General features: G+C 35.9%; 6 protein-coding genes and 1 long non-coding RNA gene across 7 annotated transcripts; 4 read left to right on the top strand and 3 right to left on the bottom strand.

Annotated features, from left to right (window-relative positions):
* The first annotated feature begins 13,033 nt into the window (after nucleotides 1-13,033).
* On the top strand, nucleotides 13,034-14,322 carry LOC110712924 (cytidine deaminase 1-like). Its single transcript, XM_021891388.1, has one exon. The coding sequence runs from the start codon at nucleotides 13,195-13,197 to the stop codon at nucleotides 14,176-14,178; it is 984 nt and encodes a 327-aa protein (XP_021747080.1). The 5' UTR covers nucleotides 13,034-13,194; the 3' UTR covers nucleotides 14,179-14,322.
* A 14,538-nt stretch (nucleotides 14,323-28,860) lies between these two features.
* LOC110712874 lies at nucleotides 28,861-29,519 on the top strand. The gene is made up of 2 exons (XM_021891324.1): nucleotides 28,861-29,018; nucleotides 29,118-29,519. Exons 1-2 carry the CDS (start codon nucleotides 28,875-28,877, stop codon nucleotides 29,385-29,387), a joined length of 414 nt encoding a protein of 137 aa, XP_021747016.1. The 5' UTR covers nucleotides 28,861-28,874; the 3' UTR covers nucleotides 29,388-29,519.
* A 656-nt stretch (nucleotides 29,520-30,175) lies between these two features.
* Nucleotides 30,176-30,542, top strand: LOC110713011. Its single transcript, XR_002509742.1, has 3 exons — nucleotides 30,176-30,214; nucleotides 30,297-30,368; nucleotides 30,466-30,542. It is a non-coding gene; the product is annotated as an uncharacterized LOC110713011 (long non-coding RNA).
* A 12,440-nt stretch (nucleotides 30,543-42,982) lies between these two features.
* On the top strand, nucleotides 42,983-45,581 carry LOC110712945. The gene is made up of 2 exons (XM_021891410.1): nucleotides 42,983-44,989; nucleotides 45,234-45,581. The coding sequence occupies exons 1-2, from the start codon at nucleotides 44,439-44,441 to the stop codon at nucleotides 45,241-45,243; spliced, it is 561 nt and encodes a 186-aa protein (XP_021747102.1). The 5' UTR covers nucleotides 42,983-44,438; the 3' UTR covers nucleotides 45,244-45,581.
* A 7,301-nt stretch (nucleotides 45,582-52,882) lies between these two features.
* LOC110712992 lies at nucleotides 52,883-53,440 on the bottom strand. Its single transcript, XM_021891451.1, has one exon. It carries the CDS (start codon nucleotides 53,438-53,440, stop codon nucleotides 52,883-52,885), a length of 558 nt encoding a protein of 185 aa, XP_021747143.1.
* A 1,190-nt stretch (nucleotides 53,441-54,630) lies between these two features.
* Nucleotides 54,631-55,936, bottom strand: LOC110712937. Its single transcript, XM_021891402.1, has one exon. It carries the CDS (start codon nucleotides 55,894-55,896, stop codon nucleotides 54,838-54,840), a length of 1,059 nt encoding a protein of 352 aa, XP_021747094.1. The 5' UTR covers nucleotides 55,897-55,936; the 3' UTR covers nucleotides 54,631-54,837.
* A 10,112-nt stretch (nucleotides 55,937-66,048) lies between these two features.
* LOC110712932 (PRA1 family protein F2-like) lies at nucleotides 66,049-69,195 on the bottom strand. The gene is made up of 2 exons (XM_021891398.1): nucleotides 67,976-69,195; nucleotides 66,049-66,381 (listed from the first exon to the last, which is right to left on the bottom strand). The coding sequence occupies exon 1, from the start codon at nucleotides 68,654-68,656 to the stop codon at nucleotides 68,009-68,011; it is 648 nt and encodes a 215-aa protein (XP_021747090.1). The 5' UTR covers nucleotides 68,657-69,195; the 3' UTR covers nucleotides 66,049-66,381; nucleotides 67,976-68,008.
* Between the last annotated feature and the right edge of the window lie 2,894 nt (nucleotides 69,196-72,089).

Raw genomic sequence — 72,089 nt, 5'->3', positions numbered from 1 at the left:
GGTTTCTATTCATCATAAATTTTGGCAAAAGTTCCTTAACGTGGATTGTCATTCATTTCAGCAAGTGGCAAATTTTCCCGAAGTGGATTGTCAGTCGACTCTTTTTTGCAAATGTTCCAAGACGCGGATTGTCAATTGTGGCAATATTTTCCTAAAAGGATTGTCGCATAGCGTTGGCAAATTTCCAAGGTGGATTGCTTTCAAGAGTTATATTGTGGATTGTCGATCGTAGCAAAGTTCTTATGAATGATTGTTACGAAGCATTGGCAACTTTTCCAAAAATTGGATTTTGGCAAATTTTCTGAGATACAGATTGTCGCTTCATCGTGGCAATATTTCCAAGGATGGATTGTTACGAAGCATTGACAACTTTCCCTAAATCGGATTGTCATACATCATACAAGAGTTGTGTTGGCAACTATTCCCAAAGAAAAGAGGATTGTCATCACAGCAAAAGCACTGACATACTGGTTCACAAGCAGCAAAGCGCCGATGTACTGGCATAGCGGCATTAAACGAGCAGTGATCTTTTCGAAGACTATCATAGCGGAAATTGGAACATATCCAAAAGAAGCTCTTTGTTCAGAGACGAGTGAACATCAAAACAGCAAGGTGGCATTCCCTAGATTATGGAGAGTTGTCACAAACAACTGAGGATTGTTTCAAGAGAAATAATCTACGATGGTATTCCCTAGGATGTGGAATATTATCAATGCGGATGAGGATTATTTCAAGAGAAATAATCTTCGATGGTATTCCCTAGGATGTGGAATATTATCAATGCGGATGAGGATCGTTTCAGGCGAAGTAATCTTCTAATTTGGAAGCAGTTACAGGCGTAGCGATTTTCAAGCGAGATGGAATTCTCTAGCTTGCAGGAGATCATCAAAACAATCGGTTACTTTCAGAGACGTGTGCTCGACGGTGCAAGATACGCGTTTCTTAACTCTTTTATCTGTTTAACTAATGCTAGTTTTGCAGGTATCGGCGTTACAAGAGTGATTCTGGATCGCAGAACGTTCAAAATCATTCTCCGTCCTTATCGATACTTTGACTTTTGTTTTTGAAACTTGCGTTTCTCCAAACTCAGTCAAAGTGGGGGCTTCTGTAGGCACCCATTGGTGTCTCCCCAAAACTAAACCCAGTGATGAGTACCTTTCACGTCGAATCATAATCGAATGAAACGAAAGTGTGGAAAGTCTAGTGTTGCGGAAAGTTTTAATTTCTTTTCTCTTCTCTAAGTTTTTGAAAAATTATTTTAAGAAAACAGCCAATCCAGTTTGGCTGGTCCATGATATGGGTCCATTAGTAGTGTTTGGATGGGGCTTGCAAAGACCTTTCTAACGATATATTATAAGCCCAATTCCGATGAATATTGAGGAAGTTATGGCCAATTTACCAAACTTGGCCCGATTTGAGCTTTATGTACGGCCCAATGATCTAGAGGAGGGCCTAATATGATTTATCATTCCTAATGCAATTAGGAATGGTTTTAGTCTTCCAGAATCTTCTAGAAGGTTCTTTTCATTCCTAATTCAATTAGCATTGATAAATTGACTTTTGACTTTTTAGAGTTTTAATCGAAATCAAATAGTATTTTTGAGAAAATTATATTATTTTATCCTCTAGTACGGTAAACTTATCGGATTTTCGAAAACGCGTTGGTATCAGGCTTGGCGCCTAACCCCAGGCCTTGGCGCCTGGAACCAGGCCTGGCGCCTGGCGCTGGTGTTGGTGCCTGGCGCCAGCTAGCTAGGGTTGGCGCCAGCTCTGTTTTCTGAGCGTCAGACTCTGTTTTGTTTAATTTATCTTTTTGGCTGATTTTCTCTATAAATATCGTATTAAAAACTCCGTTTTGATCAATTATCTACATCTATCATTCATTAATTCTCACCATTCATCATCAATTCATCATCTACATCCATCATTCATCAACAATCATTAATTCTTTAGCACTCTCTAAATCATTCATCTTTCTTACATTCAATTCTTTCTTTCTAAACCTTTGCTTTTTCATACAAAATTCCGCATTCACAAGATCTAGAAACACCTAGCCATATTCGAAGTTGCCTTCGCCCTAGTCGTGAAAGGTTTAATTTCTGAGGGTTTGGTCCCAAATCTCTATTTCAATTATTTAATTTAATTGTTTGATTATTATTTTCCTTGAAGTTACTAACGTGTGTATTTTGTAATTTGAAAGAGGTACGAAGCATCAAAGTAAGTACTTTAATGGTTTAATTGATGTTATGATGTAGAAATCATGTTTACATTGTTATTATGATATTCCTAGTATCATGTCTAGGGTAATTTTAATATTAAATATGATTCCTGCGATGCTTCCTATGTTCTTCCTAATATTTATGATTGTTAGTATCATGTTAGGATTAAAGATTTGATTTTTATTGCTTAGTGACATGCTAGGGTTTGTTATTAATCTTGTTAGTATCATGCCTAGGATCTTGCTATTTTTATTATGCTTTAATATTAACATGAATATGATTGTGATTATAATGATTGTAATTTATGATGATTATGAATATTATGATTATTATTATTTTGATGATGATTATATTGTTATTGTCATGATTATGATTATTTATTATGTTGCTTGATTTTATTTATTGTTATTGCTTGATCACACCTTTATGCATGTTTAAAGGGAATTGTACTTGTAATCACGATTAATAAGATATTTAATAATCTTGTTAGGGTTAATTTGATTATAATTTCAAGTGATCGCCAATAATAGATTTATTTGTGCATTAAATTCAACCAACATAGATTAAACAGGTTTAGGGTTAATCCTATTGATTGCATGTTAATTAAAAAGCGCACATGAATACGATCAGAATAAAGTAGAGGCCTATTATTAGGGCAGGTTCAATCTCTTTTAGGTTGGATTTGTACCTACATCCCCGAACCCTTATTTGGTTCTAGACCTTATGGAGTTGACGATCTCTTGAATCGTTAAGGGGTGTAACCTTCACCTCATGAACGGTTTACAAGTTCCTAAAAAAACTTGTTGGCGACTCTTTTGCTCTATCTTCTTCCCTTTTGGACGCCACCATACTTTAGTGTATGATCACAGTGGGGTTCAAGCTAGTGGGATTAAGGCTTGAAATTATTCCCTACATCCTCATATCTCAAGTATACCCAAATCACCCTATTTCCCTCCAAGGGAATAAAACATCCTGGAATAAGAGGAATAGAGATATCCACCAACACACACGCTCTTAGTTCAGCGTGGAGCGGAAGATGATCCCCTGTATGATCAATTTCTTCCACGTATCCCACATGACGAAAGATCTGTCTAGCCCATCCCACTGTGAGGTAGGCCAGAGGTAAACCATACACTCTCATCCAAACTCTTGTCAAAGAGAAGTTCATTTGTTGAGGAACAAAATCATGTTGGTACCTTCTAAAGTTTATGATTCGCCCATCAATCACAGCAGTGTTGACACGAACCAAGTTCTCAAAGTCTTGACCATTCCTGCATTCGAACAGGAAATATACTCCACATCTATGGACTCGGATATTTCCACTCCAAACCCATCTTGAATTGACAATATATTGTACCAATTCCTCAGGAAGATAAGGAGCAAGCAGATTCTCAACTTTGGAGAAAGATACCCTAGCTGAACTAGGAAGAACTCACTATTCTAGTGAGAGATGCTCTCATTTTCTTAAATCAAATGTTTTAAGCGCTATGTATTAAGAGCAAGATGAATTATATCATTATGTTATACTCGTACGGGTAATGTGTCTTTTGATAAAAATACTACTCTCTCCGTCTTCTATTGATAGTCTCTTTTGGGCATTTTTGACGGGAATTAATAAACACACATAAGAATAGTAAAAGTACATTGAAAAAGTAAATTGACATTGAGTATGCAAAAAAGTAGAGAAAGAAAGTAATTAAAGTACGTGAAAAAACAAAATTTACATAGGAAATTTAAATTTGCACTAGTATTGTTGCAAATTGGAGGGAATTTTGGTAAAAAAAAAAATCAATATTAATGGTTGTTGGAAAAGGCAAATTGGGTGAACATTTTGGAACTAAAATTTGCCCATAAGGGACTATCATTTGGGGACGGAGGGAATACGTATTAAGTTTACCCTTTGTGATTATTACACAAAATATTTCTTCATCTTTTAGGTTTGTTGGCCTAATCCGGCCTATCTTGAAGAACGTTTAATGGCTGAGGTCAACCTCAGCTGAGTTCGATGCCAAAATTGAACATTTAGTGTAATAAAAGTGAACATTTTTATACTGAATATATTTTACAATAATTTTTTGTATATCTCAATAATCAATCGTTCATTTTCATTTCTAATGATCTTCATTCTTATAATAATAAATGTTCATTTTATTTTTCAATTAATACAAATTGTTGTGTTTGTTCAATTAAAAAATGTTCAATTTTATAATAAAGGATGTTCTATGAACCTTAGCATTAAAAGTGTTAGACAATAGACATTAGCATTTTGTCCATTTTTATTTACAACTGAAATGTTCAGATCGATCACGGCCTTGCCAATATTGGTCGAATGCAAGACAGCAAGAGGATGTTGAACCTGCCTTTCACTTCTTCTCTACTCCAGGTTTAACTCATGTTTACACTCAAGATAGAATTAACTCACACCCTTGCCATTATCCATGGCAACGCTGCTGCAAACTGATGATGATGATGCTACACTTCATGGGTCTCACTTAGGCCCGGCCCCCTTTAAACACTAGTTTTATTTATTTCCATTACTCTTCTTAAACCTGGGCACCGTGCCGGGCCGGGCCGCCGCGGGCCGTGCCTGGCGGGCCACGGGCTGGTTCGTGCCGTGCCCGTCGTGCCGGCGGGCCCAGGATTTCGTGACGTGCCGTGCCGGCCATTTTCACAGGCCAGCCCACGGCACGGCACGGCCCTCGTTCCTGGCGGGCTCGTGCCGTGCCGGCCACGTGCCGGCCTGCGGGCTGGCAGCGGGCTGGTGTAGTTTTTAAATTTTTTTTTTTTTTTTTTTTTTTTTGTTTTTTTATATGACAACATTATAAATTAATAAGTTTATAATGTATATAAGTTATAAAATTATAATTATAAGTTTTATAAGGTTATAACTTATAAGTTTATAACTTATAAGTTATAAGTTATTAAGTTATGAATTTTATAATTATAAGTTGAATATTTATGTTTTGTAATTTGTATATTCAATATTTATATTTATATATTTACTTTATACTATTACTTTAAAATTTAATGTTTATGATTTATTAGTAATTTGTATAATTTTATTTTATTTTAATATGAATTTACAAATTGTAACAAAACGGGGAAAAAAGACAAATTGGACTTTGGATGTGAATAATGCGTACTTTATATTATTATTATTGAGTTGAGAAAATTGTACAATGATAACAATGATAAAAATCATACAATGATGGTATTAAACAAAAATTGGAAAATGATAAAATTGATATTTTTAAAATCGTACCATATACAATAATTGTCTATTCTTCTTCTCCTTCTTCTTGCTCGTCTTCGTCTTCGTCTTCGTCTTCGCCTTCGCCTTCGCCTTCAAGGTCATCGGCTAGTTGCATAGATTGGGAACTAGCCGAACCCGAACCGGAAGCGGAGGTTCCTTCTTCGTTGTCGTTGTGGTCGTAAGAACGGTCTTGTGAGCGATTTTCCGCATCCAACCAATCTTTGAAACACACACACATTTCTAGTGTTTCGGGTTTTAGACTTGTTCTTCTATCGTCTAAAACCCTTCCGGATGCGCTGAAAGCTCGTTCGGAGGCGACGGAGGAAACTTGGATAGCAAGAATGTCTCGTGCCATTGCCGCCAAAGTTGGATGCTTCGAGCTTTGTTGTTTCCACCATGCAAGGAGGTCGAGGCTGTTTATCTCATCGTCGTCCATGCCTTTGGTGAAGTCGTAATTCAGGTACATCTGCAACTCCGAGACGTCGCTTTGCGTTCTCCTGATTGATGAATCACCTGAAAACCTTGAAATCAAGTTAGTAGCTTGTGAAAATAAATGTTTGGCCTTCTTACTTACGTTTTTGGATGGTTGGGAAGGCCCTGAGCGAGGAACGGTGCCATATTTGGCTTCATAGACTCTATATAAAGCAAAAAACTGATCCTTCACATTAGTCTTATAGTTTTCTACATCATCATCAAGAAACATGCATTGAAAGTAAATGTCAACTAACATAAATGTGTTTTCATACTTTTGCCTAGGATCTAATATGGAAGCAAAAATATAAATCAAAGGAATCTCACTATAATATTTACGCCACTTTTTTTCCATTGCTGGAAGATACTGATCATAATCACTTTGATGGCGATGATCAGCGAAAAGTTGGGCGAGTAAGCATGCATTAGAAAGAAAGTTTTGAGCACAAGGATTGTAAACAGTAGAAAAACAATACGTCATGTTATATAATAACTGTAAAAATTGCATATATCTTTCACAGTTATTCCAATCATCATCATACAAAGCATTTTGTGGAAATTTTTGGTTGTAAAATAATGTTAACGGGCCCTTGTACTCAATTGCCTTTGTTAACATGTCATAGGTGGAATTCCACCTATTTGGGCAATCGGTTCTAATTTCTATTACCCTTATCTTTTGTTGTTTTAGAAAACTCTTCCATTCTTGGTATCTCATGTTAGAGCTATTAATAGACATAATAGCATCTCTGATTTTGCTGTAGTATGGGCCAATTGCCCGAACTCCATCCTGTACACATAAGTTAAGTACATGGCAAACACATCTAGTATGAAGAGCTTCACCGTCTAATAGTACATCGGTTAAGTTTTGTTTGATAAGATTAGCTGTGTATGTCATAGAGGTTGCATTATCAAAATTCATAGACATCATTTTATCTCGAAGGTTGTATTCGTCTATTGCTTGCATTAAATGGTGAGCAATGTTAATGCCGGTGTGTGGGTATTCCAGCATTTTGAAATGTATTATTCTTTTTTGTAACATCCATTGATCATCTACCCAATGGAAAGTCACACATAAATAGTGATATTTATAACCACTATCCCAAGAATCGGCTGTTAAAGATACTCTACAGTTAAGGTTACTCAATTCGGCTTGTAACCGGACTTTGTACTCTAGGAAATTTTTCATTGCGGCGGAACGAACGGTTTTCCTAGAGATTCTTTTATGTTGGGGTTGTAGTGCTTTGTTAATGTAGGTGTTGAATGCGTCACTTTCCGAGAAAAGAAAAGGTTGTTCGGCGTGTACTATCATTTTTCCTAGTTCATCCCTATCCCTCTCATAGTTGTATGTAAAGCCGTATGGATGGAATTGGGAAATTTTGGGCTGGGTTGGATCACTAGCTGGTTTTGCACAAGCTTTCATGTGTCTAGATAAGTGTCCCTTCCCGTTTTTTGGTAACTGCCGTGAATACACTATTACATGTTTTACATTTTTCCCATTGTTCACCATCTTTACTTAGGACAAAATAACGCCATACCTCACTCCTTCGGTTTTTCAAAAGTAGCATCTCAGTTTCGGTTAACCATTCATGATGTGTGTGATGGTTAGTAGTGGGACTAGTGGGAGTGGCAGTAGAAGGGGTAGAACCGGAGGGAATTCGGGTACTTTCTTGGCTACCTTGGCTAGAACAATAGTTTTGTTGATCACCGGTATAATTAGGTGGAAATTGGTATGGTGGTAGTGGAAATTGGTTTAGTGGTGGTGCTGGAAATCCCGACGTATTATATGGCTCATAGCCCGGGGGGAAGTAAATGGGGTCATTGGTTTGACTCGTAATTTGGGGGCTCGTTGTATTTGGTGGTTCCCTAGAACTACTACTACGGATAAGTCGGCCTTTCCCCCTAGACCTAGATGATGGGTTGTTCGATGCCATAATTAACAATTAATTTTTTAATAAAAAGTGGTTAACTATAATAATAATAATTAATAACAACAATTTTAACAATAAAAATATCAATAATATTAATTAATAACAACAACTATAACAATAACAATAACAACAAAAATAAATAATAACAACAATTGTAACAATAATAATAATTAATAACAACAATTATAACAACAACAATAACAATTAACAACAATAATAATTAAACAAGATTATTCTAATAATAACAATAAAACAATAATAAATTTAAGATTATTTAGATCTTACAACCGTGCTTTAACGCTCCACTAATTACGATTACGAACTTTTTAATTTTTTCCGATATTAGGAAAATAATTAGAGAATTTAAGAAAATAAGGATTATTAGAGATTTAGAGAATATAAGAGATAAGAAGAAGAGATTGTGATTTTGTGATTTGGGAATGAAATGGAGGTGAGTATTTATAGAATTTTTGGGGAGCAAATTGGAAAAAACTAGCCGTTTTTTTGGCTTATTAAGGAGCTAGAATAAACGGTAACATTACCGTTGGCCCGCGGGCCGTGCCTGCGGGCCGGCACGACGGGCCAGCACGGCGGGCCATGCCCGTGCTCGTGCCGGGTCGTGCCTGGGAATTCTCAACCCTGTCCGTGGCACGGCCCGTGGCACGGGAGTTGAACTTCGTGTCGTGCCGTGCTTGAATTCGGGCCGTGCCGGGCTACGCCGAACGGCGGGCCGTGCCGGGCGGCACGCGGGCCAACCCGGCCCGTGCCCAGGTTTAACTCTTCTTTGTTTACTCTTAGCTTAATTAGCTTGTTTGCTTTCGGGTGATCTTCATGTTTGCTAATTTTACTTCACTAGTAACATGGCAGATTTTTTTGGATCACTACTTGAAGTCTTGAAATCCTATGGTTTGTTCGTTAATGTAATATAATGTTTCGGCTCTTTGAGTAAAAAGAAATATTCAGTTATATAATAGGAAAATTTAACAGGAATAATCCAACCTTTTACCCATTTTTCCAAAATAATCCAACCTTTTGATTAACCCTGAATAATCCCAACTTTGCATATTATTCTCCTACACCGCCCCTAGCAAGTCACCCAACCCCCTACAACCGGTTGCCATGCCACGTTACACTTTTTTATTGGTTTTTTTTAAAAATAAAAAAAATAAATAAATAAAAAACTTCATAAAAAAAATATATTTTAAAAAACTTTTACAAAAATCCTTCAATTTATGACAGCCACCTCCCCACTACTAAAATTCGGCCAAATTGCGACCGTCTCTGACGGTCGCAGATTATAGTAAAAACGGTCACAATTAATAATTGCGACCGTCAACGGTCGTAAGGTGGTGGTCGTTATTCACGTGGTCGCAGAAAATCATTATTGCGACCGTTTGACGGTCGCATATTTTTTGCAACCGTTTTTATTATTTTCAACGACTGTTTAGAAAACAGTCACATAAATTAAAAATTGCGACTGGTTATATCAGTGGTCGCAATTTTTGGAATTAGCGACCGCCATAAGCCGTCGCTAAAATTTAAAAAAAAAAAAAAAAAAAAATCACACTACTGTACCCACTGCCTCACCAACCACCGAAACCACGTACCTTTACCCACTACCAACCCAAACCACCTTTACCCACCACTTCTTCCCACCCTAACCACGAAAACCCACCGCCTCTCACCTGAAACCACCTAACCCACCACCACCGCCAAACCAAACCACCTTTACCCACCACAACTCCCCACTCTAACCAGTAAATCAACCGTCGCTCACCTGAAACCACCACAACCCAACGCCGCTCACCCGAAACCACCTCAACACCGCTCACCCGAAACCACCTCAACCCAACGCCGCACACAAAATTATAAAAAATTAAGAAAATTACCCACAAAATCAGAAATAAAATTATACAATAACTATACAAATTACAGAAAATTACCCACAAATTAGAAATAAAACAATAATATAGATCTTTCAAAAATTTTAAACTAAAAATACAATAAAACAACACAAATCAGAAATAAAACAATAATATAGATCTTTCAAAATTAAAAACTAAAATCACAATTATACATAATCAGAAATTAGAAACAATAAATCTAGATCAACAATATAACCTAAATTAGTTATCAGATCTAGAAAACCTTGACTTCTCTTAGGCTCGTTCTTGTGACGGTGGAGGTCTTGTTACAGTGTGTGGTCGTGGCGATGGAAAGCAGCGTGGAAGAGAGAGAAATCGCCGGCGAAGCTTCTGATTTGAGCCAAAAGGCTTGAATGAGCAGCGATTTTCGGCTTCTTTTTCTTCAATTCTCAAGTGCTTTGCTTCATTTTTCGGCAGTGAAATTCATAGAATCAGGAGATGAGAGTGAAAGAGGAGAGGCGTGAGAAGGATAGAGTGGAGATAAAGAAAATGGAAGAAGAGGGTCGGCTGAGAAGAGAGGAAGAGAGAAAGGGAAGAGAGAGAGCGGCTGTTAACAAAAAAAAATAGGGTTAGTTTTGGTTGGGAAGGTTGAGCCCCTTATATACCCTATTTTAAAAATTAGTAAATAAAAAATTACGACCGCTAAAACGGTCGCAAATCTGCGACTGCCTTAAAAACGGTCGCAAATGTTATAATCTGCGACCGCCTTATAAACGGTCGCAAATATTATAATATGCGACCGCCTTAAAAGCGGTCGCAAATGGTCGCAAATTGAGATGACCGTTTTTATAATGGTCGTAATATTCGCCATTTGTGACTATTTTTTGCGGTCGCAATACAATTGTTTTAATTTAGAATTATTTTTAACATGTATATTATTTTAAAGAAATTTTTAAATAGCCTAAAAACGGTCGCAAATCTGTGACCGCCTTAAAACGGTCACAAATATTATAATTTGCGACCGTTTTAATGACGATCGTAAAAAAACGGTCGCAAATCTGTGACCGCCTTAAAACGGTCACAAATATTATAATTTGCGACCGTTTTAATGACGGTCGTAAAAAAACGGTCGCAATTTGACCGAATTTTAGTAGTGCCTTACCTTGTCTTCCTCCATTATCACCATCATCCACCAATCACAAACCTCCGGCCACCAGCACAAACCTTCAGCCACCACGTAGCACTACCACCTACACCCACCACATACCCACACCCATTTTATTTTCCTTTCCTTCTTCGCCTAGACACAACAATCGTCGCGGCTCCGCCGCCATAACTATTGTCTACCCAACCGCCGACTCCATGACCACCCAAGCCCCACCGCCCAATCAACCCACCACATACCCTGCTTTGTTTCTCCTCTTCCTCCTTCCCGTATTTCTTTCTCTCTCTCCTGCTTAGCCACCGTACCATCACCACCCCTGAATCACCACCCTTGCACCTACCTCCTCTTCGAAACCCCAAACACACCACAGATCACCAGCACCATAACTAATACTCTTCGAAGGAGATTTAAGGTTTTTTTTTATTTATTATTTTTCTTATGTTAATTTAATATATATGTAATTATTAAAAAAAAAAGAAAAATTACCAGTTGAATAAGTTGCTAGTCAAATAGGTTCAGTATGGGAGAATAATATGCAAAGGTGAGATTATTCAGGGTTAATCAAAAGGTTGGATTATTTTGGGAGAATGGATGAAAGGTTTTATTATTCATGTTAAATTTTCCTATATATATTAAATGTAAAACTTTTTTTTTTTACAGTTTTATAGTCTCTTTATTTTATTCTAATATTATAAATGTCCATTTTTATATGATGCAATGTTTAGAAATAAATGTTCAATTTTTTTTCAAGTAAATGTTCATTTTTTTCTAATAAATGTTCATTTGTTGGGCGTGACCTCAGCCAAAAATTTGCGGAACATAAGAATTGAGTAGATAATTGGGCTTTTGACAATATGCTATTATTAGTCTGAAATCCAACCCACTCAGAAAATCCATCTTCAACCTAATTTAATCGCAAATTTTCAGCTGGTCCCGAGACCAGCCATATCTAGCTGGTCCCGAGACCAGCCATATCTAGCTGGTCCCTCATTGTAAAAATGAACATTTAATATAACAAGAATGAACATTTTCATGGCTGGCCCCTCATTGTAAAAATGAACATTTAATAACAAGAATGAACATTTTCTTGCTACATGATATTATTTCTTACAAAATTAAATGTTCATTTTCATACTGTCAGACGTTCATTCTTATAATATTAATGTTCATTTTCATACTATCAGACGTTGATTCTTATAATATTAATGTTTACAATTTAATATAACAAACATGAACATTTTTTTGCTATAAGATATTTATTCTTTCAATATTAAATGTTCATTTTCATACTATCAGATGTTCATTCGTATAATATTAATATTCACAAATTGGCAAAATGTTCATTCTTGTAATATCAGACAACCATTCTTATAATATCATATGTTCATCCTTAATGTTCACAATTTGGCAAAATGTTCATTCTTGTAATTTTAGATGTTCATTCTTGTAATATCAGGTGTTCTTTTTTTATAATATTAATGTTCACAATTTTCATACTATTAAATGTAATGAATTAATCAAAATTTAAAATGTGGGATAAAATCAAGCAAAATTGCAAGTGTACTTGCAACGAAATTTGGCGAAATTCCTCCATAATAATCAAATAAAATTGCTACAAAAAGTCTAGCTTGTAATTAAACAATATGCTACGTGTACAAAGAAAATTGGAAAATTACAATTTTTTCGGAGGTCGTTTTTCATATTCTTAAGATGCCACTCTACTTTCATCTCGAATATCCATGTTTATGCATATCATTTTGATCTCTAAACTTTGTAGTTTGATAGATTATGATGGTTTTGAGAGGAAATAGAGAGAGAAAGTGGGTATGACAGCTTTTTAAAATAAAAAATGTTTATTTTTTCTTTTAAAGAGGTTTGTATCTGATTTGACAACATGTGACCTGCTGAAGTCACAAGCGTATCAACGAGGGACTATACTTACATAGTTGGTCTCGAGATCGGCTATTAGTAACTGCTAATTTAATGGTTTTGGACCTCGACTTTTTAGTCTAAAATCCACCCTACACAAACACATCATTCTTTGCGATCCATGATCACCCCTACTTTACCAATACTTTACCCACACGCAAAACCAAAAAAAAATCTCCACTATAAATAGCCCATATTGAACTCATAATCTTGTACCCATCTCCCCCAAAGGCCCCATTTTCATCGGAACACATACACTCTATCCCCCCAATCTCTCTTCACTCTTTCTTCCTTCTCATTTCCTCATTCTCCAGTACTTTTAAACAAAACCTAAACACAACAAAAATCCATAAAAACCCAAAAAATGGATGATCTCAAATTTGTGATCGAATCATCCGAAGCACAAACACTAGCAAACAAACTCGGCTTAAAATCCGTACTCAACCTCTTACCATTGATAGCAAAATCAGCTAAAAAGCTTGCTCGCCCACCAATCTCCGGCTTCCATGTTGCCGCCATCGGCTTAGCTACCGACGGCCGTATTTTCATCGGCGTCAATGTCGAATTTCCAGGATTACCCCTGCATCATTCAATCCACGCTGAACAATGTCTCATCACAAATCTCTCTCTTCACCCTCAAACCCATCTCAAAAACGTCGTCGTTTCGGCGTATCCATGTGGGCATTGCCGTCAATTTCTTCAAGAAATTCGTGGTGCCCCAGATATTCAGATCTTTGTTTTGGACAAAAATGGTGAATCTGAACAAATTAATGGATACCCAGATGGAGAATCGGATTGTTTTAGGCCATTATCTTGTTTTTTGCCTAATAGATTTGGTCCACATGATTTGTTGGATGAAAAAGTTCCTCTAATTTTGGAAACAATTAATAATAATTTGGTTCTTGATGATGATGGTAAAATCGTTGAAATGGGTAATTTGTGTAATGTAGTTTCGAGATTTGAGGTGGGAGAATTGGTTTCGGCTGCATTCGAGGCTGCGAATCGGTCTCATGCACCTTATAGTGGGAGTCCATCTGGGGTTGCTTTGGTTGATGTGGATGGTAAAATATACAAAGGGTGTTACATGGAGTCTGCTGCTTTTAACCCGAGTATCGGCCCTGTGCAAGCCGCCATGATCGCTTTTATAACGGGGTCTGGGACTGGCGAATGTGATGCAGGCGCTGATTACAAGAGGATTGTGGGTGCTGTTCTGGTTGAAGTTGAAGGTGCTGTTGTTAGACAAGAAGAGACTGTAAGATTGTTTTTAAATGCTGTTTTTCCAAAGTGTGAATTTCGTGTGTTACGTTGCCAAAAATCAAGTTCTGCTGAGACACCTAAAGGCAATTGATGAATGATGATGATTCTTCGTTGTTATTGACTTATTGTTACGATCAGAACATCGGAAATGGTTACATGTAATCAATTATTTGTAATAATTGTGTAAAGAAAACAAAAATTAATTATTATGGTAACTTTGTTATTGTCTCTAAAATGGCTAATTTAATTCAGCATTTGATAATCTAATTTTGCCCTTTGATTAGGAGAAAAGGTTGAATACTTTTATGTGAAACAGCTGTGAACAAAGTTGTTGGTGATTTTAATTGATCAGCATATCTATTTTGTACTAGTATAAAAATACTGTTTCATTAAATTACTTTCTCAATTTGGACCTTTCACTTACAGTGTTATATTGATCATGCCAAAAGGAGCAACGAGCAAAAGAAAAATTAAACTTTGGGCCTGTTCATATTTACTGAACTGAACTGATTGGAGCTGAACTGAACAGAACTGAAAAATTAAAATGCATAAAACTGAACTGAACTGAACTGATTAGAGTTGAACTGAACTGAACTAAACTAAACTGAACTGATTGGAGCTGAACTGAAGTGAACTGAACTGAAAATAAGTAAATATAAACAAGCCCTTTTTTTTCTTTTTGTTTGAGAGTATATACTATTACTACTCTAGTAGATGAATTTTAGAAAATCTAATTTGATCCAATCGTTAGACTTAAATATTAAAATAACATGAATCACACCTTAAGTATACTCAATATCAGATAACTCGATTGTGACCTAGTCGGAAATAGACGTGACCTAAACCCACTCAAAGCGAACACAATGATTGTAACTGATCTTTTATCCTCGTGCAGTTGTTGAAAGTTTAGCTCACTTGATATTTTTCGCGATCTGTTGATACCTGTACCTGTTGACCTTACATGTTTTGATGATGACTCAAGGAACCTAAGCAAACCTATAACAAGTTTAACTTTCGGTTTTAGCTTTGATTTATGATAGGTTTGTGCTAGGAAATTCTTGAGTGAGAAGGGAGCATGGAACAAGATCAGAGCTAGCTATGGAAGAATAAAGAAATCAATCAAGTCGTGTTCCTTGAAGGGAACTGAAGCTCGAGAATTTAAGCTTCAAAGGAAAGTTCCTTGAGTGAGGAACTGCAGCTTCAGAGTCGAAGCTTCTCAGAGTATCAAGGAATCTAATGTATTTTATCTTTACTTTAGGCAACTTGTATTTATGTTAAGTACATTACAATTGATAGGATTTAAGTGGATTTAATTTTAATTTGATAAAGATTTTATTTTCCATATTTTAACTTTATTTCGAAAAATATCTTTTTAGTTAAAATATCTTGTTAGTTAAAAAGTTTTTCTGTTTTAATTCTATCCTATTATTTTGGAAAATATAATTTGGAAAATATTTTTTATAAACGGCTGTTTTACATGGCCAAGGAAGTTGAGAGAAAATAGGAAGCAGTAAACCACTTCCTTGTAATGTGCTCAGCTTGCTGCCCAAGCATCCACGAATTGCACTTCCTTAGTTTAAGGAAGTTGTGATTAAGTGGTGATTAAGGCAACTACGATTTAACTGCCAAACTCTTCTATAAATAGCCTTGGTTTTTTGTTGGAAAAACACACTTGAGCATTACAGCCTTTTAGCCTTTGAAAAAGAGTCATAATCCACTTAAGTTCTTGAGTGTCTTTGTACTTAGCAATTTGGAGTTTAATCTTTGAGTTGTATTGGGTTAGAGTTTGGGGAAACTCTAAGAGTGTTTTATTGCTTTGAGTGAAGCAAGGAGAAAGAGAGAGAGTTTGAGAGTTAGACTGATTGAGGGATCAGTTGAAGGGAGCTTAAGTTCATATAGGAACTTGAGTTTAGAGTCTTAATTTGTAATAGGTTGTTTGCCCTATTATTATTAAGAATTGAGTTTAAAATCCCTTGTGGTCGTGGTTTTTCTTCTTGATTAGGGCCAAGAAGTTTTCCACGTAAAATCACTCTTTGCACTTTTAGTTTTTATTTGAGTTCCTTTATAAATTCCGCAAAAATTACCCTAGTTCCTCTACAATATAATTCACCCCCCCTCTTGTATTGTTCATTCGAGTCAACAATTGGTATCAGAGCCTGTTCCTCGAAGAATCAGGAAACCCTGACGAGTTAAGTTCCTGGAAGCAACATGAAATCACGAGAAACTGCAAGAAGGTTACTCTACGCAGCGTCCTCCTATGTTCAATGGGAAGTTCTACACCTATTGGAAGAACAGGATGGAAATTTTTATCAAAGCTGACAACTACCAAGTTTGGAGAGTTATTGAAGTTGGTGATTTCGAAATCACCAAAACAGTTGGTGAAAATGAGGTAGTACCTAAACCCATGTCTGAGTTTGATAAGGAAGATTTTGAAAAAAAATGGAAATTAATGCACTTGCTGTTAAATTACTTCACTGTGGTCTTGGTCCCCATGAACACAATCGTGTTATGGGCTGTAAAAATGCTAAAGAAATTTGGGATTTACTACGAGTAACACATGAAGGAACTAATGAAGTGAAACGCTCTAAAATTGATCTGCTTATGTCTAAATATGAACGTTTTGAAATGCAATCTAAAGAAACTATCCAGGAAATGTTAACAAGGTTCATTAACATAATTAATGAGCTTGTTTTTCTTGGAAAGAAAATACCTATTGATGAGCAGGTCAGGAAAGTTCTAAGGAGCCTCCCTCAAGATGAAAGATGGAGAGCCAAAGTGACTGCCTTACAAGAAACTAAGGACTTCACGAAATTCAACATTGAGCAACTTGCCGGTTCCCTCATGACTCATGAATTGCACTTGGGAACAAGCAATAGTGAAGGGAACAAAGGAAAAGGCTTAGCTCTCAAAGCTGGTGATCAAGAAGAATCTGAGGTAGATGAAGAAGAAGCGGCCATGTTGGTGAGAAGGTTCAAAAGAATGTTTAATCGAAACAATAGAACAAGGAACTTCACCAAAAAGTCATCGAACTCAAAAGCTGATTCCGGATGTCACAAATGTGGATCCCTAGATCACTTCATTCGTGAATGCCCCTTGTGGGAAACTGAGAAAGGTAAAGGGAAGGCCAAGGAATAGAACAAGAGCAACAAGACTCCTTACAACAAAACAGACATTAGGAAGGCTATGATTGCTGCTTGGGGAGATTCTGAGAGTGATGATGAGGAGGAACAACCTAAAGAAGAAACAACCAATTTATGTCTAATGGCCAAACGTGATGAAAAGGCCTATAATGATGAACTGGCCAAAGAGGTACGTGCTGATCCTAATCATCTTAGAACTCTTCCTAAAGAAGTACTTATTGATTACATTGTAGAAATAGAAGATGACTGGATAATTGATATTAAAAATCTTAATGAATGTGAAAAAGCTCTTAAAGTCAGCAAGGAACACAGTGCCTGGATTGAGAACCAGCGTACTGATGTTCAAGGCAGATTCTTTGATCTTTTTTTATAAGAATCTTCTTCTAAAAGAAATGAATGAAAAACTCAAGTATGAAAATATTATGGTTAATGTAGAACTGACTCAATACAAGCTTGCCAGTACTGACTTTAAATCGTCAAGTTCCTCTTCTGAATCACTGCCTAAGTTTAATGAAGATTTTGAAAAATTAAAACACAATCTTGATGAGTTAAGAACTGAAAAGGCAAATTTAGAAAAATAACTCGCAATCAGAAAAGAAAGAAGCACTGGTCTGCTTGGTGTACCTAAATGGATTGAGAATGCTCAAACCAAAAGAACTGAAGGACTAGGATACATTCGATCTAAGCATAAAGGTAAAAAGAAATATGTTGATTTACCTAGCCATAAAGTTTGTTCCTTTTGTGGGAAGACAGGTCACTTAGTGAACACTTGTTATAAGAAGGAACAATCTGTTAGTAAGAATGTTAAGCAAGTTTGGGTTAGAAAATCTGATATTGCTTCAACGTCCAAGGAACCCAAGGAAACCTGGGTTCCTGAAACTAATCAATAAGATCTTTTGCAGGTCCTAGTGAGGGGGAACAACACGTGGTACCTCGACAGCAGTTTTTCAAAGCATATGACAGGAGACAAATCAAAATTCCTCTCACTTGAGACCTATTCTGGAGGAACTGTGACCTTTGGAGACAACAAGAAAGGAGAAGTCATTGGAAAAGGAAAAGTTGGAAGGTCTAGTTCCCATTCAATTGAAAATGTACTTTTGGTCGAGGGTTTGATGCACAATTTGCTGAGCATATCACAATTTTGTGACAAAGGAAACTCTGTAAGTTTTACTTCTGATTCATGCAACATCATTAATGACAAAACAGGAAGGGTTGTTCTTGAAGGAACTAGGAAATGGAACACTTATACTGTGGATCTCAATTCTGTTCCAAGGAACAACCTTACATGCCTGAGTGCCATTAATGATGATCCTTTATTATGGCATAAACGTTTTGGACATGCTAGTTTCTCACTCATGGATAAACTTAGAGCAAGGAACTTGGTCATAGGGCTTCCCTCATTCAAGTTCCTCATACAACATATCTGTGATGCATGTGTGAGAGGTAAGCAAGTCAGGTCATCTTTTAAAAGTAAAAACTTGGTGAGCACCACAAAGCCATTGGAACTTATACACATGGATTTGTGTGGTCTCATGTGTGTTCAAAGTAGAAGTGGAAAGAAATATGTTCTAGTTATTATTGATGATTTTTCTAGATTTACCTGGGTGATTTTTCTGTCTAACAAGGATGAAACCTTTGATGAATTTGTGTCATTCGCCAAGAAAGTGGAGAAGACCAGTGGAAATCAAATTATCCACATTAGGTCAGATCATGGAACTGAGTTCGAAAATTCAAGATTTGATGAGTTTTGCAGAGAAAATGGCATGGATAATAACTTCTCAGCCCCAAGAACTCCTCAACAAAATGGAGTTGTGGAAAGGAAGAATAGGACCCTAGAAGACATGGCAAGAGCAATGCTCATAGCTAGTGGACTTCCAAGGAACTTCTGGGCTGAAGCTATCAACACTGCTTGTTATATTATAAATCCAGTTATGATGAGACCAATCATCAATAAAACTCCATATGAATTGTTTAAGGGCAGAAAGCCTAATATTTCTCACTTTAGAGCTTTTGGATGCAGGTGCTTTTTCCATAATAATGGAAAAAAGAACATAGGAAAATTTGATGAAAGAAGTGATGAAGTTGTGTTCCTTGGCTATGCATCAAATAGCAAGGCTTACAAAGTTTACAATAAAAATACTATGTGTGTCGAAGAAAGCATTCATGTGATATTTGATGAATCTAATATGTTTATGAATGTGCAGGAACAAGACTCTAATAATTATGAAATTGGTATGGTTAGAAACAGGGAGGATGATGAAGAGGAAAACAATCATCCCAAGGAAAAACAAGTTGAACCTGAACAAGATCATCAGGAGAATGCTGAAGTTCCTCCACCTGAAGTTCAGGAGGAACGAGATCATGAAGAAACAGGCAACATAGAGGAACCTGAGGAAGCAGAAGAAGAAGTGCCTCAAATAGGAGTTCCTGCCAGAGAGTTTCATCCAAAGCCCTTCAAATATCAAGGCTCTCACCCTACTAACCTCATCATAAGTAACATTGGCAGAGGAACTCAAACTACATCACAGATGAGGAACTTCTGTGCCTTCCAAGCCTTTCTATCCATAATTGAGCCAAGAAATCATGAAGAAGCTCTCAAAGATGCTGACTGGATAATTGCCATGCAAGATGAACTCAATGAGTTTGAAAGGAACAAGGTCTGGCATCTAGAAGAGAAACCCGAAAATAAAAAGGTAATAGGGCTCAAATGGGTTTTCAGAAACAAGCTGGATGAGTATGGAGCTATAGTAAGGAACAATGCCAGACTCGTTGTGAAGGGCTATAACCAACAAGAAGGTATTGATTTTAGAGAAACTTTTGCTCCTGTTGCCAGGTTAGAAGCTATTAGAATATTAATTGCTTTTGCTTCATTTATGGGTTTCAAATTATATCAAATGGATGTTAAATGTACTTCTTAAATGGTTTTCTTGAAGAAGAGGTGTTTGTGGAACAACCACTTGGTTTTGAAAATCCCCAATTTCCTAATCATGTCTTTAAGCTTGATAAAGCTCTTTATGGGCTGAAGCAGGCACCAAGAGCCTAGTATGAAAGGCTCTCCAAGTTCCTTCTTCAAAATGATTTTAAAAGAGGAAAAATTGATAAAACTTTGTTTTTGAAATCTAAAGGAACTGACTTATTAGTTGTTCAAATATATGTTGATGATATTATCTTTGGTGCAACTAATGAAATCTTGTGCATGTATTTTGCTGATTTAATGAGTGGTGAATTTGAAATGAGTATGATGGAAGAACTCAACTTCTTCCTTGGTCTTCAAATCAAACAAACTGAAGAAGGAATTGCAATTCACCAACAAAAATATGTCAAGGAACTTCTGAAAAAATATAACCTTGATCAAGCAAAAACTAATCATACACCAATGGGAACTGGCACAAGATTAGATGAAGATCTACAAGGAACTAGTGTAGATCAAACCAAATATAGAGGTATGATCGGATCTGTAGGGAATAGTTTCAAGCCTTTAAAATCCCACTAGCTTGAACCCCACTGTGATCATACACTAATGTACGGTGGCGTCCAAAAGGGAAGAAGATAGAGCAAAAGAGTCGCCAACAAGTTTTTGAGGAACTTATAAACCGTTCACGAGGTGAAGGTTACACCCCTTAACGATCCAAGAGAATTTAACTCCATAAGGTCATGAACCAAATAAGGGTTTGGGGATGATGGTACAAATCCAACCTAAAAGAGATTGAACCTGCCCTAATAATAGGCCTCTACTTTATTCTGCTCGTATTCATGTGCGCTTTCTGACTAACATACAATCAATAGGATTAACCCTAAACCTGTTTAATCTATGTTGGTTGAACATTAATGCACAAATAAACTATTATTGGCGTTCACTTGAATTATAATCACAATTAACCTAACAAGATTATTAATTATCTTATTAAACGTGATTGCAAGTACCAATTCCCTTTAACATGCAGTAAAAGGTGATCAAGCAACAAAAATGTAAAATATAATACATATCAAGCAACATAATAAATAAAATCACTAATAATAATCAATCATAATAATAATCATGTTAAAGCATAGCAAGATCCTAGGCATGATACTAACAAGATTAAATATTAGGAAGAGAATAAAAGGCATCATAACAATAATATTTAATATTAAAATTAACCTAGACATGATACTAGGAATATCATAATAAAAAATATAAACATGATATCTACATCATAAATAAAATCGATTAAAGTACTTACTTTGATGCCTCGTACCTCTTTCTAATAACAAAATACACACGTTAGTAACTTCAAGGAAAATAATAATCAAAACAATTAAATTAAATAATTGAAAGAGAGATTTGGGACCAAACCCTCAGAAATTAAAACCTTTCACGTCTAGGGCGAAGGCAACTTCGAATATGGCTAGGTGTATCTAGATCTTGCGAATGCGGAATTTTGTATGAAAAAACAAGGAAGAAAGAATGCTAAAGAATTAATGAATGGTAATTGATGAATGAATGATGTAGATGATGAATGAAGAGATTTAATGAATGGTAATTGATGATGAAAACGGAGTTTTTGATACGATATTTATAGAGAAAATCAGCCAAAAAAGATAATTTATTAAAACAGAGTCTGAAGACCACAAAACAACCTTGGCGCCAGGACTAGTGGCTAGCGCCAGGCGCCAATGGCTGGCGTCTGGCGCCAAGGCCTGGGGTTGGACGCCAAATTGGATTTCAACGCGTTTTCGAAAATCCGATAAATTTCCTGTAGTGGAAGATAAAATAATATAATTTCAGTCGAAAATGCTATTTGATCTTGATTAAAACTCTGAAGAATCCTAATTGAATTAAGAATGATAAGACCTTCTAGAATGTTCTAGAAGACCAAAACCATTCCTAATTACATTAGGAATGATAAATCATATTAGGCCCTCCCGTAGATCATTGGGCCGTACTTAAAACTCAAACCGAGCCCAGTTTAGTAAATTGGCCATAACTTCCTCAATATTCATCGGAATTGGGCTTATAATATATCGTTGGAAAGGTCTTTGCAAGCCCCATCCAACTACACCACTATTGGACCCATATCATGGACCAACCAAACTGGATTGGCTGTTTTCTTAAAATAAAGTTTTCAAAAACAGAAAGAAAAGAAAAGAAATAAAAACTTTCCGCAACACTAGACCTTTCCACACTTTCGTTTCATTCGATTATGATTCGACGTGAGAGGCACTCATCACTGGGTTTGGTTTTGGGGAGACACAAATGGGTGTCTACAGGATCCCTTCTTTATTTAACTGCTAGTAGACCTGACATTGCATTTAGTGTTGGCTTATGTGCTAGGTTTCAATCAAATCCTAAAGAATCTCATTTTACGGCAGTCAAAAGGATTCTAAGATACCTCAAAGGAACTGACAATCTATGTCTCTTCTATCCTAGAAGTGATACTTTTGATTTAAAAGGTTTTGCAGATGCTGATTATGCATGAGATTTGGTGAATAGGAAAAGCACTTCTGGAATGGTCCAGTTCCTCGGACCATGTTTAGTTTCTTGGGGATCCAAGAAACAAAATACAATGGCCTTATCAACTGCTGAAGCTGAGTATGTGGCTGGTGCAGCTTGTTCACTAGTAGAAAAATTGCATTTGGCACCCCCCATATGGCACCGGTTCAGCCCAAACCGGTGCCAAAAATCGGCCCAAAATTGGGCGGGTTTTTAAACAAAGGGAAAAGGCACCGGTTAAACTCAAACCGGTGCCAAAATTGTAAAAGGCACCGGTTTGAACCGGTGCCAAATGAACCGGTGCCTAATTCAAACAATAAAAAAAACCACGTCTTTCTTTCTTCCTTCTTCCTTCTCTTTCTCTTTCTTTCATTTTCGCTGTTCCATTCTCGTTCTCTTCTTCACTATTCCATTCTCTAAACCCCTCACCTCACCTACGAAACCCTTCACCTCACCTGCACTCTTACCGCAACAGTCGTCGGCCACCATCACCGCCGCCACCCCTGGCCTTCTCTTTCTCCCCTGGCATTCTCTTCTCCCCTGCCGTGGTGTTTCTCCCCTCAGCTCAACCCCCTCCACGCCGACCTCATCTCTTATATTAAGGTTGCCGCCGCACCATCGCCCTGCTGAAGGTTGCCGCCGCACCATCGCCCTGCTGAAGGTTGTCGCCGCACCACCGCACCACTGACCACTAAAATCTCAATTTGAGTGTTTTAGGTATAATTTTTTTTTATTTATTCTCAATAATTTCCCATTTATGAACTTATATTAATTTGTTTTGCATGTTGAAGAATTGTTAGGCAAATTAAAATTCAGGTTAGAATATAATTTTACTTCAATTTGTTTCAATAATTGGTTTTTTTTATTGGGAAATTGTGAAAATATTAGAAATTAGTAACTTTGTTACTCATTTAGTTGGATATTAGTATGTTTTAATGGTTAATTTAATTTATTTTGATGTGTAATTTTGAATAAAGTAGAGAATATTAGCCTTGTTACTTAATTAGTTGAATTTTGGTTTGGTATAATGGTTAGAGATTAGTAACCATTTTAGTTTAGCAATTTTGAATAATTAAAATGAAAACAATTAGAGATTAGTAACCTTTTTAGTTTAGCAATTTTGAATAAAAAAAATGAATTTTGAACAAATTAAAGTAATGAATACATAGTTTAGCAATTGTTAGTTCGATGAATGATGTGTTTTAGCTTAGAAATAAATTAGTGAATTGACATGTTATGAGAAGTACATACATAATATTTAACCTAATTTTTGTTTTTTGTTTTTTTAATATATAGATTCATATGTGAATTGAAGCAAGAGTTTAATTAGCTTGAGGACTACATATTGAGCTCAAGTGGGTAGTTGGTATATTGGTATGACTACTAAACTTTACTTAGCTATATTTCTTTCTATTCATCCATTTAATAAAAGTTTATTCATGAAATTGCAACTTGTGTATTTTTTAATTGCAAATAAATACAACAATATATAGAATACTTGAATTGCATCATCATATGCCTAGATACCCGTTCAAGGCTTTCTCATTAGGAGAAAGTCTTGAATAGTCCCCGGTTGGGACTGTTCTTGAATGTGTACTCTCACTTAGGTGGTGAATGTATGTTTTCTTTTCGATTTTAAGGAACATCTTGGCTTACCATTTCCTCACTATGTTCTCTGGGTACATATGTAGGTAATTAATTATCTACATCGTGTACTTGGAGAACTAGGGGGAAATGATGCCGGATTTTCCTTAAAATTGGAAAGTTGACATACATTCACTAGTGAGAGTAGACATTCAAGGATGGGTTAGGTTGGAGTGATAAGGACCCTTTGGAAACATGCATTTTTTCACTATATGAATGGTATATTCACGTTTTGTACTTGAATTTGATTTACATAAAATATGTAGCACTTACACATTATAATTATATTCTGCTATATATATGTTTAGAGACAATTTACTAAATGGAGAAGGATCATGGTTGGATGTATGGTAGACGCGATACATTGGAATTTTAGAATGGGGTTCAAGAGTTTTGCAAGAGAGCTTTAGCTTATCAACGCAAATTGGGAGGCAAAGGCCTTTATTGTCCTTGTGTTGATTGTAATTGTGTGAATGTGGTCGATAGTGTTGAAATCATTAGAGATCATGTATTATGTCGTGGGTTTAGGCAATCATACCATGTGTGGATTTGGCACGGAGAAAGTGGAGAGTACAGTGGGGATCTTGATCGGAATGATGTGCGTGTTAGAAGCACTGAGATTCATGTGGACGAGGAATACGAGAATGATGAGTATATTGTTGATAATGGTGAGGATGGAGCCGATGAAGATCAGGCGGACGAGGTCGAGGATGAACAAGTGGATGAGATGTTGCAAAGTGTTGAAGGTGAAGTGTTTGAATTATTATCGGAGGCTTCCAAAAAGCCTTTGTATCCCGGGTGAAAAAAATACTCCAAACTATCGGCCGTGCTAACACTTTTCAACATTAAGTCGAAGCATGGGTGGACGGACATCAGTTTTACTTCTTTGTTGACCACATTAAGTGATATGTTTCCTGATGGGAATGAAATTCCTAAGTCTTATTATTACGCAAAGAAGCTCATGTGTCCCTTTGGTTTAGAGTATAAGAAGATACATGCATGTCCTAATGACTGTATTTTGTATCGAAATGAGTATGAAAAACTTCAGGAGTGTCCACGATGCAAGCGGTCGCGGTACAAGCGCATGAGTTGCAATCCTGGCACGGAGGGACCTCCTGCTAAGGTGTTGTGGTATCTTCCCATTATTCCAAGGTTTAAGCGTCTGTTCTCAATACCAAAAGACGCTAAAAACTTGAGGTGGCATGCAGAGGGAAGAAAGAAAAACAGAATGCTGAAGCATCCAGCTGACTCTCCACAGTGGAAGAACATTGATTTGAAGTTTGAGGAATTTGGTAATGAAGTCAGAAATTTAAGGCTTGGGTTGTGCACGGACGGGATGAATCCATTTGGCACTCTTAGTACCCAACACAGCACATGGCCGGTACTTTTAGTGATTTATAATTTGCCTCCTTGGCTGTGCATGAAACGTAAGTATGTAATGCTTTCATTGCTAATAACTGGTCCTAAGCAACCTGGAAACGACATAGATGTTTACCTTGCGCCACTTATTGACGACTTGAGAAAGATGTGGGACGAAGGGGTTTCCGTTTTTGATACTCATCAGAACAAGATGTTCACATTGCGTGCAGCCCTTATGTGGACCATGAATGACTTACCTGCATATGGCAACTTGAATGGGTATAAGGTCAAAGGGAAAAAAGCATGCCCCATATGTATTGATGACACATCAAGCGTATACCTGACTCATTCTCACAAAGATGTCTACCTACGGACTCGAAGGTTCCTTAGGCGTGATCACCCGTACCGTAGGCAGAAAAAGGCATTCGATGGAACCGTGGAAGAGGATAATGCGCCTAGACCATTGACTGGTGCTGAGATTAGTGCTCGGGTGAAAGGGATACGAACGGTGTTTGGAAAATCAGAAAAAACTGTTGTCTCAGCTGCTCTGTTTAAGAAAGAATCAATCTTTTGGATGCTGCCGTACTGGAGAGAACATGACGTTAGGCATTGTCTTGATGTGATGCATATAGAGAAGAATGTGTGTGATGCTCTTTTGGGGACGCTTATGAATATCCCAGGCAAAACAAAGGACGCAAAGGGTGCACGGTTAGATTTGAAAGAGATGGGGATTCGTCCAGAATTGTGGCCTCAAGAAAAGGTTAGAAAGGGGAAGGAGCCGAGAATAGAAGATGAAAGTGTTTTGAAAAAAGGGAAGGAGAAGAGCAAGGGAAAAGGAAAGGCCAAAGATGCGTCAAAGAAGAAAGTTAAGGGTAAAGGGAAGGATGAAAAGAATTATTTACCCCCGGCTTGCTATACATTGTCAAGGGTAGAGAAACGTATGTTTTGTGCATGTTTGTACGACATTAAGGTTCCATCAGGGTACTCATCTAATATGAAAAGATTTGTAACCTTTAATGGAGAATCGAAGTTGACAAGTATGAAATCCCATGATTGTCACATTATGATGCAAGTATTCCTACCGATTGCAATCCGTGGTATTCTACCAAAACACGTGAGGGAAGCGATTACAAGCCTTTGTTCATTTTTCAATACAATTTGTAGCAAAGTTCTTGATCCTTGTACACTAGATGCTTTGCAAGCAGATGTGGTTGTGACTTTGTGCAAATTTGAGATGTATTTCCCACCCTCATTTTTTGACATAATGGTTCATCTAGTTCTTCATTTGGTGCGTGAGATTAAGTTGTGCGGTCCAGTGTTCATGAGGTGGTGCTATCCTTTTGAAAGACAAATGGGTACATTACAAGATAAAGTACGGAACCGAGCTCACCCTGAAAGAAGTATAATGCAAGGGACAGTGGGTGAGGAGATAGGTAACTTTGTGGCAGACTACATAGCCCTTGCTCAACCTATTGGTCTTCCTACTTCTCGACATGAAGGTAGACTTGATGGTCATGGCACAATTGGGTCGAAACAGATGTCACCAGACCGAGATCAGTTCTTACAAGCACACCTTTATGTATTGCACCATGTTTCAGATGTGCACCCATATTTAGACGAGCACATGGCTTGTTTGCGTGCCGAATTTCCATCCAAAGGTGAAAGGGCACTTATGCAGTTGCATAATAAGAAATTTGTTGATTGGTTTCGTAAACGAGTAATGAGTGGATTGAATGATACTAATGTGACCGATACAGTACGGTGGCTTGCGTACGGTCCTAGGGATGATGTCCGTTCATTTGAGGGATATGACATCAATGGGTACACTTTTTGGACCGAGGCTCGTGATTTGAAATCTTCCTCCACCCAAAACAGCGGTGTAACTCTTGTGGCATCGTCAAGGGAGTTTGCAAGTTCTAAGGATAAATCACATGTCGATGTAGAGTTGTCATACTATGGTCGAATTCAAGAAATATGGGAGCTTAATTATTGTGACTTCACGGTTGCTCTTTTCAAGTGTAAGTGGGTTGATAATATCAGGCGTAACGTCAAACATGAGGACTTTACTCTTGTAGATCTTGGCCACTCGAATGATAGTGCGGAACCATTTATCCTTGCATCTCAAGCTAAGCAAGTGTTCTACATAACTGACCCAATGGATTCAAAATGGTCTATAGTGCTAGCTAGCAAAAGAAGAATCCTAGGCATTGGAGATGTTGAGGATGAGGAAGAATATGATGCGTTTGATGATTCAGCACCTTTCACTATTCCTAGACCTTTTGTACTAAATGACATAGACAACGAAGCAGGTTATATGCGATCAGACCACAACGAAGGAATTTCAGAAATTTCAGAATGAGGTAGTTTGATTAAAAGTTATTAATGGTTTCATTGCAAATATAGTTTAGTTATCATGTATATAGGAGCATAAGTAGGCGAAAATGATATATTTTTAGTTTGAAATTGCCTAAGTGTACTCATTATCATGCATATACAAGGTTATAGGACCATAAGTAGGTGAAACTGGCATAAATAGCTTCTACTTAACCCAACTCCTTTGTTTTGTGTATGAACTAACATTTATTCATCCTAACAACCTATTTTCCATATGTAGATTGAAATTGGCATTTTGTACTCATTATCATGCATATACAAGGTTATAGGACCATAATAAGTAGTTGAAAATGGCTAAAATAGCTTCTACATAACCATAATAACTATCATGCATATACTTTACTATACACTAATAGTGTTTTATGATTGCTTTGACAAGTGCTTATATCTCATGGCGGACGATCATGATCCTCCTTTGGTAGAGGACATTGACGATGATGAGTATGAGGACGAGTACGAGGATGACGAATCCGATGATAGTGATGTGCCTTATGATGTGAATAAGGAGGATGACTTGGGTGAGCCAGAGGATCAGGCTCAAGATGAGTTCGAGCGTAGGCTTGACGATTTTGAAATTGCAGCTGAACGTGCACCGGCCATTGTAAATACAGCATGTAAGATTGTTGGTGAGAACTCGACTCCTGAAAGTCAAGGCCAAGGACAAGATGAAAACAACACATGTGGTGGAGGGGGGGGGGGGAAAGGCACCGGCTGAAAGAAAAACAAGGGGTCCGACGAGAAGCTTTAAGAAACTGGACGGTCCCATGGTCTTGGAGTATGACAACAAAGGCCAACCCGGGCCCAAAATGGCGTCGACAATATGCTAATCAAGTTGGCTTATGTTCGCGGAAAATCCCCATTACACTTGTAATGCGGCAAGTACCTCCGGGTTTGATTCAAGCATTTTGGGATGATACAAGGGTAAGTGTGTTTTTGGCACATTTAGACAATTTAAGATACCTTAACCTTATGGTTGTTACTAAATAGTAACTAATAATCGGTTTTAATTTATGCTTGCAGAGGCAGTTTTCTATTCCTAATGATCCCGAGAAGAAAAGGGTGTTTGTCTCTTTATTAGGGGAAAGATTTAGAGGCTTTAAGACCAAGTTGACTAATCGGTGGATCCATAAGAAGAAGAAGGTGCAAACAAAGAAGAAGAATGCCAAAGAGGATGACCGTCTCCCGTGGAAAATATGGCCGACCATGTCAAAAGATGATTGGGAAGAGTTCGTTAGAATGAAGACTCAAAAGAAAGCCATTGTAAGTTTGTGTAAATCTGATCTTAATTGAATAATAGCTTGACACTTTTTGTATTAATGAGACTAACATTTTTTGTTTTGTAGGAACTTCGAGAGCAAAATCAAGCGAATGCAGAAAAGAAGGAATACGTCCATCGTATGGGTCCTAAGACTTTTGCTGAAAAGAGACCCTGAGTGGGCCGCTTCGGGTTTATACCCTAAAGGGCTTCTAGTGGCATCGAAGGAACCCTCTAGTTCCACGATCACTACATTGGTGAGTCGTGCCGGTGATTTCTTTTGTTCTCTCCATTCGTTTGATAAGAAAACCGGAAAATGGTTCATCAAGGGTTCGGAAGCCAAAACATTGGCGGATAAGCTAGTAAGTTACCTATGAATTGTTGAAATTAAGTCACTTTTGCATCTAATCACTGTAAAAACCATTAACTGTTTTACTGACCTCATTTTTCCTTATGTTATAGCTTGAGCACACTCAAGAGATGGTGGAGGGCAAATTTGAACCAAGTATGGAGAATGACCCTTTCACCATGGCTTTAGGAAGGCCATACCATCCAGGACGAGTAGTAGGTTCGGGAGGGTCATTGCTTGGATGGAATAAGGTGATGGGTCCCGAATACACAAAATCGGGTAGATCTCGAGCCAATGTTAACTCACCGGGGGAGTTGGATGCCAAGGTGGCATCAATTAAGGAACAAGTACGCAACGAGTTAGTTGGTGAATTGAATGCTTGGGCGAAGCTGATGAACTTACCGACTTTGTCGTTCCTCACTAGTACCCCGGTCGACTCATGTTTTGCAAGGACAAGGAGAAGGTGATAGACATGGAGGAGATGAGATACGTGGTGAAGATGTGCCACCTGAGGTAAAATCAATTGGATTATTAAAAGTTTTAAAATACCGAGTTAATTGAGATTTGAGGTGCAATGATTGATGTACTGTTGCAGGTTCCTACTCCTACACATGCGGACTCGAGGGAGCTTGAAAATCCAACACCGCATGAATTTCCAGAGTTACAGGTGATTTGTAACCCTCTACCTTAATGAATTTTTCTATATCTATGTTGTTGTAAAAGTCCTATTTAACTATCTTCTTTTTATATATATACTTGTGTAGGAAGACACCCGGTGTGCACTTCTAGCCCCGGGGCATGCAAATAGTACCGTGTTGAGTTTGGTGGCGTATGGTAGTGCCTAACCGACGACGGGTGCTACGGCGGGGCCACATCATTACTCGGTTGGGATCGATTCAGTGGTTGCGGGGTTCGAAGACATCCCACTACCCGTACCGATAGAGGAGGTTGAGATAACAACGCTTTGGCAAGCTGTAGGTAGCTTCGTTGATTGGTCACGTGCATGGGTGAAGTTGATTAATAAGGAGGTAAATTATTTACTTACTTGTCTATTTTCTTCATTTCTCAACTTATAAACTCCTTGCATCTCAAAACAACTCATAATCACATATTTATAAGTGTTTGTCATTTGAAATTTCATTAAAATCGCTAAGTTCTAAGGTTTTGGGTCCAATTCATCAAACTAAAGCCACTTTGAGCCGAAATGGCTACTCACTTGCCTATTTTCTTCATTTCTCAACTAATAAAGTCATACATTCTTAAACCATATCATAATTACATATGTATAAGTGATTGTGACATGAAATTGCATAAAAGAAGCAAACTTTTAATGTTTTTGGCACATTTCATCAAAATAAAGCCAATTCGAGCCGAAATGGCTACTTACTTGCCTATTTTCTTCATTTCTCAACTTATAAACTCCTTGCATCTCAAAACAACTCATAATCACAATATTTATAAGTGTTTGTCATTTGAAATTACATTAAAATCGCTAAGTTCTAAGGTTTTGGGTCCAATTCATCAAAATAAAGCCACTTTGAGCCGAAATGGCTACTCACTTGCCCATTTTCTTCATTTCTCAACTAATATACTTATACATTCTCAAACCATATCATAATTGCATATGTATAAGTGTTTGTGACATGAAATTGCATAAAAGAAGCAAACTTCTACTGTTTTTGGCGCATTTCATCAAAATAAACCCAACTCGAGCCGAAATGGCTACTTACTTGCCTATTTTCTTCATTTCTAACCTTATAAACTCATTGCATCTCAAAAAAACTCATAATCACATATTTATAAGTGTTTGTCATTTGAAATTACATAAAAATCGCCTAGTTTAATTTTTTTTTTTTTTAAAATAAGCAACTTCCGCCGCACCGGGACACCCGAGGGAGCCGCCCCCGCTGCCGGAACAGCGAAGGCAGCCCGTGCCGAGGCCACAGCAGCCCCGACAGGTGGCTGCCAAGGCTGTAGCAGCCACGGCAGGTGGCTGCCAGTCTGCTGCAGCCTTGGCAGCCGCCTGCCTGGGCTGCTGCTGCCTCGACAGGCGGCTGCCATGGCTGTAGCAGCACAGGCAGCACTTGCCGAGGCTGCAGCAGTCTGGCAGCCACCTGCCGTGGCTACTACAGCCTTGGCAGCCACCTGTCGGGGCTGCTGTGGCCTCGGAACGGGCTGCCTTCGCTATTCCGGCAGCGAGGGCGACTCCCTCGGGTGTCCCAGTGCGGCTGCCGTTGCATTTTTAAAAAAAAAATTAAGCAATTTTCATCATTTCATCAAAATAAAGCCATTTTGAGCCGAAATGGCTACTTACGGCCTATTTTCTTCATTTCTCAACTTATAAACTCCTTGTATCTCAAAAAAACTCATAATCACATATTTATAAGTGTTTGTCATTTGAAATTACATAAAAATCGCCAAGTTCTAAATTTTTGGGTCCAATTCATCAAAATAAAGCCATTTTGAGCCGAAATGGCTACTCACTTGGCTATTTTTTTCATTTCTCAACTTATAAACTCCTTGCATCTCAAAACAACTCATAATCACATATTTATAAGTGTTTGTCATTTTAAATTACATAAAAATCGCCAAGTTCTAAGTTTTTGGGTCCAATTCATCAAAATAAAACCATTTTGAGCCGAAATGGCTACTCACTTGGCTATTTTCTTCATTTCTCAACTTATAAACTCCTTGCATCTTAAAACAACTCATAATCACATATTTATAAGTGTTTGTTATTTTAAATTACATAAAAATCGCCAAGTTCTAAGTTTTTGGGTCTAATTCATCAAAATAAAGCCATTTTGAGCCGAAATGGCTACTCACTTGACTATTTTCTTCACTTCTAAACTTATAAAGTCCTTGAATCTCAAAAAAACTCATAATCACATATTTATAAGTGTTTGTCAATTGATATTACATAAAAATCGCCAAGTTCTAAGGTTTTGGGTCCAATTCATCAAACTAAAGCCACTTTGAGCCGAAATGGCTACTCACTTGCCTATTTTCTTCATTTCTCAACTTATAAACTCCTTGCATCTCAAAAAAACTCATAATCACATATTTATAAGTGTTTGTCATTTGAAATTACATAAAAATCGCCAAGTTCTAGATTTTTGGGTCCAATTCATCAAAGCCATTTTGAGCCGAAATGGCTACTCACTTGACTATTTTCTTCATTTCTCAACTTATAAAGTCCTTGCATCTCAAAACAACTCATAATCACATATTTATAAGTTTTTATCATTTTAAATTACATAAAAATCGCCAAGTTCTAAGTTTTTTGGGTCCAATTCATCAAAATAAAGCGATTTTGAGCCGAAATGGCTACTCACTTGACTATTTTCTTCATTTCTCAACTTATAAACTCCTTGCATATTAAAAAAAATCATAATCACATATTTATAAGTGTTTATCATTTTAAATTCCATAAATATTGCTAAGTTCTAGGTTTTTGGGTCCAATTCATCAAAATAAAGCCATTTTGAGCCGAAATGGCTACTCACTTGACTATTTTCTTCATTTCTCAACTTATAAACTCCTTGCATCCCAAAACAACTCATAATCACATATTTATAAGTGTTTTTCATTTGAAATTACATAAAATTCGCCAAGTTCTAAGTTTTTGGGTCAAATTCATCAAAATAAAGCCATTTTAAGCCGAAATGGCTACTCACTTGATTATTTTCTTCATTTCTCAACTTATAAACTCCTTGAATCTCAAAATAACTCATAATCACATATTTATAAGTGTTTTTCATTTGAAATTACATAAAAATCGCCAAGTTCTAGGTTTTTGGGTCCAATTCATCAAAATAAAGCCATTTTGAGCCGAAATGGCTACTCACTTGACTATTTTATTCATTTCTCAACTTATAAACTCCTTGCATATCAAAACAACTCATAATCACATATTTATAAGTGTTTGTCATTTGAAATTACATAAAAATCGCCAAGTTCTAGGTTTTTGGGTCCAATTCTTCAAAATAAAGCCATTTTGAGCCGAAATGGCTACTCACTTGACTATTTTCTTCATTTCTCAAATTATAAAATCTTTGCATCTTAAAACAACTCATAATCACATATTTATAAGTGTTTGTCATTTGAAATTACATAAAAATCGCCAAGTTCTTAGTTTTTGGGTCCAATTCATCAAAATAAAGCCATTTTGAGCCGAAATGGCTACTCACTTGGCTATTTTCTTCATTTCTCAACTACTAAACTTATACATTCTCAAACCATATCATAATTACATATGTATAAGTGATTGTGAGTTGAAACTTATTATTTCTCAAACTATTTCAGATTTCCAATGGAAGCAAAACTTCAAAGAGAAAGAGGGTGGAGAAGCCTAAAAGAATTGATCAACCTAAGAAGAAGCTAAGTGAACAACGGTCCAAGAGTGAACAAGCGTCGAAGTTGCACTCTTCGAAAGGTTCACCCATGCCACCTACTCCACTTGTTGAAGACATTGTTCTTCAATCGCTCTCTATTGACATGACCTTTCTTCACAACCGTGCTTGTCATTTGGTCGATCCCATGGAAGTTGCACTTCCTAAGGCAATGTTCCACTATGATGAGGATGCAATTGCATGGATCAGCAAAGAAGATGTGAAGGAATTTCTACGTGGTGCAAAGCTTAACATTTCCCTCATTCAAACATTCATGAGGTACTTCAATGCCCACATAATCTATACTTTTTTCAAGTTATTCAAATTGATGGTGATTATCCTACATCTGATAAATTATTCAATGTTCATGCACGCAGAGCACTACAGGAGCACTTAACTGACACTAATTCTCCTTGTAAAGTTGGGTGGTTATGCCCCGAGCAGTTATCCACTACTAAAATCATAGGCAACCCCCGTGACGTGTTGTACTATGTTGAATAGAGTATAAGGGAATCAGCGCGTGCGGGAGACAAGTTCATATTCGCCCCATGTTATAGAGAGTAAGTCTAACCATGTCAAATTCAATCGATTTGGCCTCATTATATGTTGACTCTTAAATATTAATTACCTTGTCTATTGTGAACTTATGTAGGGAGCATTGGAGCCTCATGGTGATTTGTAATTCCACTAACACAATTTATCACCTTGATTCAGCTCGATCATCGGAGAAGTGGCTCGTGAAGTCTATATTGCAAAAGTAAATATATATAGCAACCTAGTGATGATTATTTCTAATAATAACTAATTTAGTAATCATACGAATAATCAAATTTGAATGTACTTTTTTATACTACAGTGTTATGAAGAAGCTACATTGTCGTGCTCCAAAGGGTCCAACATGGAAGACACCGTTGGTAATTTACATGATATTGTGATTATCTTGAAAATCTATGGTAGTAAATATTTGCTCATTTCCTTTGCATGTTTCACTGATGTGATTTGTTTGTCATATGCTAGTGCGCACAACAAGAGAATGGACTTGATTGTGCTTTGTATGTGATGAGATTCATGCTTGACATTGTGACTCATTGTACGGACACTCAACAGCTTGATGAGGTAAGTCCTAAAACTTATTGAAATGCTATATTGATGTGATTTTACGCCTTAGACACCTAATATTACCCAACAATGGCATGTTATGAGAAACAAAAAAGCTATTTCACAAGAAAGGTAGAAAATGGGCTGAATAGAAGTCATATGGGCCATGTTAGGGCCATTTTGTGTTAATATGCTCTTTTGATGTAATTTCTTTCCTTATACACATATAACTAGATAATATTGACATGTTATGAAATAAATAAAGTTCATTTAATAAGAAATGTAGGAAATGGGCAAAGTAAGGTCATATAGGCCATATTCGGGCCATTTTGAGTAAAAAGCGTCATAAACCTTAATAAAATGCTCTCCTATACAATTTTAGGGCTTAAACACATACAACTACCCAAAATAGACATTTTATGAGAAAGAAATAGTTAATTTGATAAGTAATGTAGAAAATGGGCTACATAGAAGTCATATAAGCCCTATTTGGGCCATGTTGAGTAAAATGCGTTGTTAAACTTCTTGAAATGCTACATTGATGTGATTTCTAGCCTTAGACACCTAATATTATCCAACAATGACATGTTATGAGAAACAAAAAGCTATTTCACAAGAAAGGTAGAAAATGGGCTGAATAGAAGTCATATGGACCATATTAGGGCCATTTTGTGTTAATATGCTCTTTTGATGTGATTTCTTTCCTTATACACCTATAACTAGATAATATTGACATGTTATGAGATAAACAAAGTTCATTTAATAAGAAATGTAGGAAATGGGCAAAGTAAGGTCATATAGGCCATATTCGGGCCATTTTGAGTAAAAAGCGTCATAAACCTTAATAAAATGCTCTCCTATAAAATTTTAGGACTTAAACACATACAACTACCCAAAATTGACATGTTATGAGAAAGAAATAGTTCATTTGATAAGTAATGTAGAAAATGGGCTACATAGAAGTCATATAAGCCCTATTTGGGCCATGTTGAGTAAAATGCGTTGTTAAACTTCTTGAAATGCTACATTGATGTGATTTCTAGCCTTAGACACCTAATATTATCCAAAAATGACATGTTATGAGAAACAAAAGGCTATTTCACAAGAAAGGTAGAAAATGGGCTGAATAGAAGTCATATGGACCATATTAGGGCCATTTTGTGTTAATATGCTCTTTTGATGTGATTTCTTTCCTTATACACCTATAACTAGATACTATTGACATGTTATGAGATAAACAAAGTTCATTTAATAAGAAATGTAGGAAATGGGCAAAGTAAGGTCATATAGGCCATATTCGGGCCATTTTGAGTAAAAAGCGTCATAAACCTTAATAAAATGTTCTCCTATACAATTTTAGGGCTTACACACATAAAACTACCCAAAATTCACATGTTATGAGAAAGAAAAAGTTCATTTGATAAGTAATGTAGTAAATGGGCTATATAGAAATCATATAGGTAATATTTGGGCCATGTTGAGTAAAATGCGTTGTTAAACTTCTTGAAATGCTACATTGATGTGATTTCTAGCCTTAGACACCTAATATTATCCAACAATGACATGTTATGAGAAACAAAAAGCTATTTCACAAGAAAGGTAGAAAATGGGCTGAATAGAAGTCATATGGACCATATTAGGGCCATTTTGTGTTAATATGCTCTTTTGATGTGATTTCTTTCCTTATACACCTATAACTAGATAATATTGACATGTTATAAGATAAACAAAGTTCATTTAATAAGAAATGTAGGAAATGGGCAAAGTAAGGTCATATAGGCCATATTCGGGCCATTTTGAGTAAAAAGCGTCATAAACCTTAATAAAATGCTCTCCTATACAATTTTAGGGCTTACACACATACAACTGTCCAATATTGACATGTTATGAGAAAGAAATAGTTCATTTGATAAGTAATGTAGTAAATGGGCTATATAGAAATCATATAGGTAATATTTGATAAAATACATAGTCTGCCTAATTAATTATTTTTAAAATAATGTTTTTGTATTTCAAGTTTTGCAAGGTCCAAAAGGATGGTCCGTTGACAATCAAGGAGCATAATGAAGTTCGTGACATGTTGGCATCTTTTATCACCTTCAACATGTAAATGGCATTGTAATTGTAAATTATTTATGTTAACTTTTGAACTATATAACTTATTATTCATTATATATGTACTTACTATTATTTGTATATGTAAGCAATCTTTTTTTTTTTGTATTGCGTTTGGGAATATTTATATCTATATATATAATTGAATTCTTGTTTCTAATATTATTTTTGTATTTTATTGTAATAATTAATAATATTATTATTATTAGTTGTTATAATAATAAAATTATTAATTATTATATTTAATATAATTGCTGGAATTACAGGTTATTATTATTGCAGGTTTTTTTTTTAAATATTATTGCACGATGGAAAAAAAAAGAAAAAAAAATTGGTTAATAGGCACCGGTTAGGCAGCAACCGGTGCCTAAACTATCTACCACCAAAAAAAAAATGGCGGGAGAGCAGTTTTAGGCACCGGTTAACCGATGCCTATTTCACCCTATGGCACCGGTTAACCGGTGCCTATTACACCCTATGGCACCGGTTTTGAACCGGTGCCAAAACCCAAGTTTTTGGCACCCCTCACATAGGCAGCGGTTCAAACCGGTGCCTTAGACCGGGTTTGAACCGCTGCCTATTGCCTTTTTTCACCTAGTGGTTGTTCCCAAGTTCTTTGGATTAAACAACAATTAAGAGATTATGGTATGAAATATAATTGCATTCGTATTTATTGTGACAATACAAGTGCCATATGCATTTCAAAAGATCCAGTTCATCATTCTCGTGTGAAGCATATTCACATAAGGCATCATTTTCTTAAGGATAATGTTGAAAAAGGCTTAATTAAATTGGATTTTTGTGATACTGAAAATCAAATTGCTGATATTCTTACTAAGCCTTTGAGCAGGGAAAAATTTGAAAAGATGCGCATGGAACTTGGTATGATACAATTGAGTTAAGAAGACCTCAAGTTCCCCCCAAAGGTATAAGTCAACTATATATGCAATGTATGTCTTACACAATCCGAATATGTGAAAACATAGTCCTAAGCATTAGAATGTATGGCATTGCATATGGGATTGTGGCTGTATGTGATGAAATCAAATTGCATAAGGCATGTCCATGTTATAACAAACTATGTTGATTTGTTCCAAGTTCCTCCCAAATACTCTATTAGATTTTGTTTTATCCGTTTATAAATTAATTAGCTAATCAGTTAATTAATTTTATCCTTTTGAAAATCTTATCTTTCCATTCTGATTTTGAATTATTTTCGAGTATTTATCCTTAGAATTCAAATCAAAATTTTATTTAAATACCCAAGACTCTTCGAATTCAATTCAGAGTTTCTGATCAAAGATTATCTTCAATTAACCTAGACCCTTCATGTCAAATCACATTAAATTTAAAACTGGCCAAGTTAAAAGTAATTTCTCTATTCTTCATCAATCGACACCTGCACTATTCAATTAATCTTCCACACTCTTCCACCGACTCTTTTATCCCTTGAAATTCCATCCCTATAAAATGACACCAAACCCTACACACTGTTCCTCACCTCCTCACTCCGTAAAATACACCCTACATTTTACCGATTCAGCAAATTCACCCATGGATGTTTCACCAAAACCTCAGGTTACCCCTCAAAAGGATTCACCCATGGATATCGAGCAAGAGAATCAAACAAAATTCTCTGTTGAAAAACCAAAGAACTTGCCTGCTGAGTCAAAGAAACGAAAGCTGGAGGAAATCGAGGATCAGGGCTGGGAGGAATTAGGAGAAAAGATTCAGTTGGAAAAGTCTCCATCTCTCAAGAAAATTGAAGCAAGCTCTGAACGCTTCATTCATGGTTTCTGCATCAACTTACCGTGGTGTGAAGTAAGTAAGTACTCTGAATTACTTGAAATCTTAGAGGCTCAAAATTGGGTGCAATTGTTTAGTGAAAGTTACAATAATGTGCTTGCTCATGCTCCTTTGAAAGAATTATGTGCGAATTTTAAGAATTATGACGGTGTTTGTGTGTCAAGAGTTAAAAATAAGAAAATTAGTTTTGATGCTGATTATCTATGTGCTATTTTTGGAACTCCAAATGAGGGGTTTGATGAGTATTTTAAGGGAGCTACTGATAAAAGTGTAGGAGATGTGCCTATAAAAGAAATTGTGGAATCAATTGGTGGAAAGGTGTCTAAAGTCCAAACTAATCATAACCTGTTCTCTCCCATTCAGAAACTGTTGTTTATCTTTGTGCACTTAGCCATAGTTCCAAGAACTCAGCACAGGCATGAGGCTAACCACCTTGATGCTATGCTGATGTACTGCCTTGAAAACAAAATACAAATCAATTTCCCTTCCATCATGATAAAACATCTCACCCACTGTCTTGCAAACCATTTGAAAGTAGGATATGCAAATCTGATCATTACTCTCATTGAGAGTTTTGGTATTTCAGTAGAGAACTGTGAACATCTCAAACTACAAACCAATCATTTTGTACAACCCAAAACACTTGAAAGCGGAAACTTGCATGTTGTTGATGGTGTTACCCAATTTCTTCCAAAACAAACTCCTAAGGCTAAGGAAGGAGTTAAGGTTCTGACTGAGGAAGAGGAGTTGGACAAATGGCTGGAAGGAGAGGATAGTGAGGGAGAGGAAGAAAAGAAAGAAAAAATGAAAGACAAAGAAGAAAGTTTTGAAAAGAAAGGTAGGAAAGGTAGTGCTTATGGTACTGGGAAAAGGAAGAGCATTAGGTTGGTTGTTAAGCCAAAAATGAAAGCTGAGGCTCCAGCTGCTTTCGTAGATCTCAGTGAGGAGAAAGCTTTTGTTCAGGGGGAACAGGGAATGTTTATGCAAGAAACTGTCACTCGTTCTGCTCCAGTGAGTGCAGGTTCAGGATTTGCTGCCTTTAGTTCTGTGAGTTCCACTTTGGAACTGAAGGCACTCAAAGATGCTGTCAAGCTGCTGTCTGATGCTCAACCAGCACTGCTTCTGAGGATTGGGACTCTTGAGAAACTGGTGGGAGACCTGGTGCAAGCTTCTAAGGAACTCACCTCAGCAATGAAGGAAAGCACTTCAACTATCTCTCAAGGCCAGGCTGATTTGTTGAAAAAGCTGGAAGATATAGTTGTTGAAGAAGAATCGGCTGATGATTCAGGAGAAGAGCACAAGTCCTCGGCCCCTGAAGCCTAGTCCTATTTTTTGTCTATCTCATCTATCAAACTATCTTTTGATCTTGGTCTGTATTAAACTTGGTTTATTTGGTTTCTTTTGGTCTGTAAACTTTTAAAATAGGGTATTGTCTTTTTGATGTCCTGGAGGAACATAAGTTTGTTTATATGGATTTTGCTTGCTTGCTTTATGACTATTTGCATACTATTTCTGCCTATATGTGCTTTGTTCTATGCTTTGGACACAAACCATCACAATGGTGCTGTGTTTAGATATATATATGCATTAATTTTGATGAAATCCAAAAGGGGGAAAATAAAGGCAAACTCAATTTTTGACAAGCTTCTCCATCCATCTGTAACTAAGGTATATAAGGTATATAATTTAAATTCAGTTCCTTGTTATTTGATAATATTTTTGGTTCTGATTTACTTGATTGTTACTTCTTTGTTTTACTGAGTTTGCTTAGGTTTGTCATTCATCAAAAAGGGGGAATATTGTTGACCTTACATGTTTTGATGATGACTCAAGGAACCTAAGCAAACCTATAACAAGTTTAACTTTCGGTTTTAGCTTTGATTTATGACAGGTTTGTGCTAGGAAATTCTTGAGTGAGAAGGGAGCATGTAACAAGATCAGAGCTAGCTATGGAAGAATAAAGAAATAAATCAAGTTGTGTTCCTTGAAGGGAACTGAAGCTCAAGAATTTAAGCTTCAAAGGAAAGTTCCTTGAGTGAGAAACTGCAGCTTCAGAGTCAAAGCTTCTCAGAGTATCAAGGAGTCTAATGTATTTTATCTTTACTTTAGACAACTTGTATTTATGTTAAGTACATTACAATTGATAGGATTTAAGTGGATTTAATTTTAATTTGATAAAGATTTTATTTTCCATATTTTAACTTTATTTCGAAAAATATCTTTTTAGTTAAAATATCTTGTTAGTTAAAAAGATTTTCTGTTTTAATTCTATCCTATTATTTTGGAAAATATAATTTGGAAAATATTCTTTATAAACGGTTGTTTTACTTGGTCAAGGAAGTTGAGAGAAAATAGGAAGCAGTAAACCACGCACTTCCTTGTAATGTGCTCAGCTTGCTGCCCAAGCATCCACGAATTGCACTTCCTTAGTTTAAGGAAGTTGTGATTAAGTGATGATTAAGGCAACTACGATTTAACTGCCAAACTCTTTTATAAATAGCCTTGGTTTTTAGTTGGAAAAACACACTTGAGCATTACAGTCTTTTAGCTTTTGAAAAAGAGTCATAATCCACTTAAGTCCTTGAGTGTCTTTGTACTTAGCAATTTAGAGTTTAATCTTTGAGTTGTATTGGGTTAGAGTTTGGGGAAACTCTAATAGTGTTTTATTGCTTTGAGTGAAGCAAGGAGAAAAAGAGAGAGTTTGAGAGTTCGACTGATTGAGGGATCAGTTGAAGGGAGCTTAAGTTCATAGAGGAACTTGAATTTAGAGTCTTAATTTGTAATAGGTTGTTTGCCCTATTATTATTAAGAATTGAGTTTAAAATCCCTTGTGGTCGTGGTTTTTTTTCTTGACTAGGGCCAAGAAGTTTTCCACGTAAAATCTCTCTTTGCACTTTTAGTTTTTATTTGAGCTCCTTTATAAATTCCGCAAAAATTACCCTAGTTCCTCTACAATACAATTCACCCCCCCTCTTGTATTGTTCATTCGAGTCAACAGTATCTATACATATTTTTTGACAGTAAATGTTTTTAACTATTTATAAGTAAAAATTAGTAAGGTAAAGTTTTGATAATTTACAATTATTATAAATAGTTACAAATAGTAAGTGAATAAAGCTTTCAATAACAAATTTAATTATACTAATTTATAATGAACACAACATAATAAATCCCTTAAAGATTAACTCGGACCAATAAAAAAAATTATAAGTTTCTTAGTTGCCTGCATTAGAAATATCACCAACTAAACTAGTTAATATCCATGTTACAAGCACTACATGATTCATAACAAAGAATTTTTTACAAAGATCCCACAAAAAAGACGACTCTTTTTGTTTGTAGTGGCCACAACTAATTGTAATCGTACACTTATTAATGCCTTAAAAGTTGCAGCCACAAGAGAGAAACGTTATACTTGTAGCGACAATAATAGTTGCGTAGGATAGCTAGATTAATGTGCACACAAACTCTTTTGTTTAAAAGATTAGAGGATTCTTACTCTTCAACCTTTAAAATGGTGAAAAGTGTAATAGATATTGTCTTTTTTTTATCTCAATACGTTGTTTCTTTACATGTAGTTCACTTATTGTTGTTGATGTACATGCATGCATTATTGCTGACTAGAGGATAGGTCGATGTAGACGTTAGACTTGCATATTCTCATAGACAGCTTGGATTTTAGATAAATAATATGATCCACCAGCTCATCTCAAGTATAAGTAAATACGAGGTGTTCTAAACCGAGGGTTGAGAGAGACTTAGAAGTATCTCGCAGGAGCTGGTTGGTCATTTCACGCGAGATTTAAATTTTGTCATTATAGATTTAGTGGTATAAAATATACTCTTAGTGGTACAAGATATAATTTCATTGGTATTTCAAAAAAAGGTTCAAATGTCCCATTAAGCTATCAATTAATTTCATTGGAGCTTCACTGGTACAAAATATACTCTCAGTAATACACAATACAATTTCAATGATACTTACAAAAATCTTCAGTGGTACAAAATATATTCTCATTAGTTGGGGTCCCAATACTTTTTTGTCTATTTTGCACATAAAACCATTTTTTACCATTTAGGTGGGCCCCACCCCAACTTTTTTTCACTCTCTCTATATATCTCTTCCTTTCTCCTTCTTACTAGTACATTTGTTATATTATTTTATGTTGTGAGACGTTTTCATTTGTCTCACAACCCTACATTTATACTTCCTCAAGTAAATACTCATATGATCTTTCCACTCTCTTCTATGATGTCATGTTTTGATTCTTATTTCAAAAAAATTAATACAAAGTAGTTTATTATGCTATACTTTGGATTTTCTTGAAAAAAAAAAAAAAAAAATTGTGAATGAGGTCAAGAATACTATTTGGTTATTATCTTTTCCTCTCAATTTGAATTGAGCTAGCAGATGAAACATGAAACCCTTTAGAGATGAAGAAAATTAAAACAGTAAAGGATTTTGTTAGGAAATATAGGGAGAGGAATATTATTCATAATTATCATATATTATGTTTTCTGATTTATAGCCTTAGATTGACACAAGATAACAGTTATAATATCTTGTGATGATATCTTTTAGGAATTTATGTACTCTATATATGATTTGAGATGAATGCAAAGAGACTCAAGCTTTGAGCCCTAAACAATTTATCATGATATCAATCGCTTAGGTATACTTAAAAATTTTAAAAAAAAAAAAAAAAAAAACAGAGAAGAAGAACACAAACAGAACCTTAAACGCCATAGCCATAGCTGGTGACGATACTCCGCCTCCTCCACCACCACGCATAGATACTACATCTCCTTACTATCTTGGTCCTCACGACCGTCCAGGAGATTTCATTACCCCGACTCGCCTTCGTGGAGAAAACTATGATGAGTGGGCCGGAGACATACAAACTGCGTTGGAGGCTCGCCGGAAATTCGTGTTTCTTGATGGAACAATCACATCACCATCTCTTCCATGTACTCAGACCGATTGGAACACAATTCGTGCCATGCTCATCTCTTGGCTTATGAACACAATCGATCCCGAGGTTAAAGGTACCCTGTCCAAATACAAAGATGCTAAACGCTTACGGGAGACTCTCAAGATGCGTTTTGCTACGGTGAATGGTCCAAGAATTCAGCAATTGAAATCTGCAATTGCTAAATGTGAACAATCCAAAGTCATGTAAGTTGCGACGTACTTCGGCAAATTGACAGCCCTTTGGGAGGAATTGAACAATCACGAACCTCTGATCACTTGTTCGTGTTGTGATAAATGTACAGCAGGGTCTGAGCATGAAAGAAGGCGTGAGAATACTCGACTTCACGAGTTTTTAATGGGACTTCACTCTGATTATTTCTCACAAACTCGAACTAATATTTTGTCTCAAGAACCATTGTCTTCTCTTGATCGTGCATATCAATTGGCCATCCAAGATGAACGAGTTCGGCAAGCAAAACAGAATACCGAGGAACAACCACCTGATGCGGTGGGATTTGCTCTTCGAACAAACACAGGGAAGGGGAAGCCTCCGATTTCTGATGACAAATCAGTGTTGCTCTTCACATATTGCAAGAAACAAGGTCATCTAATTTCTGGTTGTTTTGAATTAAAAGGTTTTCCAGAATGGTGGCCAAATCCTTCCAAGAGAAGCAAGACTCCACAATCCGGTGCAAAAGGCCGCAACCAGCCACATGCTAATGCCACTACTGCTGCTCCTTCTGCCAGCTCCAGCAATGCCGAGTCAGGGGGAAGTGTATCTCAAATGTTCACGGCAGAACAGTGGAAAGCAATAGCAGGTTTTGTGGGTAACACAAAAATTCCCGATGACCGTTTGAATAGTGAGTTCGACAATGATTTGTGGATTGTTGACACAGGTGTTTCTCGGTATGTCACGAGTACTGACAAATGGCTCTTTGATACTCGAAACATCTCACATTGTCCTGTCGGGCTTCCGAATGGCAAAACTGTAAAAGCCACAAAGGAAGGCTCGGTTCAATTGTCATCGAATATTGTTCTTAAACATGTGTTGTTTGTTCCCGATTTACGTTGCAATTTAATTTTGATATCACAATTGATCGATGATACTAATTATACTGTCCAATTTAACTCTCATATGTGTGCTATACAGGACCAGTTGAGGGAGCTGATTGGAACGAGTGTTAGGCGAGATGGACTGTTTTACTTTGAAGGACACGCAACGGTGCAACAGGTGGCTATTTCTGAGTCTTCGACAGAGTTAGAACTGTGGCACAAGCGAATGGGTCATCCTTCAGAAAGAATAGTAACACTTCTCCCTCCCGTTCTTAATTGTAAGGGTAGTTTGAATAAAGCATGTGAAGTTTGTTTTCGTGCTAAACACCCTAGGGATAGTTTTTCTTTGAGTGAAAATAAAACCTCTAGAATATTTGAAAAAAATACATTGTGATTTGTGGGGTTCATATAAACATGCATCATCTTGTGGTGCTCGTTATTTTTTGATAATAGTTGATTATTACTCTCGTGTTATTTGGATTTACTTGCTTGTTGATAAAACATAAGTATTTCGTATGTTCATGCCTTTTGTGGCAATGGTTGATAGACAGTTTTCTCAAACAATAAAAATCGTTCAAAGTGACAATGGCACTGAATTTAATTGTTTGCGAGATTTTTTTAATGCAACAGGCATATTATTTCAAACATCATGTGTTGGGACTCCACAACAAAATGGCCGGGTTGAGAGAAAACACAAACACATTTTAAATGTAGCAAGGGCATTGAGATTTCAGGCTAATTTGCCTATATTTTTTTGGGGTGAGAGTGTCCTTGTTGCAGCTCATTTAATTAACCGCACTCCTTCTATCTTGCATAACAAAACACCCTATGAAATTTTATTTTATACAACCCCCTCTTATACTACCATTCGAACATTTGGTTGTCTTTGTTTTTCTCACAATAAAAAAACCAAGGGTGACAAATTTGCAAGTCGAAGTCATAAATGTGTTTTTGTCGGGTACCCATATGGGAAGAAAGGCTGGAACCGCTTTGATCTTGATACAAAAGAATATTTTGTGTCGCGTGATGTTAAGTTTTTTTGAGGATGTTTTTCCATTTCTTGTTCCAATTTCATCAAATATTATTCCGGAAAAAATTGTGCCAATAAATGTGGAAGTGCCGTTTAATTTTGATGATGTGCATTTGGACTACCAAGATGTTGATAATGGCAGGGGTAATATGTCCAACTCGGACCAGCATCATAACGCTACTCCCCAGGCAGGTTCTGCCACGCAGGAGGACACTGCGGCAGCTGGCAGGGCGCTGGCCGAAGGCATGGATGCCACTGCCCAGCCCGATGGCATACCAGCGCCCACTGGTGTGGGCGTGAGCAGTGGCACCAACAGCGACAGCACACAGCAGGGGCAGCAACATCAATCCCCTGCTGCAGCCACGCATCCTCAGCCTCACAACCAAGCCTCTTCTTCACTTGATCCGACTCCCACGCACGCAAATGATACTCAATTGGGTAGAGGCATGCGTGACAAAATACCAAGTGTTCTATTAAGGGATTATGTCACTCACACTATCATCACAAACAGTCCATCGTCTCTTACATCTCCTAACACTCTGTCTCCAATGCACCCTCAGGTACTCCTTATCCTATAACACATTATATTAATTGTGACAGTTTTTCTCCACATTACCGAAATTTTATTGCAGCTATAACTTCCGGCAAAGAGCCAAGGTCTTTTAAGGAGGCCATGAAAGATGCAGGTTGGAGACGTTCAATGCAAAATGAAATTCAAGCTCTAGAAAAAAATGGGATGCACCTGTGGCTAAAATGGTCACTGTTCGAGTCTTTCTTGCTATTGCAGCTTCTAAAAACTAGGAGCTCCATCAGATGGACGTCCACAATGCTTTCCTTCGTGATGATCTTGAAGAGGAAGTCTACATGAAACTACCTCCGGGTTTTGAATCTTCGCATCCTAATAAGGTATGTCGCCTTAGAAAATCCTTATATGGCCTGAAACAGGCTCCTCGATGTTGGTTTCCAAACTTACCTCTGCCTTGAAGGCTTATGGTTTCTTGCAGTCATACTCTGATTATTCTTTGTTCACTTACACTAACCGTGGCACACAAATTAATTTTCTTGTGTATGTCGATGATCTTATTATCTCTGGGAATAATTCCGCTGCTTTAAGGGCATTCAAGGCTTATCTCAGTGACTGTTTTCATATGAAATATCTTGGTGCTCTGAAATATTTTTTGGGCATAGAAGTTGCTCGCAGTTCTTCTGGGTTGTTTTTGTGTCAGAAAAAATATACTCTTGACATTATTTCAGAGACAGGATTATTAGGTTCAAAGCCCGCCGACTTTCCTATGGTACAGAACCACAAGCTTGGTCTAACAAGTGGCCCCGTACTTTCTGATCCTGAATCTTATCGCAGACTTGTCGGCAGGTTGATCTATCTTGCAGTCACTAGGCCGGATTTAGCCTATTCGTTTCATATTTTGTCTTAGTTCATGCAGGAACCAAGAAAAGAACACTGGGAAGCAGCTCTGCGAGTTGTTAGATATCTGAAAGGCACACCAGGTCAAGGTATTTTGTTACGATCTGATAGTGTACTCACTCTGCAGGGGTGGTGTGATTCAGACTGGGCCGCATGTCCCTTAACACGCAAATCTTTGACGGGATGGCTAGTGTTTCTAGGCTATTCCCCTATTTCATGGAAGACCAAGAAGCAACCAACTGTTGCTACAAGTTCGTCGGATGCAGAGTATCGCCCCATGTATGCCATTACTTGTGAATTAAAGTGGTTGAAGGGTCTTCTCTTGAGCTTAGGTGTACAACATCCCAAGGGTATTAAACTATTCTGTGATAGTCAGTCAGCATTGCACATTGCAAAAAACCCGGTGTTTCACGAACGTACAAAGCATATTGAAGTTGACTGTCATTTTGTTCGAGATGCTATCACAGATGGTCTCATTGCTCACTCCTATGTTCCAACTCATGTCCAACTGGCCGATATCTTCACCAAACCGCTGCGCAAACCGCAATTCGAACATTTTCTTCTCAAGTTGGGCGTTTTCACTCCACCCGCTCCAACTTGAGGGGGGGGGGGTGTTAGGAAATATAGGGAGAAGAATATTATTCATAATTATCATATATTATGTTTCCTGATTTATAGCTTAGATTGACACAAGATAACAGTTATAATATCTTGTGATGATATCTTTTAGGAATTTATGTACTCTATATATGATTTGAGATGAATGCAAAGAGACTCAAGCTTTGAGCCCTAAACATTTATCAGATTTCCACTTTAGAGAGTCACTTAATGAGAAATGATCTTACCCACCATGACTGTAAGATATATGTAAACTTTCAATAGGTTAATTAAGCTTGTTTGGTATATGTACTAGGATTAGAATTAATTAATTTTAAGTGAATGCCATCTAATCATGTACGTCATATAAATAAAAAATTGAATACAAATCATATTACTAATTCAAGTCTTGTTTGATGTATTAGAGTTGGGATTGAATTAATTCAAAGTGAATGAATCTAATCATTTCGTATATAAAACATATTGTATATTGATTGCAAACAAACAATTTAAGTATGATGGTAGTGTTTCTTTTGAATAGGGGTCCTTAATCATATTTTGAGTCTTATTTTAATATGTCTATTATCCTTGGGTGTGTTATACAATTTGCATTCATCAATAACTTTAATAATAACTTTAAAGTTTGATGCTAACACTAGTAGAATTAATTAAATTGATAATGTCAACTTTTAGAAAATTATTGTTCACAAGATGTTTAGATGAGACATATTATTCCAACCAATCTAAACTCGTGCTTTTTCGACTAAAGTATGTATCATTGCTTCATTGGTAAATCGGCTCCCTTAATATACTTACGAGTATATGCAAATAATTCAAAGTAGTTTTTGAACCCCTTAATGTCTTACGGCTCTTGCTATTGGGTGCAAAAGTTGTGATGATTTTGCTTCCTAAGTGGAGTTTAATACTCCTTCCGTCCCTAAATTACATTCTTACTTCTCTCTATTATGTGAGGAATAAATGATAAAAATAGAAATGTAATAATTGGGGACGGGATGAGTATATATATATATATGATCTTTTTGGTATGATGAGATAAGAAGTGTACAGATGGCTAGTTATCTGACTTTTAGACGTGAAGTCAACTCATTTTTGGAGGAATTTTCATAAATTACCCACCTTCTAGGATATAAGAGTTGTTACTCCCTTCCTTTGTTTAATTATTACAATTATTTTTTTAGGTCAAATTCTATAATTTTTAAACTCAATTTGTACATGATTCAATGTGTTTTTTCACATAAGAAATATTTGTAATGTACATTAAAAAAAAAAAAAAAAAAAAAAAAAAAAAAAAAAAAAAAAAAAAAAGCCACAAGTAGAATTTGGATATTGGCGTATTGCTTCCAATCCACACATTCGTTTCTACCTCTTGTGATATATGTAGAACTTAATTCTATTGTCTCATTCTAAACCTTCATCATTTAATATTCCATAATATTGTGTGTGTTGGTATTATGTTCAACTACATTTTATATAAAATTAAAGAAATTTGACATTATGAAAGTACACATCATGGCAGATATAATAAAGTATACAACGTAATATAAATATGTTTGTTCTTTGAATGAAATATTTTAATGGGATTGTAAAAAGAAATGAAGATTGCAATATTCTAACTGATTGTACTCCATATGATTATATGACCATATGTATTGCATATTTGCTTACGGAGTGTCACAAGCTTTGGACATAAACAACAAATTAGTTAATAGTAGCTAATACTTGTATGAGGAAAACAAACTTCAACCAAACCATTGTTTTGTTTGTTCTTAAAGTAGCTTGTGAGGAATGTGTTGGATACAAAATAGCTATCGAAATAAGTAATAAATAAATCTATGCAATGGTGATTTTAAATGTTAATTTGGTAGCTTTTGACAAATATCGTTCCAAAAGTTGGTTTTATTTGTTTTTGAGAAGCACTACTTGTTAATAAGGAGTAATCATTAATTTATGGGCATTTGGGCAAATTTACTAGCCCTTTAATATTCTCGAAAGCGGCCCAAGAACATTAGTTTGTATCTAATCTGCACTCAATGCACATTTGCACCCAAGTGACCCAATGCAAGTGCGGAAAGGAACGGTTAGGCCAAATTGGCAAAGGGGTAGGTACAAAATCCAAGTAAAGCAAGGTTTTTTTTTTTTATGCAAAAGCAAGGGTTTTAAACTCGATAGACTTGCAACCTTCAAGTAGAGGTGTCAAAATCCTATACTTATCCAACCTAAAGCCGAACTGAAAAATATTAGATTTAGATATCGACTTAATTGGATACAATAATTAAGCATGATTCAAATTTAAAAATAAACTCGACCCAAACACCCGGATTGACACATATGCCTCCAAGGACTCAAACACTCGAATTGACACATATATCTTCAAGGATTTCAATTAACATACATTCTTATATGTGGTTGGCCACACCGTCTGGTCAGTCATCTTAGGGGTTACTTTATTAGTGTAATAGAGGTTAATTTGCCAGTGTCAAAGGATTACTCAATTAGTGTTAAAGGGGTAATTCGGCCATTGATTCATTGTAATAGAGGCTACTTGGTAAGTATAATAGAGGTTACTCGGTCAATGCTATAAGGGTTACTTTGCTCTTATAAGTGGTCACACGGTGTGGTCAACCACACAAAATGAATTGTTCAATTGAATATACTTTGCCAAAAATAATAGAATCCAAGTACGTTTCAAAACTCAACCAACTTTGACACTTCACTTTAATTTATATCTTATTCATTCCTTGAGCTTGAAGTTATATATTCACTCAACCATGATTTAAAAAAAACACATATATTTATAAAGAAAAGAAAGATCATAACCATTAAGAGCTAGACACTTTTCTAAGTAAGGAGTGTCAATCCGCCATGTGTCATTTTTTGTTACATTTCGCCATATCATCTCCGTGTCATTCGAACCCAAAAAAAAAATTGACATAAAGTTTGTAACCGGCATTACTAATGCTACCATAATTGTCAATAGTGATTTATGTATTCAACATTAAAACATTTACTTAGCAGTTATAAAATGAAGCAATTCAAAGTGTTTTTTTTTTGTTTTTTTGTTGGTAATTACTATTCTAATTTTTTGGACTCAATTGAAGTATTGGAATCATTAAAATAGTAATTACAAAAAATTGTTGAATTGCCTCATATTATAACTGTTAAATATTTAATGACTTAATTATGAAATTAATGGATGAATTACACTTTTTTTTAATATTATAATCAAATGAAAACTTTAATATTAATACTTTGACACTTACCCTATCCTTATAAAATAAAACACTTTGCTATTGTGGTTGTGTGGTCAGAAATACCAAAAATTTGTTACAATAATCGCTCATCCGCTATTAATAAAATTGTAGTGCATAATTTTTTATAGTATTGTTAGAGTAAAGAAAGGGTAATTCTGAAGTGACATGACTTTCTTAATTTTTTTTTTTGTAAGAACATTAATTTTTATATATCATTAGTTTGTATAGTATTTTTTTAAATCTATATGCTATACTTATCTCCTTTCAAAAAAAAAAAACATGCTTATCCGTAGATTTATAAGTATTGTATAGGTACTATGAAAATTGTAATCTACCTTCCCCAATAGTTTTTATATATTACTAATAAGGTTTGTTACCGTTTAATTTTCTATCATATCAATCACTGGTGTGTGTAGTGTTAATATGTCTTCTTACACAAGTTGATCATTTGTTGAAATATAGCTTACATTCTGTGATTAGATGTCATTCCTCTTAGTTTTCAATTATTATTTTTTTTTTTTGTGTGTGTGTGTGTTATTTGTAGTATTGTTCAACTGGCTTATTTTGGTCAACACTTTACAAAGAAATATGACAAGAAAAAAATGAAATATACTACGTACATTGGACTCTTTATAAGGAGTGAAAAAAACGATGGTATAGTAGGATAAGAGTACAAACGGTATAGTTTTTTAGGACTATAATGGTAATCTACGATTTACAAAAAAAATGACTTTTAAAACTATTAAATAATCTAGAGAAAAATAAACATTGTGGAACTGATACTTGTGGTCAATTCAATTTATTGATTCTTTTAATTTGTGCAATACGGAGTAATAATATTAAAAGCTATAAATTTCAATCACTCTATATCCACAATCATCTAAAAAATATAATTCGGGGCATCGTCCGGGTCACTAACTAGTTATTACTTAATTAGATAGACTATTTTCATTCTACTTAGCTTATGCTAAGTCTTATTTTATTACTCGCTTTACTCTCCTTTTATGACCGTATTTTATTAATTACCTGATGGTTGAGGCCCAGGAATATGTTTTATACTCTATCACTCCCCCTCACATGAAAGGCCAATTTGGGCTTTGAAATGTGGATGCAACATAGGCCCACCCATACCTAGTGCGAATTTATTCCACTTTAAAGGAGGAGCGGCTGAGATTCGAACCCGTGACCTTTGTGTCATGCTGGCTCTGATACCATGTTAGAGGATCAACTCAACCAAAAACTTAAGCTGATGGTTGAGGCTTATGAATATGTTTTATACTATATCACTTTTCATATCATATTTTTATTTATTTTTTTATTTCTTGATATTTACTCTCCTCTTCACTTTTACATTTGTTGTTTTTTTTTTCAAATAATGTAATAGTCTTTTTTTTTTGGAAGGTAAGAAAAAAAAAAGGAAAGAATTAGGACCCCCTCCTCACGAGGGGTGATCCTAAAGCATCTGAGGTGAGAATGGGGTACAAAGCTGAAGAGGTACAAAAATAAATATCTAATTTGTCAGTGACAAGATGGACAACATTTGCAATCCAATCTGCTGCTCTGTTTGCTTCTCTGTAGACTTGTCGAATTTTCCAATGGGGGAATCTACGAAACAGGATCTTGATATCTGCTATAATGTGATCAATCTGCCACGGGGTCGACCAAATACCATTCACTGCGTTGACGACGAGGAGATTGTCCCCTTCAATTTGAAGATATTGTATTCCTTGTTGGAGGGCGAGGATAATACCCTTGTGAAGACCAAAAGCTTCAGCTACAAAGACGTTGGTGGTTCCAAGGTTGAAAGCTTGTGCTGCAATGGGTTTACCGTCACTGTCTCTGATGATGACTCCTGCTGCTGATGAATTGTTTTTCACCGAACTGTCTAGTTTGAAGGAGTTGAGATGAGGAGCTTCCCATGCAACTAATTGTGGGTTAGGGTGGTTTGGGTGAGGAAGATGATGGGTTTGGGCTCTCTGCATAAGAGACCCCGAACTTAAAGAGGTATCTATGAGCATGCGATAATTCCACTCTTTGAACGCAAATTGCGCTCGGTGGAAGGTTCTAGGGATGTCAAGAGTCTCATTCTTAAAAATAATAGAGTTTCGTTCTTTCCAAATACTCCATAAAAGGAAGATAACCTTTCGAGGGAGGAGTTGTTTTTCCGAAGCATAGATAGTGTCGTTACTAAGTCTGTAGGTGGAAGTTCACCAGGCAACCAGCTTTGGGTTAAAGTGTGGTTCCAAATTTCTTTGGCCTTATCACAAGTAAGAAATAAGTGATTGTGAGATTCCGGATAAGCAGAACAAAAGGTGCAAAGATTAAAAGGAATAATCTTTCTTATATAAAGGGTGTCTCTAACTCCAAGACTATTATGCATTATTTGCCATAAGAAGATTTGGAGTTTAGGCGGGATATCCAGTTTTCATATCCAACGATGTGGCCATTTTACAACATTTGGCTCTAAATCATGTGTTATCCATGTAGCCGACTTTACCGAAAAATTCCCCGAAGGTGTAGGGCCCCATACTGGTGTGTCAGTCATTTGAGTGCTAGGTAAAGGTGTGCCTATGATTAGTTGTACAATATAGTGTGGTAATAAAGAACAAAGCTTATGTTTATTCCAATGTCGATCTGGGAGAATAAAGTCTGCAACCCTTAAGTTAATGTTGACTTGGTGGCCTTGTAATCCGAAGGTTTCTAGGAGACTTTTATTTGTGACCCAGTTGTCTAGCCAAAAGTAAATGTCATTGCCATTACCGATTTTCCAACGAATGCCTTTGCGCAGAATCTCCCTTTGCGCAAGAATGCGTTTCCATATATGTGAGTCTTTATGTTGAAGTTGATATTCAAAAAAAGAGGAGTTATGGAGATATTTCTCTTTTATGAGTTTAACCCAAAGATTAGTAGGGTCTGATAGGATCTTCCATCCTAGCTTGGCCCCCATCCTAGCTTGGCTAGGAATGCTTACATGTGGTACAAGTATTTAAAAGAGAACGGAGGAGATACGATTTTTATTATTATTATTATTATTATTATTATTATTATTATTATTATTATTATTATTATTATTATTATTATTATTTTATTTTATTATTTTTTTTTTTACGAGGAGGAGATAAGATTCTATTAACATCAAGAAGGATTAAAATTATTTCTAACTTCATCATAGTTCAATAAACCCAAGTATAGCATTAACATCATCATCATCTTGTTCATACAAAAATTCCGTACTCAAAAAATCTCACATTAATCAAAGACAAACTAGGTACATTAAACACCCACAACTTAAAACCTTAACAAAACATCAATGCTAAACACTTGGCATAAAACCAAACAATTTTAACAAAAACCTAAATCTCTACCTAACCATAAAAAACTACAATGGCTCATCCAAACGAACCAAATCCACTTCATCATTAGCCAAAAAACAATGACTCTTAGCCTTTAAACCTCTCCTAAACCAATTACTAACCACCAACTCTTCCATCTTCCTAACCATCTTAACCACAAAATTCTCACCATCTCCCGTCAATGGTTCAGTCAAAACCGTAAAAAACCCGTTTCGGTTTCCGAAAACAATATCGGTGAACCGGCGATCACCAACCATAACAACCTCACCTGTTTTACACCCAAATAATCTTATAATTTCCTCGGAACCGCCACCCGGTTTCTTCACCTTATGCCGCACCACTGCGATCCCCAATTCCCGCTCCACCGCCTCCGCCCCCGAGTCATCCGGATCAAACTCGTACAATCCAACCGAGTTACTCAACACGGCGACTTTCCCTTCGCCGAACACGGTTTTACAGCTATCCATTGAACCCTTAAGTGGGTCCCAAAGATTTAACGAATAAGGTAATGTAATCGTGTTATCTTTGTCGAATACAACAGCTTTGAACCCTCTTCGATGGAGTTCTTCCCAGTTAATGTACCGTATGTTGGGGATTTTGATATGTGGGAGGAGTAAATGGGGGTCGTTTGTTAGGACTTTTGAGGAAGAAATTATGCCCTCGAGGTTGAATCGTTGGCCTATTGCTCCTTTGAGTTTTGCCCACCACATGTTTGTGAAAATGCCCCAATGAAAGTTTAAGGGTTTTGATTTTTCTGCGCTGTTAAGGATGATGATTGGGGGTATTTTCTCTCTCCTAAGATGGAGATTTCTGGGTTTTATTTTAAGAGGGGTTGTTTTGATGATTTGGGTTAGATGATTATTTAAAGAGTATTTTGTGCAGAGAGTTGTTGTTGTCGGTGAAACATGGAAGAAAGGAAGTGAATGAGCCATTTTTATGTAGGTAATTTTCACTGGAAAGGGATTAAATCTGTTTAATGTTTTTTTAAGTGACATTGTTAAATTTATTTTTTCTGTGGTTAAGGTTGAGGGCTCAAGGCTGGACCATCGCCAGTTGGCCCACTTCCTAACGGTTTTCAGCTCCATTAGATATTTGGGTTAACTTAGCAACCTAGACTCCCTAAAGAAAAAATAAATAAATAAAATAAATATAACTTTGGCCAAAGTTATATTTATAATTTTTTTTGTTTTTTTTTTTTTTTTTTTTTTGTGTGTGTGTGTGTGTAAAGGGATCTCAGAGAGCAATATTATTTAAAAACGGGAAATCATACAAGATCAAGCTTCGCCAAGGTAGAAATGCCTTGCGGAAAGTTACTAACAAACTCTTGCTTAACCCCATTCGCAAGAACACGCCTAGCCATTTAGGGCCTGTTTATATTTACTGAATTGTGCTGAACTGAACTAAATTGAACTGATTGGAGCTGAACTGAACTGAATTGAGTTGAAATAAATATTTTATGAGAGAAGGAAATTAGGAGCTGAACTGAACTGATTGGAGGTGAACTGCACTGAACTGATCTGAACTGAACTGAACTGAACTGAAATTAAGCAAATATGAACAGACCCTAAGTGCACTACACAGTTTCCACCCCTTTTTGATGTGACTACAAGAAAACAAATCAAAATTTGTTCCCAACCTGCAGACATCTTCAATGACAAGTCAACAGACTTCCTCCCAACTTTCTACAAACAAATAGGCTTAACAATATTCACGGCATCACATTGTAACTTCAATCTCTCATAGCCCATATTTCTAGCCAAACGCACAACTAAAGTTTCAGCCACCACCACATAATTAATACCAGGGAAATGACACACCATAGCAGCAACAATCACCCCCTGTTGTCCAGCAACACCGCACCTAAATCAGCCACACCATCACGCAACATTGCTGCATTAGAATTTACTCTGAACCAGCCCTCGGTAGACGGATGCCACGCACACATCAGTCCTCCTTGTGCCACCCACAACATGCCCATCATATTTCTTATAGTCTTCAACCAACCGAATGAAGCCTAACACTCCCATTTGACAATTACTCAAAAAAATCGATTAAAGAAGGAACTAGAAGGAGCATCAACTAAAGTACCTGCAAACGGAGAGTGATCCCAAATGTAGCGAACCTGCTCACACTAAAAAATAGCATGGATGATTGTTTCATTCTCACCCTGACATAACCCACACATCCCATCGCTTCTAATGTGACAGTCTTGCAGTCTTCCAAGGGTAGTAAGTGAGCCAGTAGCTGCCCTCCACAAAAAATTGACTTAATTTCGGAGGACCCTCGATATTCCATATTGTATTTTAGACCTCTCCTCTATCTTTACCATACAAATTTGCCCACCCACTAACATGACCTAACTGACCAAGCTAATAACCCAACTTAGTTATGTAATTACCATCAGATGAAGGCCACCAATATCTCACATCCTCCGTATCCCTCAAACTAATAGGAATGCTTTGCACAAGGTTGATATCACTGTCAATAAGGTGTTGCTGCAATTTCTCATTATCCCAACCAATGGTGAGCGTTATCCAGAAGATCTGCCACCAAAAGATCCGGAGAGCTTTCTATGTTCAGAGTAGGAACCAGTCCCACATTGTCACTAGGGAGCCAGGCGTCCTCCCAAATCTTAATGTTGTGACCATTACCCACCTTCCATTTCAAGCCATCAATTAAAAGAGACTTGGCACCCCCCAAATACTTCTCCACACAAATCTTGGGTCATGACCTCAATTAGCTCACTGAAAATCACCATTCTTAAAATATCTCACTTTCAACACTTGATGAATAAGGGAGTCCGAGTTGCATAACAACCTCCGACCTTGTTTTGCCAAAAGAGTTTGGTTAAAAATCGGTTAAAAATCTTCAAGTCACGAAAACCCATACCACTAAGGTTCTTAGGCAAACACAATTTCTTCCAACTAATCCAATGTAGCTTTCATCCTGTTCCTTTAGCATCCCACCAAAACCTAGCAATCATAGCATGGATATCATCAAGTAAACCATCTGGAATACGAAACAACCCCATCATATAAGTTGGAATTGCTTGAGCCACATCTTTGATCAAAACCTCCTTCCCGGCTTGTGAAAGTAGCTTTTCTTTCCACCCTTGCATCTTCTTCCAAATCCTCTCCTTCAAACACGCAAACACCACTTTTTTAAAATGACCAATTATAGTTGGAACCCTTGTTTAGTCCAACTTATCTATTAACTAATCCTAAAACAAAATGTTGCTAAAATCACGCTTTCTCCAAATTGTACACATGTCATTCTGACATAAAAAAATTTCAACCAATTTTCTATGGTAATGTCATTAATTTTAGTTTTTTTTTTTTATTTTTTTTTTATTTATTTTTTATATAATAAACCTTTCATATGTTTTGTCTTTTGTCCCTACCGAGTCTTTTTTTTACAAGTATGTTAATATTTCAATATTCAAAATTGTTCATTGTGTTTTTTTTACAAGTAATATGCTACAGTAGAAATTACTTACCATGTATACAAAAAATTAACGGAGTAGAAAACTTTCTTTCTCCGTATTATAAACAAATCTCACAACTGTATTTGTTTAAAATCGTACATCGCACGGGAAATAATCTAGTTTTTATTATTTCAGAAAAAATACGTTCAGATCAGATTAGAAAAAAAAATAGTTAAGATTAGATCAAATCAAATTTAGAAAAAATAAATTCAAATTAAATCATCTTTATGTGTAATTTTTTATCACTAAATATCTTTAATTTCGTAATGAAAAATTAAAAAAATTACATAATAATAAAATGTACATTATTACGAATCTAACAAGACACCACTTGATATATTTTTTCCTCATAGATTATCGTACACTAAAGGTCAAAGTTTGATCAAATCTGATAAACAGATCAGTTCAGCTCAGATTTGATCAGAAAAAATAAGGTGAACTAAACAAGCCCTTAGCAAGCTAGATAATTAGGGAGAGCGAAGGGATTGATAAGGTGAACTAAGGCTTTGTTATCCTCGTTTTATTTTTATCAAAATGAATATTATTTACTAAACTGAATTATATTTACTAAATTGAGATTTATTTTTGCTGATTCACAATCATATTTTTTTTAGGGATGAAAGTTCGGTTTACAGTTTAAATTATAGCCAAAATCGAATTCAAAATGAATTGAGATTCAGTCCAATCCAAACCAAACCAAACCAAATTCATTCGATTTTTCTAATTATAATCCTATCCGAAACAAAATATGTTCCCTTCTTTCGCAACATTCAAACCTGAAACCCCAATTTCACCCAAAAAATTCCTACAATTATTTAACCTTTTCTTATTAAATATATTCACTTCTAGTATCCATTAACAACGTTGAAGAAATTGAGAGAAGGGGGTGAACAGGAGAATATATGGCTGACGAGGGTGGCCAGTAAGCAGATCGGTGTGTGAAATGAGGGAGGAGAAGATGTGGTGTGAGTGACGAGCCATGACTTTGTGAGAGAATGAGATACTGAGAAATGAGATATATGATTTTTTTTTAATTTTTTTTTATTCTAGTTTATACTACGAAAGAGGAAAAGCGGTTAGGATATTTTGTAAAAGAAAATGGGTTTAATATAATGGGTCAAAATTTCGAATTGTAATTTGTTTTCGATTAATTTATACAACAAACCGAATCCAAATTAAATGACTAATTCAGCTTAGTTTTCGATTTGATTCGATATTAGTCCAAATTATTTTCACCCGTAATTTTTTTTCTTTATAATTACTGTTTTTTACTAAAGTGATATTATTGAAGAGAATAGGACCTATTAAGGTGCTCTTCTTCCTTTGTTTCAAAAAAAAAAGGTGCTCTTCTTCCCCATACGCCAAAGGTTAACTTAGTCTTCATCTCTCTTATAATTTCAATATTTGTCAAAATAAGCTTAATATATGTTAACTTAATACGCCAAGGTTAACTTATCACACCCTTTCAACCACCATTGCCCCCAACCAATGTCACCAGACTCACCACCCTCATTGGCACCGCCTTACCACAACCACCTTAAAAAGGCTCATTGTTGCTGCCTTAACACTAGCCATAACAAACCCCAGCCTCCACAAAAACTTACCCCCAACCACCACAACCAACCTTACCACCCACCCGAAAACCACTCCTACTCACCCAAAACCACCCCAACCCAACCGGTAGTTCGGGAAAATAAAAAAAGAAAAAATTGGTAACCAATTATATAACATGTGGATTGGTAACCATTTATATTGAGATATTATCGTATATTAGGAAGATTTGATAGAATATTTCCATATATTTATCTCCTATATTTTAGTTGATTTCCTAAGATCCTATGATATCTTTTGATACGAGGAGTAGGACTTTGTAACTCTATATATTCCCAATTATTATCAATGAGAAGGCAAGCAATTCTATTCCAATTTATTTCTAATTCTCTCATAAATATTTTGTCATGGTATAAGAGCGGGTTGATTTTTTTTAAAAAAAATTTTTTAGCCATGTCCGGTGATGATCAACCACCATTGGGGCATGAAATTTCAAGCTATTTATTTAAATCTCCATATCCTCTTTGCACTAAGCAGGGACATGCTGCTAAGGGGGGTGACGTGCCTACATGGCAGTCAAAGCAACCCCCAACCAATGTCAATAATGAGCAGACTTCAAATCTGCAATTCCATTTCACCACGGACCACTCGAGGGTGCTCTCGGGTTTTGTGGGTGTAGGGAATAGATTTCAAGCGTTAATCCAACTAGCTTGAACCCCACTGTGATCTACACTAAAGTACGGTGGCGTCCAAAGGGAAAGAAGATAGAGCAAAAGAGTCGCCAACAAGTTTTAGGAACTTGTAAACCGTTCATAGGATGAAGGTTACACCCCTTAACGATCCAAGAGTTCGTCAACTCCATAAGGTCTAGAATCAAATAAGGGTTCGGGGATGAAGGTACAAATCCAACCTAAAAGAAATTGAACCTGCCCTAATAATAGGCCTCTACTTTATTCTGATCGTATTCATGTGCGCTTTTTAATTAACATGCAATCGATAGGATTAACCCTAAACCTGTTTATCTATGTTGATTGGATTATAATGCACAAATAAACTATTATTGGCGATCACTTGAAATTATAATCAAATTAACCCTAACAAGATTATTAATTATCTTATTAAGCGTGATTACAAGTACTAATTCCCTTTAAACATGCATAAAAGGTGTGATCATGCAATAAAAAATAAATATAATATCAAGCAACATAATCATAAAATAATAATAATCATGACAATAAAATTATAATCATAATTAAAATAATAATAATCGTAAAAATAATAATCATAATAAATAATCATCATAAATAAAATAATCATATCAAAATAATAATAATATTCATAATCATCATAAATTATAACAATTATAATCATAATCATAATCATATTAAAGCATAATAAAAATAGCAAGATCCTAGGCATGATACTAACAAGATTAATAACAAACCCTAGCATGTCACTAAGCAATAAAAATCAAATCTTTAGCCCTAACATGATACTAACAATCACAATATTAGGAAGAACATAGGAAGCATCATAACAATCATATTTAATATTAATATTACCCTAGACATGATACTAGGAATATCATAATAACAATGTAAACATGATTTCTACATCATAACATCAATAAAAACCATTACAGCACTTACTTTGATGCCTCGTACCTCTTTCTAATAACAAAATACACACGTTAGTAACTTCAAGGAAAATAATAATCAAACAATTAAATTAAATAATTGAAATAGAGATTTGGGACCAAACCCTCAGAAATTAAACCTTTCATGTTTAGGGCGAAGGCAACTTCGAATATGGCTAGATGTATCTAGATCTTGCGAATGCAGAATTTTGTATGAAAAAAGCTAAGAAAGAATTCGAGAGAAAAAGAATTGATTGTAGGCGAATGCTAATTAAAACTGATTGTTGATGATAATTCGTGAATGATGAGAATTGGTGAATGAAAACGGAGTTTTTAATACGTTATTTATAGAGAAAATCAGCCAAAAAGATAAAATTAACAAAACAGAGTCTGACGCACAAAAAACAGAGCAGGCGCAAGCCCTGGCTAATTGGCGCTAAGCACTAACACTAGCGCTAGGCGCCAAGCCTGGTTCCAGGCGCCAATGCCTGGAGTCTGGCGCCAAGCCTGGTTTTAACGCGTTTTCGAAAATCAGATCAGTTTGCCGTACTGGAGGATAAAATCATATAATTTCCTCAAAAATGCTATTTGATTTTGATTAAAACTCTGAAAAGTCAACAAAAAGTCAATTTATCAATGCTAATTGAATTAGGAATGAAAAGAATCTTCTAGAAGACTAAAACCATTCCTAATTGCATTAGGAATGATAAATCATATTAGGCCCTCCCCTAGATCATTGGGCCGCATATAAGGCTCAAACCGGGCCCAGTTTAGTAATTGGCCATAACTTCCTCAATATTCATCGGAATTGGGCTTATAATATATCGTTGGAAAGATCTTTGCAAGCCCCATCCAACTACACTATTATTGGACCCGTATTATGGACCAACCAAACTGGATTGGCTGTTTTCTTAAAAATAAGTTTTCAAAAACAGAGAGAAAAGAAAAGAAATTAAAACTGTCTGCAACACTAAACTTTCCACACTTTCACTTTCATTCGATTATGATTCGACGTGAAAGGTACTCATCACTGGGTTTGGTTTTGGGGAGACACAAATGGGTGTCTACAGTGGGTAATGATAAATTTGATGATTCTTGTTGGATTATAGATACCGGAGCAACCCATCATGTTACCGGTAATAGTTCATGGTTGTTTGACACACACATCATTGAATGTCCGGTTGGCTTACCGAATGGAGACCGTGTATTTGCTACTTTGGAGGGTTCTGTTTGTCTGTCCGATAAAATCACAATTACTGGAGTTCTTTTTGTGCCTCATCTTCATTGCAATTTAATTTCTGTCACTCAACTTAGTGATCAATTAAATGTTGTTTTCCAATTTAACTCATATATGTGTGCTATACAGGACCGACTGAAGCAACTGATTGGAACGGGACTTCGGCGAGACGGACTATATTATTTTAGCAAACTGGATACTGTGCAACGTGTGTCTGTGGTTGAAGCTACATCAGAATTGGAGCTCTGGCACAGAAGAATGGGACATCCTTCAGAGAAAGTAGTTAAGTTGCTTCCTCATATTAGCAATAATAAAAATGGTTTATCTAAGGGGTGTGAAGTATGTTTTCGTGCTCAACAACCTAGAGACAAATTTCCTCTAAGTGAAAATAATTATACTAGAATTTTTGAAAAAATACATTGTGATTTCTGGGGTCCATATCGACATGTTTCATCATGTGGTGCTCGTTATTTTTTAACTATTGTTGATGATTATTCCCGAGCTGTTTGGATTTATTTGATGCTTGATAAGACAGAAGTTTTTCAGATGTTTATGGCATTTGTTGCTATGGTCGATAGGCAATTTAATCAAACAATTAAAATTGTGCAAAGTGATAATGGCACAAAATTTAATTGTTTGAAGGATTATTTTGTTGCAACTGGTATTTTATTTCAAACCTCGTGTGTAGGGTCTCCTCAACAAAACGGGAGAGTAGAGAGAAAACACAAACACATTCTAAATGTTGGTAGAGCCTTGAGATTCCAAGCCAACCTACCTATTTATTTTTGGGGTGAGTGCGTTTTAGCCGCGGCTCACTTGATTAATCGAACTCCTACTCCTCTTCTTCAAAATAAAACTCCTTTCGAAATTCTATTTAATAAACCTCCATCTTTTGGTGCTATTCGTACTTTTGGTTGTTTGTGTTTTGCACACAATCAAAAGACGAGAGGGGATAAGTTTGCTAGTAGAAGTCGTAAATGTGTTTTTATGGGATATCCCTTCTACAAAAAGGGATGGAAGTTATTTGATCTTGGAACAAAGGAATTTTTTGTCTTCCGTGATGTGAAATTTGTCGAAGATATGTTCCCTTTTGGAAGTCCGGATGAAGTAAATATTGATGATAATTTTGGTGATACAGAGGTTGAGATTCATGTGGACTTTGAGGATTATGATTTGAGTTATGGGGCTAATGATGCAAGTGTGCGTGACACCTCTAGCAATGTAGCAGACTACAGTTCAATTTCTGAAGAAAGGGTGGAAACAGTACCCTTCACAGCCACCCCGCGGCATAATGGTACAGCCCGCAGGGGGGCTGCGGAGTCCCCTGCCCACAGCACTGCCCAGCAGCAGGGTGTGCAACATCAGCAGCACGAAGTGCAGCACCCTGCTGAGGCAGCCACTGCCCAGGAGGAGGTTGGTGGGAAGCAGCTAGGCGAGGCTACCACTGCTCAAACCCAGCAGTTCGAGAACGCCACAGCTCCTCACCATCATGAAACCACGGCACAACAGCTACAAACTGACATGGGTCGGGGATTTCGAGAAATGCCCCTCGGTTTTACTTCGCAATTATGTTACTCACTCGGTTTTTGCTAAAAGTCCGTCTCCGTCTTCCAATCAGTCTTCAGGTACTCCGTATCCTTTAGCACATTATATACACTGTGACAAATTTTCTGTGAATTATCGGAAGTTTATTTCAGCTGTTGTTCAAACTAAAGATCCGACAACCTTCAAAGAAGCTATGAAATATGAAGTGGCGCAAGTCCATGAGTGAAGAAATTCAAGCTTTAGAGAACAATGGTACTTGGACTTTGTAGCCTCTTCCCCCGGGTAAAAAGGCTCTAGGAAGTCAATGGGTCTATAAGACCAAGTTTCTTTCTAATGATGAAGTTGAGCGCCTCAAATCTCGTTTGGTGGTATATGGGAACCATCAGAAAGCAGGTGTAGATTATGATGAGACATTTGCTCCAGTTGCTAAGATGACAACGGTTCGTACTGTTCTTGCTATTGCGACCGCCAAAGAATTGGGAAATTTACCAAATGGATGTTCACAATGCTTTTCTTCATGGTGACTTAGATGAAGAATTCTACATGAAACTTCCGCCTGGTTTTCAGAGTTCGGATCCTTCATTGGTTTGCAGATTGAGGAAGTCACTCTATGGTTTGAAGCAAGCTCCTAGATGTTGGTTTGCTAAACTTACCACGGCCTTAAAACAGTATGGTTTCAAACAATCTTACTCTGATTATTCTTTATTCACTCATACTACTCGTGATACTCAGATTACAGTTTTAGTATATGTTGATGATTTGATTATTTCTGGGAACGATTCCGCTGCATTGACTGTTTTTAAGGCCTATTTGTGTGACTATTTTAAGATGAAGGATCTATTCCGATTTATTTCTAATTCTCTCATAAATATTTTGTCAATTTACAATAGGTTGGTGACCGGTTGGGGTTATCATGATTCATGAGTAAATAGGCGTCAAAGATGGATTATTTTAAAAGAACAGAACAAAAGGTTAAATTGTTATAATCAATTTTTCCTTTCAATTTAGAGAAAAAATAAAAATTGTAGTGCATGTAGGATTAAGATATGTAAATCCAATACTTTGCCAATTTTAAACTATGGCAGTCACAACCAAGATTCTGTGGACGACTATACGTTTCAAAAAACAATTAATGTGAACAAAACCAACAACAAATTGATTGGGATTATATTTTCCTCCACTAGCTTTTTTATTCAAAGAGTTCTGGAATGTGGGGAAATAAAACAAACACAATTATACATAAATGAATGAGTATCTAACTAACAAAGTAATAATGACATCAGCAAGCAAACAACCAGGTAAAGATAGTCCAGCTTGTTCCAGAACAGTACAATATCAAAGCTTCTATTATTAGCAGTTTAGCACCACAATCTCTCTTTTTTTTTTTAAATAATAAATACGAGCAGTTTTTATATTCACCTGTAATCAATCAAACACCATTACTCTATAGCCCTGTTTGGTAATTAGCTTTTAGCTGATTGGTATAGCTGATTATATTAACTAGTTTGACTAGCTGGTTATATTAGCTTATTTGACTAGCTAGTTGTAAATAGCTGATTGTGTAAAAGTGTTTGGTAAATAATTGTTTATTATTAGCTGTTTCAATGTATTTAATACCCAAAAAGCTAATTCTTCATTAAGCTAATTGTAAAAAGCTCTTAAAATGAGCTTTTTCAAAAAGAGCTTTTTGGAACCAAAAAACTCTTTTAATAAGTTATTTACCAAACATCCAATTTTTAAATTGGTCAAACCTCTAATATTGCTCAATAAGCTAAAAGCTTTTCAAAAAGCTCTTTACCAAACAAGGCCTATATCTTATTTTTTTTTTCTTATTCACCTTTCTAGAAACTTGTACAAGCTAAATGAAGCTTTTATTTGGAGACACAAATGAAGTACAAATATATCGTCATCAAGAGTAAAAGTCTCCAACACACCTGTTACATGTTCATCCATGTTCAAATGATGCAAAATGACACATATATTCACATTTGCCGCCAATAATATCCCTTTCATCGACATAAAATAAAAAAACCTATCAATCTAAACAAAGTGGCATCATCTCCTTGTCTTTATACTCCGAAGTTCATCAATTGAGCAACTAAATAAGTGCAAAATCGCTGAAAATTAGGAAAACAGAGAATTGTCATCTTGTAAATGAAGCAGTAACACACAAGTTTGAAATTTGAATGCAACAATTTTCTATGTAGCGGTAATAAATCACTTTCCGGGATCAAATAACCGTCCATTGATGTCGTTTTTCAACATACAGCCAATAAGACATTATGTTTACAGTTTACTGCTTTTCACATATAATTTAAAGAGAGGGCAAGTGTTAGTAGAGAATCATAATTCATTCATATTATTAAGCGGGCGTTTTAGGATTTTCCTCAATTTTGGAATAAAAACAATCATGATTGAATATAATGATCTTATATTCTTAGGGCTTGTTCTCTTCCGTTGAAGTTCAGTTCAGTTCAGTTCAGCTCTGCTCTTAATTTACGTCTAATGATATTGCTAATGATATAAAGCCAAATTTCATTCTTTTAAGCTCTTATTACAACGACAACAATAATAATAATAATAATAATAATAATAATAATAATAATTATATTAACAATAATAATAATAATAATAATAAACAATAAGTAATAAATAATAATAATAATAATAATAATAAACAATAAATAATAATAATAATACTAATAACAATAATAATTGAAATAATAATACTAATAATAATAATCAATAAATAACAATAATAATCATCAATAAATAATAATAATAATAATAATAATAATAATAATCAATAAATAATAATAATAATAATAATAATAATAATAATAATCATCAATAATTAATAATTAATAATAATAATAATATTATTATTAATTATAATATGTACATTTGTATATATACAAATGTATAGTAATAAATAATCAATAAATAATCAAAGATCACTAATCCGTAGTTAAAAATCACTATTCCCTAAAAAAAATAGTTAAAAATCACTAATTAAGTTCAGTTCAGTTCAGCTCAATTCAGTTAAGTTCAGTTAATCGGAACAGACTCTTATTTCGAAGATTCAATAAGCATAAAGAGTTAAGTAGCATTATCACTCAATTACAATGAGAACCTACATCCAGAACATTTATTTCAAAGATTCGATAACAGTTCCTCATCATTAATGTTCTTACCGTAACATGGTAGTACAAGTAACAAGAAAAATGATCTGAATTCTAAATTTCGACAAGAGTTCCTCGTCAATTTGTCATACATGTTCTTATTGGTCACATACTAAAACTAGTACAAATAAGTGAATAACAAGATCTCACACCATGTATTGCCTGGTACAAGAGAGTTTACACAAGTAGAGAAACATTTGCTTACAAAATGGAAATTAATCAAGTAAAAAAAATCGGAGTAACAAGGAAAATGTTCAATGAAATTGGCATTAAAAACTTGAACAACAAAATAACAATTTAATCAATTTCACACCAGCATACAAATTTCTAAACTATAATTCCGAAAAAAAAAAAAAAAAAAAATTCAACCTATGATCATGCTGAAGATAAAAATTAAACTTAAAAAATTACATGAAATTGATTATACTCACCTATTTCCCTAAAATAATTTAAACAAAAATCACTAATTCACTAAAATTTTAAGCACAACAAAAAAAAAATTAAATAAAAAAGTGAAGAACGAACTCACAAATATTACAATTTCTGAATAAAGTCCAGAATTTCAATTGGAAGCCGAAAACGAAGACGACGCCGTATCCTTCAAAGGGAGTCGTTCACCCAACCCACCAAAACCACGACTAAACCCACCACGCGCGTCACTCTCATCATCAAACCCAGCCACGGTGAGCGGAAGATCATCCGTCCTCCTCACCGCGGCATGAACCACAATCACAGCAACTGCAACACTAAGTGCCACAACAATATTCGCTGTGACATCAGTAAGCAACAGAAAAACCACGGTCAAGACGGCAAGAAGCGCAAGCACAATCTTATCATCAACGATGTACCCAAAAACAAATAGCGGCGTGTCGCGGAGAAAGTAGAGGAACAGCCAAGCGGACATGGTGCAGAGGAAGACGATGAGGGAGATGGGGTGCCAGAGAAGAGAGCAGAAGAGGATGAGAAGGGTGATGATGGCGTAGTTCATACGGAAGAAGGAGAGGTTGGTTTTGATCCGGAGAACGACGTCGTTGAAGGAGGAGGGGAGGGAGAGGGAGAGGGAGGAGAGAGAAAGTAAGAGGTTCCATGGACGGCGATGGGTGGTGTAGGTAGATTGGATCTTGTGTTTGGCGTGGGAGATGAAATGGAGGTTTGTTAATGGAGGTGGGTCGGGTGAATTGGAAGTGGGAATGGTGCCATAGGTTGTCATTTGGGTTAGGGTGATTCAATCTGGGGTTTGATTTCAACAAGGGGGGATTTTGGGGTCGGGAGATGAAGGTAGGAGAGAGAATATGGGATTCGGTGGCGCGTGTTTGGAGTTTTTTTTTTTTTTTTTTTTTTCACTTTATAAATTTTGGTTTTGGGAAATTGGTTGAAGGGAAAAATTGGAATATGTACTCCGTTTGTCCCATAATATAGATTTTGTCTGTGTTTTTTACGGCATTTAAGAAATACTTCCTCCGTCTCCCATTGATATTCACTTTTGGTAGATGAATTACATTTATAAAAGTGAAAAGCGCAATCATAGATAAAAGTTAGAGAGAAAAAAATGGAAAAAAGTACAAAGCATGTGCAAAAATCAAGGATAAATTAGAAACTACAATAAATAAAGTTAAAAAAGTAAGAGTATAATAGAATTTAAGATTCCCAAAATAGGATAACAGGAATTATATTAAACAATGGAGGGAGTAGAGCTCACCGTAGAGGTGTCGATATAGGTTTTTTTTTTTTTTTTTTTGTTTTTGTGGTGTTTAGAGAGCCACAAGAGCGGGGTGAGAATCGATCCCGGGACCTCCTAGAATCGGGAGGGAAGCTCTAACCACTTGATCTATCCCTCACTCTCTCGTCGATATAGGTTGTTGAGTTAGTTTTAGGTTAATGCATAGCACTGTTAGTGGAGTAGGATTTACCGATTTATTTAATCAAGTCAAAATAGGTCAATTTGGCGTGTTGGGTTTATTTGGGTTTTTATATGCTTGGGTTCAAATTAGTTCGTTGTTGATTCTTGAGAGGTTGATAGAGGTTTTAAGGTTTTTATTGAATGTGGGTAGACTTCAAGTAAGGCCATGTTAGGTTTGAGTTATGTTCTAATTATATCATTGTTATTATCTTCTTCTTCTTCTTTTATTTTTTTTATTTTATGTGATTTTTTTTTAAATTCATTTTACTATATGGCATGTTTGTCTTTTATTATATGGTCTTCACAAGCCTCAATCAACACTTTTTCCTACTTTTGTGTCCATAGACAAGAGTGTCCTTTGGTTGCACATCTCGCCTGTGTTGCTCCGTACCAGAATAGATCCACTGTCAAAACACTTGAACCATAAAGATTGGAATTTTCATCAGGTTTGAACCCCGACAATCAAAGACCATATTGATCAACAGAAAGGGGGTCAATTGAAATAGAATCACTCGGAAATATACTTAACCAGCTTGAGTGTCAAGTCAAAGAAATGGACCTCATTGAAAGAAAAATAGCCCCACCTCAAGGAAATTTTGATCGGACAAGAAATTCATAATGAGCGAATTGGAACCACAATCGATGAGTTCGTGAAGCACATATCTTGATTGTGTATTAGGGTTGTAAAATGAGTCGCACAATATATAAATGTCTAACCTTGATGCGCGCCCCATGAAGTCTTATGGGAGTTAGAGGTTGAAATATGAAACAACCCAAACCTTGAATCTTTAATAGCACAAGAGACTCTAAGGAAGTCGATAACTTCACTTTTGAAATGGAGTAATACTTTCAGTGGCGGATCCAGGATTTTCGAGAAGGTGAGTCACCATCAATTATTGATACAAATATTTTTTTTTCCTAAATCTTGTTCATAATTTATTTTATTCCAAAAATTATATAAAAAAAATTACATTTTACCAAATTGATTTCAATCCAAAAATAGGACACAAATAAAGATCTATACTACAACCAAATTATACTTAAAAATTCAATCTTACAAGTCGAAAGTAATACAAATAACATGTTACAAACAAATGGTACTGTAAAACTATTACATTAAAATAAATTTATGATTTTTTTAATTAATTGATAAGCTTTGTGGGTACATATTAAAATTGGTTGCACAAATATAGGATATAAATAGAAACAAAAATTATAAAAAAAAATAAAAAATATTATACAAAAAAGTGAGATAACTTAAGAGACCGGTTATTAAATATAGCCGGTCTCTTTGATGAAAAAAAGCAGCGAACAATCATGAATAGAAGCATCAAAGAGACCTGTTATCTAAATAACCGGCGTCTTTGATATTTAAAAAAAAACACTGTCGATGTGACACAGGCACGCAACGCTTTGTAGCAAGTAGCAACATCAAAGAGACCCCCTATTTGTAATAAGCAGTCTTTTTGATATTTTTTTAAAAAGAAAACATAATTTTTTTTTTTTACTTGTGAGTCATGTGCACAAATGGTGCACATGAATAGATTCGCTCATAAATAATTTTGGATCTATCAACTAGAAGGTGGGCGTAGCCACATTGTACCTAGTGGATGGTGTAAAGCTGTGATGGCGTACCAAGGGCGTTTTTGACACTAGTTTTTGAGTAGTTTTTAGGTATTCCTTTCGTCCCACAATACTTGGGATGTTAAAGAGAGCACGCAGTTTAATAAAAATCTAAGTGAGTTCTTTTAATATATTTGTTTACTTAGAAAGATGAACTTTTGGATTTTTTTATTGCTGGAAAACTAAGTGGGGCAAGCAATGGGCCCATAAATTTTATAATATTGGTCCCTTTTCAAAATTGGTAATGTGTCAAGTATTGTGGGATGGCAAAAAAAGGGGAGTGTTGGGATGGAAGGGTTGAAATAATTTTCCATTTAAATTTCCCTAATTGTTCCGTATTCTCAAGACTCAAGAGACCCAAGCTAGCACAAACATTGACATGCTACATCAAACCATTTCTCATGTTAAAAAAAAAAAAACACATCAAACCAATTTTAAAGCAAATGTAACTATGAGCAAACTATATATATATATATATATATATATATATATATATATATATATATATATCAAGACTAAAATAAGAACTAGGAACTAATCTAACCCCTTAGATCATGTTAATCGGATGGCTCGCATGCTTCCCTTGTCATTAATGGCAGTTTTGTAATATTTTAACTTTATAAAGAAGTTAATTTCATTTCTCAAAAGTAAATGAAAAATTAGTAAAAGTAAATGAAATTAGTTTTAAAGTAAACAAAATTTCCTTAAAAGTTAAAAAAAAAATCTGGAAAAAAGTTTGAAAACAGCGAAATTACGAGAATGCCATTAATGAGAGCGGGTGTGTAGGCGTCGTTCGAAGTGCGCCTACGTTAAAGCATGTGTGAATATGCTTGACACTCATAGAAAGTGGGAATTGACATATACAATTAGGGATAAGAAAAGTAGCCGCCAACAAGCTTTTAAGGAACTTGTAAATCATTCACGAATCATAAAAGGCATCCACGAATAAGGGACAACGAAAGACAACAACGATTGACTCGTGAAGGTTACACCCCATTCATAATCCATGAGATTACTAACTCCATATGGTTCGGAACCACGAAAGGAGGATCGGGGATGACGGTACGAAGTGAGAGGAGTCACATTCGTCCGTATTGGGCTCTACTCGATTCTTATAGTG

The sequence above is a fragment of the Chenopodium quinoa genome, unplaced genomic scaffold (assembly GCF_001683475.1).
Source record: "Chenopodium quinoa cultivar QQ74 unplaced genomic scaffold, ASM168347v1, whole genome shotgun sequence".
NCBI lineage: Eukaryota > Viridiplantae > Streptophyta > Magnoliopsida > Caryophyllales > Amaranthaceae > Chenopodium > Chenopodium quinoa.
Note: the sequence above shows the minus strand (reverse complement) of the source record. Positions and strands in the feature narration are given on the sequence as shown.

Excerpts from the sequence above, each read along its gene's own strand:
- LOC110712924 (XM_021891388.1), top strand. The coding sequence starts at position 13,195 with ATGGATGATCTCAAATTTGTGATCGAATCATCCGAAGCACAAACACTA.
- LOC110712874 (XM_021891324.1), top strand. The coding sequence starts at position 28,875 with ATGACAACAAAGGCCAACCCGGGCCCAAAATGGCGTCGACAATATGCT. Across the intron at positions 29,019-29,117 it reads CATTTTGGGATGATACAAGG|AGGCAGTTTTCTATTCCTAA; the intron begins GTAAGTGTGTTT and ends TTATGCTTGCAG.
- LOC110712945 (XM_021891410.1), top strand. The coding sequence starts at position 44,439 with ATGGGACTTCACTCTGATTATTTCTCACAAACTCGAACTAATATTTTG.
- LOC110712992 (XM_021891451.1), bottom strand. The coding sequence starts at position 53,440 with ATGCAGAGAGCCCAAACCCATCATCTTCCTCACCCAAACCACCCTAAC.
- LOC110712937 (XM_021891402.1), bottom strand. The coding sequence starts at position 55,896 with ATGGAGCTGAAAACCGTTAGGAAGTGGGCCAACTGGCGATGGTCCAGC.
- LOC110712932 (XM_021891398.1), bottom strand. The coding sequence starts at position 68,656 with ATGACAACCTATGGCACCATTCCCACTTCCAATTCACCCGACCCACCT.